This window comes from Ursus arctos, chromosome Y (assembly GCF_023065955.2).
Source record: "Ursus arctos isolate Adak ecotype North America chromosome Y, UrsArc2.0, whole genome shotgun sequence".
Taxonomy (NCBI): domain Eukaryota; kingdom Metazoa; phylum Chordata; class Mammalia; order Carnivora; family Ursidae; genus Ursus; species Ursus arctos.
The window spans coordinates 15855728-15927816 of record NC_079874.1 but is presented as its reverse complement, the minus strand read 5'-3'; the positions used below and the strand labels follow the sequence as shown (position 1 = coordinate 15927816).

General features: G+C 39.4%; 1 protein-coding gene across 3 annotated transcripts; it reads left to right on the top strand.

The window, feature by feature from the left end:
* The first annotated feature begins 23382 nt into the window (after positions 1–23382).
* On the top strand, positions 23383–60433 carry LOC113249219 (gamma-taxilin-like). 3 transcript variants are annotated; one of them, XM_057315394.1, is made up of 11 exons: positions 23383–23531; positions 24020–34315; positions 34575–34878; positions 39798–39889; positions 47216–47386; positions 49268–49462; positions 50442–50561; positions 52014–52088; positions 54845–54937; positions 57079–57174; positions 58067–60433. In XM_057315394.1, the coding sequence occupies exons 2-11, from the start codon at positions 34313–34315 to the stop codon at positions 58385–58387; spliced, it is 1470 nt and encodes a 489-aa protein (XP_057171377.1). In that variant the 5' UTR covers positions 23383–23531; positions 24020–34312; the 3' UTR covers positions 58388–60433. The 3 variants fall into 3 exon arrangements, with proteins under 3 accessions (XP_057171377.1, XP_026346515.1, XP_044236820.1); XM_026490730.4 differs by lacking the exon at positions 24020–34315; XM_044380885.3 differs by lacking the exon at positions 52014–52088.
* The last annotated feature ends 11656 nt before the right edge of the window (positions 60434–72089 follow it).

The following is a 72089-nucleotide window of genomic DNA, read 5'->3' as shown; positions in this document are numbered from 1 at the left end:
GAATCACTATATTGTACACTTGTATGTTATGTAACAATGTATATTAACTAGAATTTAAATCCAAACTTAAGGAGGAGAGTTAAGATGGCGGAGGAGTAGGGGACCCCTTTTTCAGCCGGTCCCCTGAGTCGAGCTGGATAGGTACCAGACCAGCCTAAATAACCACGGAATCAGCCTGAGACGCAGGATGATGCATCTGGATCTCTACAAATGAACATCTCCAGCGCTGAGTATTGGGGTACGAAGAGGGGAGCTGTAAACCGTGCACAGATATCGGAAGATAAACGGAAGGGGGAGGGAGCCGCCGCGTTTGGGCGCCGGGAAGCGGCAGCCACCTGCACGGGGGAGTGGGCGGACTCACAGAGGGCACCCGCGAGAGAGCGGACTGAGACCGGTGAGCCGTGAACGTGCGCCGCCAGGCATCTCCCAGAAGACCGGAATCCCGGTGTGCTCACGGGATCCAGACTGAGACCGGGAGCTCCTGGAGCGCGCGCGGGGTGGCTGGCGGCTGGCGGACCACCTGCACGGGGGAGCAGGCGGACTCGCGGTCGGCACCCGCGAAACAGCAGACTGAGACCCTGAACCGGGTGCGCGCGCCACCAGGCTTCTCACGAAACTCCGGAATCGAGGTGTGCTCACCGGGCATAGACTGAGACCAGGAGACCCGGGAGTGCGCGGGGTGGCAGGTGGCTGGCGGCATTAGAAACACAAAGGACAGAGATGCGCCGGCCCTGGAAGTGAGGGCAGGGACGCCGAGTTGGTGCCCACATCCCGGGACGCTGCAGGGTTGAGCAGCACCAACAGTAATAGAGTTAAAGTGGCCAGAACATCAGTGGAGAATGGGCCGCAATCCCTCTGTTCTGAGACAATGCAGCCTCTGCTGCTCTGACCCTCAGAAGAGGCATAGCCGGCCGCCAGGGAAAGCCGCCAGAGAACAAAAGCCTAGAAATACCGGCTCAGAGAGTGCCCATCCCCATCCTCCCTCGCAGGGGACACGGAGACTCTAACCAAACAGGGTTGCCTGAGTATCGGTGCATCAGGCCCCTCCCCCAGAACACAGAAGGCAGGCTGAAAAATCAAGAAGCCCACAACCCCGGGCGCCTGGGTGGCGCAGTCATTGAGCGCCTGTCTTCAGCTTAGGGCGTGATCCCAGCGTTCCGGAAAGGAGTCCCTCATCGGGCTCCTCCGCTGGGAGCCTGCTTCTTCCTCTCCCACTCCCCTGCTTCTGTTCAGTTCTTGCTGACTGTCTGTCTCCCTCAGATAAGTAAATAAATAAAATCTTTAAAGAAGAAGCCCACATCTCTAAGATCCCTATAAAACAAGGGGCACGGCCTGGGACCCAGTCAATAATTTTGGGCTCTGGACAACCCCGCAACCTCCCCTCATTAAAATGACAAGAAGGAGAAGCCCCCACCAGCAAAGAAAAGACAGTGAGTCAGTGGCCTCTGCCACAGAAGTAACGGATATGGATGTAACCAAATTATCAGAAATGGAATTCAGAGTAACAATGGTCAAGATAATGAGTAGACTTGAAAAAAGTATTCAGGAAAATATTACTGAGAATATAGAATCCCTAAGGGCGGAAATGAGAGCGAATTTGACAGAAATTAAAAATTCTATGAGCCAAATGCAGGCAAAACTAGAGGCTCTGACGGCCAGGGTCACCGAAGTGGAGGAAAGGGTTAGTGAATTGGAGAATGGGTTAATAGAGGAAAAAATAAAAATAGAAGATGGTCTTAAAAAAATCCATGCCCACGAATGTTGGCTACGGGAGATTACTGACTCAACGAAATGATCCAATGTTAGAATCATCGGCATCCCCGAGGGGGTGGAGAAAAACAGAGGTCTAGAAGAGATACTTAAACAAATAGTAGCTGAAAACTTCCCTAATCTAGCAAGGGAAACAAAAATTCATGTCCAAGAGGCAGAGAGGACCCCTCCCAAGCTCAACTATGACAGACCTACACCACGTCACGTCATAGTGCAACTCGCAAATATGAGATCCAAGGATACAGTATTGAAAGTGGCCAGGGCAAAGAAATTTCTCACGTACCAAGGCAAAGGCATCAGAATTACGTCAGACCTGTCTACACAGACCTGGAATGAGAGACAGGGTTGGGGGAGCATTTTTAAAGCTCTTTCAGAGAAAAACATGCAGCCAAGGATCCTTTATCCAGCAAGGCTGTCATTCAGAATTGATGGAGAAATAAAGACATTTCAGAATCGACAGTCACTAGCCAATTTCGTAACCACGAAACCAGCCCTACAGGAGGTATTACGGGGGGTTCTATAAAAGTAAAAAGGCCCCAAGAGTGATACAAAACAGAAAGTCACAGCCAATACAAACAAAGACTTTACTGACAACATGGCAGAATTAAAAGCATATCTCTCAGTACTCAGTCTTAACATTAATGGTTTAAAATTCTTGCTTTAAATGCCACAGGGTGACAGATTGGATAAAAAGAAATGACCCATCCATTTGCTGTCTACAAGAGACTCATTTTGAACCCAAAGATGCATTCAGACTGAGAGTAAGGGGATGGAGTACCATCTTTCACGCAAATGGACCTCAAAAGAAAGCTGGGGTAGCAATTCTCATATCAGATAAATTGGATTTTAAACTACAGACTATAGATAGAGATGCAGAAGGGCACTATATTATTCTTAAGGGAAGTATTCAACAAGTGGATATGACAATTATAAAATATATGCCCCCAACAGGGGAGCACCAAGATACACAAGCCAACTCTTAACCAGAATAAAGAGACATATAGATAAAAATACGTTAATAGTAGGGGACCTCAACACTCCACTCTCAGAAAGAGAGAGAACACCCTGGCAAAAACTAAGCAAAGAATCAAAGGCTTTGAATGCCATACTCGACGAGTTGGACCTCTTAGATATATATAGAACACTACACCCCAGAACCAAAGAATACTTATTCTATTCTAATGCCCATGGAACATTCTCAAGAATAGACCATGTTCTGGGACACAAAACAGGTCTCAGCCGATACCAAAAGATTGAAATTATCCCCTGCATATTCTCAGACCACAACGCTCTGAAATTGGAACTCAACCACAAGGAAAAATTTGGAAGAAACTCAAACACTTGGAGACTAAGAACCATCCTGCTCAGGAATGACTCGATAAACCAGGAAATCAAAAATCAAATTAAACAATTTATGGAGACCAATGAGAATGAAAATACAACTGTCCAAAACCTATGGGATACTGCAAAGGCGGTCCTAAGGGGGAAATACATAGCCATCCAAGCCTCACTCAAAAGAATAGAAAAATCTAAAATGCAGTTTTTATATTCTCACCTCAAGAAGCTGGAACAGCAACAGAGGGACAGGCCTAATCCACGCACGAGGAAGCAGTTGACCAAAATTAAAGCTGAAATCAATCAAGCAGAAACCAGAAGTACAGTAGAGCAGATCAACAGGACTAGAAGCTGGTTCTTGGAGAGAATCAATAAAATTGACAGACCACTGGCAAGACTTATCCAAAAGAAAAGAGAAAGGACCCAGATTATTAAAATTATGAATGAAAAAGGAGAGGTCACGACGAACACCATTGAAATTGGAAGGATTATTAGAAATTTTTATCAACAGCTATATGCCAATAAACTAAGCAATCTGGAAGAGATGGAATCCTTCCTGGAAACCTATAAACTACCAAGATTGAAACAGGAAGAAATTGATTTCTTAAACAGGCCAATTAATTATGAAGAAATTGAGTGGGTGATAAAAAAACCTTCCAAATAACAAAACTCCAGGCCCGGACGGTTTTCCTGGGGAATTCTACCAAACATTCAAAGAAGAAATAATACCTATTCTCCTAAAGCTATTTCAAAAAATAGAAACAGAAGGAAAGCTACCAAACTCATTCTATGAGGCCAATATTACCTTGATCCCCAAACCAGGCAAAGACCCCCTCAAAAAGGAGAATTACAGACCGATTTCCCTAATGAATATGGACGCCAAAATCCTCAACAAGATACTTGCTAATAGAATCCAACAGTTCATTAAAAGGATTATCCACCACGATCAAGTGGGATTCATACCTGGGATGCAAGCGTGGTTCTATATTCGCAAATCAATCAGCGTGATACATCACATCAACAAGAAAAGACTCAAGAACCATATGATCCTCTCAATTGATGCCGAAAAAGCATTTGACAAAATACAGCATCCTTTCCTGATTAAAACCCTTCAGAGTGTAGGAATAGAAGGTACATTTCTCAATCTCATAAAAGCCATCTATGAAAAGCCTACTGCAAATATTATTCTCAATGGGGAAAAGCTGGAAGCCTTTCCCTTAAGATCAGGAACACGACAAGGATGCCCACTCTCGCCACTATTATTCAACATAGTACTAGAAGTCCTTGCAACAGCAATCAGACAACAAAAAGGGATCAAAGGTATTCAAATTGGCAAAGAAGAAGTCAAAAATGTCTCTCTTTGCAGATGACATGATACTCTATATGGAAAACCCAAAAGAAGCCACTCCCAAACTATTAGAAGTTATAGAGCAATTCAGTAACGTGGCGGGATACAAAATCAATGCTCAGAAATCAGTTGCATTTCTGTACACGAATAACGAGAACGAAGAAAGAGAAATCAGGGAATCCATCCCATTTACAATAGCACCAAAAACCATACGTTACCTTGGAATTAACTTAACCAGAGACGTAAAGGACCTTTATTCTAGAAACTATAAATCACTCTTAAAAGACATTGATGAAGACATAAAAAGATGGAAAGATATTCCATGCTCATGGATCGGAAGAATTAACATAGTTAAAATGTCCATGCTACCCAGAGCAGTCTACACTTTCAATGCTATCCCGATCAAAATACCAAGAACGTTTTTCAAAGAACTGGAACAAATAGTCCTTAAAATGTATGGACCCAGAAAAGACCCCGAATCTCCAAGGAACTGTTGAAAAGGAAAAACAAAGCTGGGGGCATCACAATGCCGAATTTCGAGCTGTACTACAAAGCTGTGATCACAAAGACAGCATGGTACTGGCACAAAAACAGACACATAGACCAATGGAACAGAATAGAGAGCCCAGAAATGGACCCTCAGCTCTTTGGGCAACTAATATTTGATAAAGCAGGAAAAAACATCCGGTGGGAAAAAGACAGTCTCTTCAATAAATGGTGCTGGGAAAATTGGACAGCTACATGCAAAAGAATGAAACTTGACCACTATCTCACACCATACACAAAAATAAACTCCAAATGGATGAAAGACCTCGATGTGAGACAGGAATCCATCAAAATTCTAGAGGAGAACATAGGCAGTAACCTCTACAACATCGGCCAAAGCAACCGTTTTCATGATACATCCCAAAAGGCAAGAGAAACAAAAGACAAAATGAACTTATGGGACTTCATCAAGATTAAAAGTTTCTGCACAGCCAAGGAAACAGTCAGAAAAACTAAGAGGCAGCCCACGGAATGGGAGAATATATTTGCAAATGACACTACAGATAAAGGACTGGTATCCAAGATCTACAAAGAACTTCTCAAACTCAATACACGAGAAACAAATAAACAAATCAAAAAATGGGCAGAAGATATGAACAGACACTTTTCCAATGAAGACATACAAATGGCTAAGAGACACATGAAAAAATGTTCAAAATCATTAGCCATCAAGGAAATTCAAATCAAAACCACACTGAGATACCACCTTACGCCAGTTAGAATGGCAAAAATAGACAAGGCAAGAAACAACAATTGTTGGAGAGGATGTGGAGAAAGGGGATCCCTCCTACATTGTTGGTGGGAATGCAAGTTGGTACAGCCACTCTGGAAAACCGTGTGGAGGTCCCTTAAAAGTTAAAAATTGAGCTACCCTATGATCCAGCCATTGCACTACTGGGTGTTTACCCCAAAGATACAGACGTAGTGAAGAGAAGGGCCGTATGCACCCCAATGTTCATAGCAGCAATCTCCACAATAGCTAAATCGTGGAAGGAGCCGAGATGCCCTGCAACAGATGACTGGATTAAGAAGTTGTGGTCCATATATACAATGGAATATTACTCAGCAATCAGAAAGAACGAGTTCTCAACATTTGCTACAACATGGACGGCACTGGAGGAGATAATGCTTAGTGAAATAAGTCAAGCAGAGAAAGACAACTATCATATGATTTCTCTCATCTATGGAACATAAGAACTAGAATGATCAGTAGGGGAGGAAAGGGATAAAGAAAGGGGGGGTAATCAGAAGGGTGAATGAAACATGAGAGACTATGGACTATGAGAAACAAACTGAGGGCTACAGAGGGGAGGGGGGTGGGGGAATGGGATAGACCGGTGATGGGTAGTAAGGAGGGCACATATTGCATGGTGCACTGGGTGTTATACACAACTAATGAATCATCGAGCCTTACATCGAAAACCGGGGATGTACTGTATGGTGACTAACATAATATAATAAAAAATCATTATTAAAAATAAATAAATAAATAAATAAATAAATAAATAAATAAATCCAAACTTAAAAAAATACAGAATTTATCATTGAAATGAGTTGCTGTCTCCAGAGAATTTTGGAAAGATGGTGAAATAGAATGCACCTGGAATCTGTCTACACCTAGACAACTAGAGCACAGGAAGAATCTTTCTGTATAACTCCTGTGAAACTCTGCAGTTTATTCAGGCTTGAAAGTTACAGGGAACAATAAATGGCAGTTAATTTTGGTCAATTCCAACTCTTAGGAAAGTAGCAGCTACTCAGCCCCTTGCTGATTCTGGTGGCAGGCATCTGTGCCCATGTTCCAGGAGCAGTTTGCATACCACCTTCAGAAGCCAAGGTTATAAGAAGGACCCTGTCTCCAGATATCAAGTAACTGTACTCTGATTGCTTATTGCTGCTTCTGATAACCCAAAGAAACTAGCAGTCATTATTGTTGCTCCAACATTCATTGTTGCAAGCCTTTTCCCCTATGGTTGAAATGACTTCCAGAATATTTAAAGGTCCAGTATCCTTTTCCCTCTTTCATTGTTCGTCTTTCTCTACAAGAAGTGAACGTTACAGATTAGGTCATTAAAAAAACAACCTCATATTAACAAAATTGGAAAGTGATTGCACATGCCCAGGAAAAGACTCAGAGAAGACCTACAATTTTTTTAATTTAGTTCAATTTGCCAACACATAGTACATCATGAGTTTCAGATGTAGCGTTGAATTATTCATCGGTTGCATATAACACCCAATGCTCATCACATCATGTGCCCTCCATTTATGTCCATCACCCAGTTGCCCCATCCCTCTATCTGCCCCTCCAGTAACCCTCAGTTTACTTCTTAGAGTTAAGAGTCTCTTGTGGTTTGTCTCCCTGTCTGATTTCTTCCCATTCAGTTTTCCCGCCCTTTCCCTAGGATCCTCCACACTATTTCTTATATTCCACATATGAGTGAAATCATATGATAACTGTCTTTCTCTGCTTGACTTATTTCACTTAGCATAATCCCCTCCAGTTCCATCCATGTCAATGCCAATGGTGGGTATTCATCCTTCCTGATGGATGAGTAATATTCCATTGTATATATGAACCACATCTTCTTTATTCGTTCATCTGTTGGAGGGCATCTCGGCTCCTTCCACAGTTGGAGGGCATCTCGGCTCCTTCCACACAGGCTATCATGGACAATGCTGCTATGAACATTGGGGTGCAGTTGCCCCTTCTTTTCACTACATCTGTATCTTTTGGGTCAATACCCAGTAGTGCAATTGCTGGGTCATAGGATACCTCTACTTTTAACTTTCTGAGGAACCTCCATACTGTTTCCAGAGTGACTGCACCAGTTTACATTCCCACCAACAGTGTAAGACAGCTCCCCTTTCTCCACATCCTCGCCAACATCTGTCATTTCCTTTCTTATTAATGTTCGCCATTCTAACCAGTGTAAGATGGTATCTCAATGTGGTTTTGATTTCTATTTCTCTGATGACAAATAATGTGGAGCATTTTTTCAATGTCTGTTAGCTATTTACATGTCTTCTTCGGAGAAGTGTCTGTTCATGTGTTCTGCCCACTTCTTGACTTGATTAGTTGTTTTTTGGGTGTCGAGTTGGGGAAATTCCTTATAGATCTTGAATGCCAACCCTCTATCTGTAATGTCATTTGCAAATTTCTTCTCCCATTCTGTGGGTTGCCTCTTAGTTTTGTTGACTATTTCCTTTGTTGAGCAAAAGGTTTTTATCTCGATGAAGTCCCATTAGTTCATTTTTGCTTGTGTTTCACTTGCCTTTAGAAACTTGTCTAGCAAGAAGACACTGCAACCAAGGTCACAGAAGTTGCTGCCTGTGTTCTTCTCTAGGATTTTGTTGGATTCCTTTCTCATATTTGGGTCATTCATCCATTTTGAGTTTAGCTTTGTGTATGGTGTAAGGGAACAGTCCAATTTCATTCTTCTGCATGTGGCTATCCAATTTTCCCAGCAGCATTTATTGAAGAACTGTCTTTTTTTCTTTTTTAAAAAAAGATTTTATTTATTTATTTGACAGAGAGACAGCTAGCAAGAGAGGGAACACAGTATGGGGAGTGGGAGAGGAAGAAGCAGGCTCCCAGCAGGGAGCCTGATGTGGGGCTCAATCCCAGGACCCTGGGATCACACCCTGACCTGAAGGCAGACGCTTAATGACTGAACCACCCAGGACCCCAGAGACTGTCTTTTTTCCATTGGATATTCTTTTCTGCCTTGTGAACATTATTTGACCTTAGAGGTGAGAGTCCATTTCTGGGTTCTCTATTCTGTTCCATTGATCTATGTATCTGTTTTTGTGTCAGTACCATGCTGTCTTGATGATCACAGCTTTGTAATACAGATTGAAGTAAGGCATTGTGATGCCCCCAGGTTCAGTTTTCTTGTTTTCAACAATCCCATGGTGATTTGGGGTCTTTTTTCATTCCATACAAATTTTAGGATTGTTTATTCCAGCTCTGTGAAAAATGTCAGTGGTATTTTGATAGGGATTCCATTGAATGTGTAGATTGTTGTGGGTTGCATGACATTTTAACAATATTTCTTCTTCCAATCCATGAACATGGAATGTTTTCCCATCTCTTTGTGTCTTCCTCAATTTCTTTCTTCCTGTAGTTTCTAGAGTACAGATCATTTACCTCTTTAGTTACATTTTCTCCTAGGTATCTTATGGGTTTTAGTGCAATTGTAAATGAAGTGGATTCCTTAATTTCCCTTTCTACTGTACATTATTAGTGTATAGAAATACAACTGATTTCCGTGCATTGATTTTATATCCTGCCTCGTTGCTGAATTGCTGTATGAGTTATAGCAATCTTGGAGTGGAGTCTTTTGAGTTTTCTATGTAAACTATCATGTCATCTGCAAAGAGTGAGAGTTTGACTTCTTTGCCAATTTCAATCTGTTTTATTTCTTTTTGTTGTCTGATTGCTGAGGCTAGGACTTCTAGTACTATGCTGAATAAGAGTAGTGAGAGTGGGCATCTCTGCTGTGTTCCTGACCTTAGGTGAAAAGCTCTGTTTTTCCCCATTGAGAATCCTATTCTCTGTGGGCTTTTTGTAGATGGCTTTTATTATAGTGATGTATGTTCCCTCTATCCCCACACTGGGTTAAATTAATTCCAAGGTAACGTATGGTTTTTGGTGCTATTTTACATGGGATGGATTCCCTAATTTCTCTTTCTTCAGTCTCATTTTTCGTGTATAGAAATGTAACTGATTTCTGAGCATTGATTTTGTATCCCGCCGCATTCCTGAATTGTTCTATAACTTCTAATAGTTTGGGAGTGGATTCTTTGGGGTTTTCCATATAGAGTATCATGTCATCTGCGAAGAGAGGCATTTTGACTTCTTCTTTGCCGATTTGGATACCTTTTATCCCTTTTCATTGTCTGATTGCTGTTGCAAGGACTTCCATTACTATGTTGAATAATAGTGGTGAGAGTGGGCATCCTTGTCGTGTTCCTGATCTTAAGGGAGAGGCTTCCAACTTTCCCCATGGAGAATGATATTTGCTGTAGGCTTTTCATAGATGGTTTTTATGACATTGAGGAATGTACCCTCTATCCCTACAATCTGAAGGGTTTTAATCAGGAAAGGATGCTGTATTTTGTCAAATGGTTTTTCTGCATCTATTGAGAGAATCATGTGATTTTTGAATTCTTCCTTCGGGATAAAATCTAAGACACTGATTGATTTGCGAATTTTGAACCACCCTTGCATTGCAGGGGTGAATCCAACTTGGTCATCATGGATAATCCTTTTAATGTACAGTTGGATTCTATTAGACAGGATTGTTGAGGATTTTGGCGTCCATATTCATTAGGGAAATCGGTCTGCAATTCTCCATTTTGATGGGTCATTGCCTGGTTTGGGGATCAAGGTAATATTGGCCTCATAGAATGAGTTTGGTAGCTTTCCTTCTGTTTCTATTTTTTTGAAATAGCTTCAGGAGAATAGCTATTATTTCTCCTTTGAATGCTTGGTAGAATTCCCCAGGAAAACAGTCCAGTCCTGGCGTTTTGTGTTTTGGAAGGTTTTTAATCACTGTTTCAATCTCTTCATAATTAATTGGACTGTTTAAAAAATCAATTTCTTCCTGTTTCAGTCTTGGTAGTTTATACATTTCCAGGAAGGCCTCCATCTCTTCCAGATTGCTTAATTTATTGGCATAAAGCTGTTGATAAAAGTTTCTAATAATCCTTCCAATCTCATTGGTGTTGGTTGTGACGTCTCCTTTTTCATTCATAATTTTATTAATTTGGGTCCTTTCTCTATTCTTTTGGATAAGTCTTGTCAGTGGTCTGTTAATTTTAATTCTGTCAAAGAACCAGCTTCTAGTTCTGTTGATCTGCTCTACTGTGTTTCTGGTTTTAATTCATTGATTTCTGCTCTAACCTTGGTCAACTGCTTCCTCGTGCATGGATTAGGCCTGTCCCTCTGTTGCTGTTCCAGCTTCTTGAGGTGAGAATATAAAAACTGCATTTTATCTTTTTTTTTTTCAGCTGGTCCCCCGAGTTGAGCTGGATAGGTACCAGGCCAGCCTAAACAACCACGGAACCAGCCTGAGACACAGGAAGATACATCTGGATCTCTACAAATGAACATCTGCAGTGTTGAGTATTGAGGTATGAAGCGGGGAGCCGTGAAACCGCGCACAGATATCGGAAGATATACAGAAGGGGGAGGTAGCTGCCATGTTCGGGTGCTGCAAAGCGGTAGCCACCTGCACGGGGGAGAGGGCGGGCTCAAGGACAGCACCCGCAAAACAGCAGACTGAGACCATGAGCCGGGAGCACGCGCCACCAGGATTCTCATGGAACTCCGCAATCCCGGTGTGCTCACCGGAAATAGACTGAGACCGGGGCTCCGGGAGCGTGCGGAGGCGGCTGGCAGCTGGTGGCTTTAGGAACACAAAGGACAGAGACGCGCCGGCCCTGGAAGTGAGGGCTGGGACGCCAGGAGTGGAATTCACATCCCCGGATGCTGCAGGGTAGAGCAACACCAACAGTAACAGAGTTAAAGTGGCCAGAACATTAGTGGAGAACGGGCCGCAATGCCTCTGTTCTGTGACAGAGGCTGAGATTCGGCCACTGCTGCTCTGACTCTCAGAAGAGGCACAGCAGACTGCCAGGAAAAGCCGCCAGAGAACAAATGCCTGGAAGTACTGGCTCACAGCCTGCCCATCCCCATTCCCCCTCGCAGGGTACACGGAGATGCTACCCAAACAGGGTGGCCTGAGTATCTGAGTATCCGTGTGGCAGGCCCCTCCCCCAGAACACAGAAGGTAGGCTGAAAAATCAAGAAGCCCACAACCCCGGGCGCCTGGGTGGCGCAGTCATTGAGCACCTGTCTTCGGCTTAGGGTGTGATCCCGGCGATCCGGAAAGGAGTCCCTCATCAGACTCCTCTGCTGGGAGCCTGCTTCTTCCTCTCCCATTCCCCTGCTTCTGTTCCCTCTCTCGCTGGTTGGCTGCCACATAAATAAATAAATAAAATCTTTAAAGTAGAAGCCCACATCTCTAAGATCCCTATAAAACAAGGGGCACGGCCTGGGACCAGTCAATAATTTGGGCTCTGGACAACCCTGCAAACTCTCCTCATCACAATGACAAGAAGGAGAAGCCCCCCCCCCAGCAAAGAAAAGAAGGAGAAGCCCCCCCCCAGCAAAGAAAAGCAGAGGCCACAGAAATAATGGATATGGATGTAACCAAAGTTTCAGAAATGGAATTCACAGTAACGATGGTCAAAATGATGAGTAGAATTGAAAAGACTATTAACGAAAAGGTTACTGAGAATATAGAATCCCTAAGGACAGAAATGAGAGCGAATCTGACAGAAATTAAAAATTCTATGAGCCAAATGCAGGCAAACCTAGAGGCTCTGAAGGCCAGGGTCACAGAAGCAGAGGAACGGGTTAGTGAATTGGAGGATGGGTTAATAGAGGAAAAAACTAAAATAGAAGCTGGTCTTAAAAAAATCCACGCCCACGAATGTTGGCTACGGGAGATTACTGACTCAATGAAACATTCCAATGTCAGAATCATCGGCATCCCCGAGGGGGTAGAGAAAAACAGAGGTCTAGAAGAGATATTTGAACAAATTGTAGCTGAAAACTTACTTAATCTAGGCGGGAAACAAACATTCGTGTCCAAGAGGCAGAGAGGACCCCTCCTAAGCTCAACCACGACAAACCTACACCCCTTCACGTCATAGTGCATTTCGCAAATATTAGATCCAAGGATACAGTATTGAAAGCGGCCAGGGCAAAGAAATTTCTCACGTACAAAGGCAAAGGCATCAGAATTACGTCAGACCTGTCTACACACCTGGAATGAGAGAAAGACTTGGGGGAGCATATTTAAAGCTCTTTCAGAGAAAAACATGCAGCCAAGGATCCTTTATCCAGCAAGGCTGTCATTCAGAATTGATGGAGAAATAAAGATATTCCAGAATCGCCCGTCATTAACCAATTTCATAACCACAAAACCAGCCCTACAGGAGGTATTACGGGGGGTTCTATAAAGGAAAAAAGGCCCCAAGAGTGATACAAAACAGAAAGTCACAACCGATACAAAGACTTTACTGGCAACATGACATTATTAAAATTCTATCTCTCAGTTCTTAGTGTCAATGTAAATGGTTTAAATGCTCCCATAAAATCCATAGGGTTGCAGATTGGATAAAAAGAAATGACCCATCCATTTGCTGTCTACAAGAGACTCATTTCGAACCCCAAGATGCATTCAGACTGAGAGTAAGGGGATGGAGTACCATATTTCACGCGAATGGACCTCAAAAGAAAGCTGGGGTAGCAATTCTCATATCAGATAAATTGGATTTTAAACTACAGACTATAGATAGAGATGCAGAAGGGCACTATATTATTCTTAAGGGAATTATTCAACAAGTGGATATGACAATTATAAATATATATGCCCCCAACAGGGGAGCAGCAAGATAAACAAGCCAACTCTTAACCAGAATATAGAGACATATAGATAAAAATACATTAATAGTAGGGGACCTCAACACTCCACTATCAGAAATAGACAGAATACCCTGGCAAAAACTAAGCAAAGAGACAAAGGCTTTGAATGCCATACTCGACGAGTTGACCTCATAGATACATATAGAACACTACACCCCAGAACCAAAGAATACTCATTCTATTCTAATGCCCATGGAACATTCTCAAGAATAGACCATCTTCTGGGACACAAAACAGGTCTCAACCGATATCAAAAGTTGGAATTATCCCCTGCATATTCTCAGACCACAACGCTCTGAAATTGGAACTCAACCACAAGGAAAAATTTGGAAGAAACTCAAACACTTGGAGACTAAGAACCATCCTGCTCAGGAATGACTCTATAAACCAGGAAATCAAAAATCAACTTAAACAATTTATGGAGACCAACGAGAATGAAAACACAATGGTCCAAAACCTATGGGATACTGCAAAGGCAGTCCTAAGGGGGAAATACATAGCCATCCAAGCCTCACTCAAAAGAATAGAAAAATCTAAAATGCAGTTTTTATATTCTCACCTCAAGAAGCTGGAACAGCAACAGAAGGACAGGGCTAATCCACACACGAGGAAGCAGTTGACCAAGATGAGAGCAGAAATCAATGAATTAGAAACCAGAAACACAGTAGAGCAAATCAACAGGACTAGAAGCTGGTTCTTGGAGAGAATCAATAAAATTGACAGACCGGCAAGACTTATCCAAGAGAAAAGAGAAAGGACCCAAATTATTAAAATTACGAATGAAAAAGAAGAGGTCATGACCAACACCAATGAAATTGGAAGGATTATTAGAAACTATTATCAACAGCTATATGCCAAAAAACTAAGCAATCTGGAAGAGATGAAGGCCTTCCTGGAAACCTATAAACTACCAAGATTGAAACAGGAAGAAATTGATTTCTTAAACAGGCCAATTAATTATGAAGAGATTGCATCAGTGATAAACAACCCTCCAAATAACAAAACTCCAGGCCCGGATGGTTTTCCTGGGGAATTCTACCAAACATTCAAAGAAGAAATAATACCTATTCTCCTAAAGCTATTTCAAAAAATAGAAACAGAAGGAAAGCTACCAAACTCATTCTATGAGGCCAATATTACCTTGATCCCCAAACCAGGCAAAGACCCCCTCAAAAAGGAGAATTACAGACCGATTTCCCTAATGAATATGGACGCCAAAATCCTCAACAAGATCCTTGCTAATAGAATCCAGCAGTACATTAAAAGGATTATCCATCATGACCAAGTGGGATTCATACCTGGGATGCAAGCGTGGTTCAACATTCGCAAATCGATCAGCGTGATACATCATATCAACAAGAAAAGACTCAGGAACCATACGATCCTCTCAATTGATGCCGAAAAAGCATTTGACAAAATACAGCATCCTTTCCTGTTTAAAACCCTTCAGAGTGTAGGAATAGAAGGTACATTTCTCAATCTCATAAGAGCCATTTATGAAAAGCCTACAGCAAATATTATTCTCAATGGGGAAAAACTGGAAGCCTTTCCCTTAAGATCAGGAACACGACAAGGATGCCCACTCTCGCCACTCTTATTCAACATAGTAATAGAAGTCCTTGCAACAGCAATCAGACAACAAAAAGGGATCAATGGTATCCAAATCGGCAGAGAAGAAGTCAAAATGTCTCTCTTCGCAGATGACATGATACTCTATATGGAAAACCCAAAAGAAGCCACTCCCAAACTATTAGAAGTTGTAGAGCAATTCAGTAATGTGGCGGGATACAAAATCAATACTCAGAAATCAGTTGCATTTCTATACACAAATAACGAGAATGAAGAAAGAGAAATTAGGGAATCCATCCCATTTACAGTAGCACCAAAAACCATACATTACCTTGGAATTAACTTATTCAGAGATGTAAAGGACATATATTCTAGAAACTATAAATCACTCTTGAAAGGCATTGAGGAAGACATAAAAAGATGGAGAAATATTCCATGCTCATGGATCGGAAGAATTAACATAGTTAAAATGTCCATGCTACCCAGAGCAATCTACACGTTCAATGCTATCCCGATCAAAATACTGAGGACATTTTTCAAAGAACTGGAACAAATAGTCCTTAAATTTGTATGGAAACAGAAAAGGCCCCAAATCTCCAAGGAACTGTTGAAAAGGAAAAACAAAGCTGGGGGCATCACAATGCCAGATTTTGAGCTGTACTACAAAGCTGTGATCACAAAGACAGCATGGTACTGGCACAAAAACAGACACATAGACCAATGGAACAGAATAGAGAACCCAGAAATGGACCCTCGGCTCTTTGGGCAACTAATATTTGATAAAGCAGGAAAAAACATCCGGTGGAAAAAAGACAGTCTCTTCAATAAATGGTGCTGGGAAAATTGGACAGCTACATGCAAGAATGAAACTTGACCACTCTCTTACACCATACACAAAAATAAACTCCAAATGGATGAAAGACCTCGATGTGAGACAGGAATCAATCAAAATTCTAGAAGAGAACATAGGCAGCAACCTCTATGACATCGGCCAAAGCAATCTTTTTCATGACACATCCCCAAAGGCAAGAGAAACAAAAGATAAAATGAACTTATGGGACTTCATCAAGATAAAAAGCTTCTGCACAGCCAAGGAAACAGTCAAAAAAACTAAGAGGAAGCCCACGGAATGGGAGAATATATTTGCAAATGACACTACAGATCAAGGACTGGTATCCAAGATCTACAAAGAACTTCTCAAACTCAATACACGAGAAACAAATAAGCAAATCAAAAAATGGGCAGAAGATATGAAGAGACACTTTTCCAATGTGCAGATGTTTGGGTCTGAAATGAGTCTCTTATAGGGAACATTTAGATGGCTCTTGCTTTTTTAATGAACCTCATATTCTGTGTCTTTTGATTGGCACATTTAGCCCATTTACAGTCAGAGTAACTACTGAACGATATTAATTCAGTGTCATTGTATTACCTGTAATGTCAATGTTTATATATATTGTTTCTGTTCCTTTCTGGTCTATGTTACTTTGGAGCTCTCTCTTGGCTTAAAGGATCCCCTTTAGTATTTCTCCTTAATGATAATGAATTCTTTTAGTTTCTGTTTCTCTTGGAAACTCTTTATCTCTCCTTCCAGTCTGAATGATTGACTTGCTGGATAAAGTATTCTCAATTGCATGTTTTTCTCATTTAGCACTTTGCCTATATCATGCCAGTCCTTTCTGGCCTGCCAGGTCTCTGTGGACAGGTGGTTGCCAGTCTTACATTTCTACCCTTATAGGTTAAGGACCTCTTGTTATGATCTGATTTCAGGATTTCCTCTTTATTTCTGAAATTTGCAAGCTCCTCTATTATGTGCCTCTGTGCCTTCTGGACTTGAATGTTTTTTTCCTCTTCAGATTAGGGAAGTTCTCACCTATAATTTGCTCAGATAAAACTTCTGCCCCTCTCTCTCTCTTTCTTTTTCTCTTTCCTATCTTCCAAGACCCCTATTATTCATATATTATTGCGCTTTATAGTATCACTGATTTCTCAAAGCTTCCTTTCATGAACCAGTAAGAGTTCTTTAGATATTATGAATAGTAACCCCTTATCAGATATGTGATTTATAAATATCCTCTCCCATTCTGTGGTTGCCATTTCATTCTATTGATGTCTTTTGATGTACAATGTCTTTGATGTACAACATTTATAACTTTCATGGAGTCAATTTTGTTTATTTTTTATTTTGTTCTCCTTACCTTTTGTATTATATCAGAATGATTGCCAAGGCCAACGCAGTCTTTGCCCTATGTTTTCTTAAGAGCTTACAATCTTAGGTGTTACATTTATGCCTTTGATTCATATTTAGTTAATTATTTTCGATGCTGTTAGGTAAGCATTCAAATTCATTTTTTGCATGTAAATATATGCAGTTGTCTTTTCCCCTTAAATATTCTTCACAGTCTTGTCAAGAATCATTAGGCTCTGTATATAAAGAATTATTTTGGGGATCTCCATTCTATCCCATTAATCTATTTGTTTTTCTGTCAGTAACACTGTTTTAATTACTATATGTTTATAGTAAGTTTTGAAGTCAGGAACTGTGAGTTCTTTTGTTTCATTCCGTTTCATGCATCCTTCCTAGATTTTGGTGCTGTTCTTTGCTGGTGTTCTTGGCAATTGTTGGCTAATAGCTAGAACAGTGGTGAAAAGTTCAGGGACACTCCACTGCACAGAAACCATTTGTATATTTAGAAACAAGAATTATTTTGTATTGCTGCAAGTAATCTATAATTTACAGAGTTGTGAAATAGTTACAGATGAAGAAAGAATAGAATCTGATAAACTGAAATACTGTGCTATAAATATTACTTGGTTTCTGTTGAAGAGAACAGAAGTCTTTTTGTTTATTAGCAATATTCTTAGAACATTTAGAAAGTTCTCACATTACTTGAAAACTTTATTGGAAGAATTATAAAAGGAAGAGATTTAAATATTAGGTTGCTTTGAATAGTGTTATCTCCTATATTCCTACATAGGTTTATAGAAGGACTTTTTTTGTAATCAGGAAATTAATGCTTTCTCTAAGATAAAGGAGACTAAACATTGATCACAATGAAATGCCAGAGGTTAGGTTATGTTTATGAAGTGCTTTAACACACGCTATCTTTTTGTCCTCAGAAAACCTTGCGAAATCAGCAGGATGGTGCTATTGTTTCCACATTACAGATGAGGAGACTCCTAGGTGAGTGTCTGGAAGCTGGCTTTCCTTCTTGAACTGGATTAGAAGCCAGGAGGAGAAACTCCTCCTGCTCCCAGCTGGAGGCCTTCAGGGCCATTTAGTAAATATTGCATCCTGTTCTGAATCTCTCTGATTGAGTAAATATTGTGTCCTCTTCTAAAATCTCTCTGATTGCTATACCCAACATATTCTGGTGGAGGCCCCAGCAGCCCTCATTTTAGGCAGCTCTTTCCATAGCCTGGAAACTGAAAGGATCGTATCTTTCAACCGTTCTGTTCATTTGGTTAATTCCTAAAAGAACAGCTTAAAAGCATTTCTGCATCCAGAACATCTGGATGTACTGGAAGTTGTATAGACCCTGTGGGAGTTAATCCCTAGAGGGACAGCTGGATAAGTCCTGGTGTGGATTAGGGTTTCTTGTGATTAAATATAATTAAATATAATTCCCATGGAGTATGGGGAGAAGATTGGAACATATTGACTCGGCAATGTGTGTTCTTTATCCCAATAAATTTCAAAATTTCACCTGGCTGAGTGGACACCCAGTTATGTGGTCCTGGATCTCAGTCCATGACCCTGTGATAAGCACAATGCAGGAAGACAGGGGGCATCTGAGAATTGCAGAGTCCTGAGAGAAAAGTTTGCATTGACAGAACAGTTTTGTTGCTTTTGCAAATTGATTTATTCCATTTTTGTGGAGTGATGAGCCACAAATGAACGAGGAAGTCATAAAGAAATATACAGTCAGTGGTGAAGACTACAGTGCTAGCTCAGGATTGCACTTCAATAAAATCCATAGCTTCTATTTTGAGGAATGCATTGAGAAGTCAGTCAATGCTGGAAACTTTGGCTCAACTTTCTCCTATTTGCCCTGGTGGAAATCTGATTTTTTGGTGTCTAGGTTCAGGAGTGATTAGAGCAGTGGGCTGTGGAGGTATCCTGTGAATTTGTCAAACCCGACCCAACAGTGAATTAGTAAGTATTCATAAAATAGAAGTTAATCCTCTAGAGTTTAAAGTGAACTAGATACTCTTTCACTGACTACCAAGCAGGTAAAGCACAAGAAAGCTTTAGGCTGTGGCCAATACAAGACCTGACAGTGTTTGTAAGATGGTGAGGAATGACCACACTGCCCCAGCTGCAGGTGATCAGAAGTTCCCAGTAATCTTCCAATAACTGGCCACCAGAAGTTAGGTAGGAGTTGGGGGAAGAAGGGAAAGGGAATTATATAAAAGCCTTTCTCTAACTTTCCCTTCAATAGGCAAGAGACTCTGGAATTTTCCTTTACAAACGAAAGGCTAAATATTAAGTCTTCTCTTAACTCAATGTGATTGTATAACTTTTATCTTGGAAAGTTAGATCCCAGTTATTTGACTCAAAGTATCTCCCCAACTCCTTAACATTGAGGAGAAACAGAATAATTGGAGGCATCCAGATTTGCAAAGAAGAAAGTAATACTATTTGCAAAACATACTCTTGTACACAGTGTAGAAAATATTAATGAACAAAAACACACATACGTGTGCACATACACATTTCTGTTAGAACTAATAAATAAATTCTGGAAAGTTGAAGTAAACAGGATCAACATACAAAAACTAATTGTATTTCTATAAATTAGAAATGAATTAGTCCATTCAGTTTCCCCTTCCTTCCCCTATGGTCCTCTGAACTATTCCTTATATTCCATATTTGAGTGAAACCATATGATAATTGTCTTTCTCTGCTTGAATTACTTCACTGAACGTGATACCCTCCATTTCCATGGGAAAAAATCAGAGAGGGAGACAAACCATGAGAGACTCTGGACTCCAAGAAACAAACTGAGGGTTGCAGAAGAGTATGGGTTGAGGGGATGGGGTAACAGTGGGATGGGCATTAAGGAGGGCACATGATCTGATGAAGCCTGGGTGTTATACGTAACTAATGCATCATTGAGCACTACATCAAAAACTAGTGATGTACTACATGTTGGTTAATTGAATTGAATTTAAAAAAAAGAAAAGAAATTGGGACGCCTGGGTGGCACAGCGGTTAAGCGTCTGCCTTTGGCTCAGGGCGTGATCCCAGTGTTATAGGATTGAGCCCCACATCAGGCTCCTCCGCTATGAGCCTGCTTCTTCCTCTCCCACTCCCCCTGCTTGTGTTCCCTCTCTCGCTGGCTGTCTCTATCTCTGTCAAATAAATAAATAAATAAATAAATAAATAAATAAATAAATCTTAAAAAAAAAAAAAGAAATGAATCCATGTATATGAAGTTCAAAACCAGGCAAACTAATCAATGGTGAGAGATACCAGCAGGTGGTTGATCAGAAAAAGGAGCACAAAAGAATTTTCTTGAGTCATGAAAATGTCTGTATCTTATTTTGAGTGACACAGATAAATGCAATTTAAACATTTTATTGAACTGAATTCTTAAGATCTGTGTACTTTATTATATGTAAACTCTACTTCAAAATAAAACCATATTGTCATTTCGTCAGATTAAAAAACAGAAAACATTCCATTTTCAAAAGCATCAAAAAGAATAAAATACATAGGGATAAAATATTATTCAAAGAAAATTTTAAAGACCTAAAAAAGAGTGGAAAGACTTCTGTGTTCACGTATTGGAAGACTGAAGACTGTTAGCAGTAATCATTGACAGGTGATCTACAGATGATCCCAAAAAGATCTGCCACTTCTATGCAATCCTTTCAAAATCTCACTTGGCTTCATTCTCTTTCTCTCTCTCTCTCTGTTTTTATTTTGTTTTTTACAGAAATGTACAAGCTAATTCTAAAATTCACATGTGCTTATAAGGGACCTGGAAAACCAAATCAATCTTCTAAATATAGGACTTATACTTTCAAGTTTTAAAATATACTACAAAAGTAAATATAGTATGGCAATGGCATAAGAATAGACATACAGATAAACAAGAAAATTTATGGTAAAAAATAAACAGTCATATCTATGGTCAGTTGATTTGCAACAAAAGTGCCAAAACCATTTAATGGGGGAAAAGGGTCTCTTGCACAACTGGTGTTGGGATAACAAGTTATCAACAAATAAAAGAATGAAGTTGGACTCTACAATACACCATGTACAAAAACTACTCAAAATGGTTTTAAGAATTTATAAGAATTCAAAATTCTTAGAAATATAAGAACTAAAACTATAAAAGTTTCAGGACAAAACATAGCTACAAATCATCATGTTCTAGGATTAGGCAATGGTTTTTAAGATATGACATCAAAAGCACATATGCAAAATAAACTGAGTTTCATCAACAATCAAGAGAAATCATGAAGAAAATGAAAAGGCAGCTCACAGAACGGGAGAAATATTTGTAAATCACAACTGATATAGGTTTATATTCAGAATGTGTGAAGCACTCTTACATCCCATTAATAATAGACAGCCCAAGTTTTAAAAAAGCAAAAGATCTCAATAGACATTTCTCCAAAAAAATACTGATATGACCAATAAGCACAGGAAAAGATACTAACATATCATTAATCATGGTGGAAGTATATCAAAACTATAAGATCTGATTCACACCCACTTAGATAGCTATAATTGAAAGAATGAATAATAGGAAGCATTGTTGAGAATGTGAATAAATATGTTGCTACAGGGATTTAAAATTGTGCAGCTGCTGTGGAAAACACTTCTGTCAGTTTTCCAGTAAATTAAGCATAGAATTACAATACAATCCAGCAATTTTACTCTTAAGTATATACGCAAAAGAACTCAAACTAGATTCTCAAATATTTGTATAGAAATGTTCATGGCACAATGATGTTCACAATAGTCAAAAAGTGGAAACAATACAAACGTTCATCCACAGATGAATGGATAAAGAAAATGTGGTAAATCCCTGGTTTATATGGAGGCCGAGAATGTTGAAGAACTGATGGATACTACAATCTTGAAATCATTATTGTAAGTGAAAGAAATGAATAGCTAGGCTGAGGAAGACTGTGATGTGATTATTAGTGACTATGGGTTTTTGTGGGAAGATGATGAAAATATTCTGGATTTATATGGTAGTGATGGGACAACTTTATAGATATCATAAAAATTGATTGTACACTTCAAACATGGAGAATTGTATGGTAAATTATATCTTTAAACAAAGTCTTCTTAGGTCTTGATTATATCAAGTCGAAATGGAATGTTCAGGAACCCTGAGAGGAACATTTCATATTAACAACATCAGCAAGAACCAAAATCAACTCAGCAAACGAAGTGTAAATCTAACAATGAAACCCTGGCTCACACAGTAGAATCCATTCAAGAAGTATTAAACGCCAACTATTTGTGGAGCTGTGCTCTTAAAGCCAGGATGGTCAGCCAGCACTCAACAGGACAGAGCGGAGGGAGTGGGAGGAGGGAGTTACAGGGCGATGGGTATTAAGGAGAGCACGTGTTCTGATGAGCACTGGGTGTTCTAACTTACTAGAACTAATGAATCATGGAACAGTACATCAAATACTAATGATACAGTGGCTAACTGAACGTTAAAAAAAAAAAAAAAAAAAAGACATGCTCCTCATCCCACAGTAACCTGAAACTGGTAAAGAACAACCAAGATGATGATGGCTGGGCTGTACTCTGGGCAGATGTCTGAGACCAAAGTATAAGTGTCAACACTCCTGAGTTTTTTCCTAATTGTGAAGCCGCCATATAGCTTAATGCAATAGAGAGAAAACAAAAGCATATAATTCCTCTACCCGAGCCTGATGTATTAGCTTCCGAAACAGTCGAATACTTATGAAGTTTTTCTTTCCATAACCAGGAGACCACCCCTTGAAAACGACAAATCCCAGTAGGCTTTGCGCGCAGCTGAGTGGGTACTTTCCTTTTCTCAAAACCGTGAATTACGGGGTAAACACATTCTGGGCTTGGGGAACTAGGACCACGCGGTTTGCTAAAAGTGCCAGTTCTTTCCAGAGCCTTCATCCGGGACTTCGCAAATTCGCACGGCCAGTACCGAGCCTTTGGCTGAAAAGGTCAGTCTAGCGTCTTCTATCCCCCACCCCCATCCCCGTCCATCCTTTCTGGGGCCAACCTCCTCCGGTCACGTGGAAGGCCTCGTGTGCGCGATTGGTCGCGGGGTACAGACGCTGGGAGATAGGTTTGCGAGCTTCCGTGCGGCTGGTTAAACTCTGTATTCGGTTGCTTCCGTCAACTCTCCGCGACTCAGGTCAAATAGGCCGTCTGGAGGCAGGCCCCCGCTGTTCCTAGGAGGTTTATCCGGTAGATTCCCTGATCGCCGCTGGCTGCGGGAGTAGAGGGTAAGGGAGAATATGGTCTTTGACAAGTTGGCTTTTAACTGTTTTTTGTTCACTTTAGCCGCGGCACGAATTTTCGGCTCTTCTTTCCTCCCCGGGTATCACTGTGGGAGCAAGTGTGTGTTTTTATCTGTGTGTCGGACTAAATGGGGTGGAAGAAACGGCTAGGGTTTGGGAGCGCGCGGCTGAGAGAGAAGGGAAAGCAGGGAACTCAGCCCTGTCAAGGAGATAGTATGCGAAGCAGGGGTGAGCGAGGTGTGGCAGCCACGTGCGGACGGCGGCGGGGCCCCAGGAGCCTGGTGTCGTCTTTCCCAGCCTCCGCCGTCCCCGTACTCTCCGCGTTGAACACCACCGTCGGGAGATTAACTGATGAGGTCAACAGCTGGTCCTCAGGTGGTGGCGGGTGCACATGCAGGGTGCTCCCTGGCAGAGCTATTGCGTAGTTCCATAATGGCGGGGAAGTCGTAGCTATGCGCCTGCTCTCTTTCCAGGTTTCCCTGTCCTTTCCGCCGGCGCAGGTTTGTGCGCTGCTCTGGAGTAGCTGGTTATAGCCTCCTGGTTCCTGAGACCTTGGCTCTTGGCGTCACAGGTTTGGCGACACTCGGGGCAACGATGCCGAGTTGGTGCCAGAGGACCTCAGTCCAGCGGAATTGAAAAACGTCGTGTAGTAATTTCTTTCCAATTCATGTTTTTCTTCCTTTTCTTTCTTTTTCTTGCCCTTTGAATGCTTATTCTATGGCATTTGGTCTCTCAATCTGTGATGCATCCTAGAATATTTCCCTATTTTATTTACATCAGGGAGTTTTCATTATTTATCTGGGTACAGGAAGATGGGAACCTCTTTAAGATTGGGAAAATCCGATTTGTTTTGGGATCAGTGTATAGAATTTAGAAAATTTGGCACAATGGATGGGTCACCCTACTCTATATTGTTTTCAGAGCTTTAGAGTGCAGAATTTCAGGGAAGGGCCTCAGACGATGAAAACCCCGTTCCTTTTTCCTTCACTTGGACATATGGTAACATTCGCTTCTGTATGAAATGACAAAATAATATTCTTCAAACAAGTTTAATGAATTTCAAAAGGTCAAGTTTATATTTGATGACAGTGTCAAGAATTAGCTTTTGAGGGTCTGTGTCCAATGTCAGGTATTTTCATGTGTCACTACAAGGTGTCACTAACTTCTCAGTTGTCTTTTTCCCCCCTTCTCATTCTCCATGCATCTGAAAGAAAGATCCAGTGCCTGCAGGATTGAAAGAGAAGCCGTGGAGGGATTCACCAAACTCTGATTCAACGTTGTTGTCGCTTTCCGTGACAGTGATGTTGGAGGTCTTTCCCCCAGGGACAACTCTGGTTTAAAAACAAAAACCAAACTGCTGTTAAGGACATAAGTTCTGGTTTATGCTCTGTGGTATGAGGGTAGAGACTGCTTAATTAGGAACAAAGTTTTATTCTGTTAGCATTCTAAATGATCAAATTAAAAAGGTCAAGGTAATGACTCTTTATGTTAATAGTTGGATATGAATAGCCTGAATATAGTAGGGTCTTAACTGTCTCATTTTCATCTGCCAAATTATGCAGTTTTTCTAGGTTATCTTTCCTCATTTAACAACATGGGATTGAAATACATGATAAAGTATTAGTTTTTCAGTTTTTATTTTAAAATCTTGGGTGAATATCTGCCATCAGCATATATCACTTTTAGGTAGGTTCTTTATGACTCTTTAATTTTTAAATATTCTCACTGACTTGAAAAAAACACTTGTGACACTAGATTAACCTCTTTTCTTTCTTAGGAAGCAGAACTAATGTATAATTATTTGCTTATTTTTTAAATGTTGGGGAAGTTAAAAAACAAGTGATTCTTGTCCCTCTTTACCCAAGAAGATGGTTTTTACTGGGTTCTTATTTTAGAATTACCTCTTTTTCCCTTCAGTTGTGTTTGTTATTGTTTATATCTTTTGGGGTTCTGTTAGGTGTGTGCAAATTTGTAATTGTTAATTTTTGTGGATTGACATTTCAGTTAACATATAACACTTTTGTGTCTTGTAACAGTTTTTGCCATAACATCTTTTTGTCTAATTTTAGATTACCACTCTACTTTTCCTTTATTTATTTTTTTTATGGGATATCTTGTTCCATCTTTTAGTTTTTCTACAATTTGTGTCCTTGCATCTGAGGTGAGTCTCTCCTAGAAAGCATGTAGTTGTATTATTCATTTTATTTTTTAATACTTTATTTATTTGGAGAGAGCAGAAGGGAGCATGAGTGGTGAGGAGGTGAGGGGCAGATGGAGGAGAACCAGGCTCCTTGCTCAGCAGGGTCCTGCATCATGACCAAAGCCAAAGGCAGGTGCTTAATCTACTGAACCATCTAAGCGCCCCAGAGTATTCATTTTAAAATCCAAGTGTCATACTTCGCTTTTTAATTGGAAAGGTTACTCCATTTACATTAAAAATAATTGCTAACAGGGACAAATTTTACTTCTATTAATTTGTTTCATAGGTTTTTTTTTTTGCTTTATTACTGCCATCTTTTGTGTTTGTTTTTTGTAGTGTAGTATTTTCTTTCTTATTTCTTTTTCTGTACATTGTTTAGTTTTCTTATTTTCTGGGGGATTATAATTGACAGCTTCAGTTTATAACAAATGAATTTGAATTAACATCAGTTTATTTTTAGTAGTGTACAGAAAGTTCTGCCCTCTTCCTTTCTTTTGTTACAGTGTCTTAGAGTATGTCTTTATAGATGATATAGTTTATTAATGTTTGTAATTTATCTTTTAATCATGTAGGGGAAAAAGGAGATAAAAACCAAAAATGTAATATTGGTTTTCTTATGTAGTTACCTTTACTGTCATTTATTTCTTTGTATGTATTTGAGTTGATGAGTGATAACCCTTTCATTTCTGTCTTAGGATTGTCATTTTCATTTTTTGTAGTGGGGAGGTCTGCTCTTTTTCTTTAAATTTAATTTTAAATTTAAATTTGTTTTTTTTTTTTTTTTTGAAGTGTGGTTGACATACAATATTATATTGTTTTCAGGTGTACAACATAATTGTTCAACATTTAGATACGTTATGAAATTATCAACATGCTTAATCTAGTTACCATCTGTCACCATCTTCAGCTTTTGTTTATTTAGAGATGTTTTAATACCTCTTTTTTTTGAGGGATAGACTTTATTATACCTAAAGTTTGTTTAGTTCATTGGATGTGTAAATTAACAGTTTTCATCAAATGTGAGAAATTTTTTGGCTATTGTTTCTTCAAAAAAATTATTCATTCATTTATTTAATTTATTATTTTGGGGGCATCTTTCTCTTTTACTTCCCCTTTAACTTTCATTATGTGTTTGCTGGTGTGCTTCATGGTATCCTAGAAGTCACTTAAGCACTACTGATTGCGTTCATTCTTATTTCTGTTTCTCAGACTAATTTCAGTTGACCTGACTTCCGGTTTGCTGATTCTGCTGCCTGCTGAACTCAGCTATTGAACCTCTCTCTTTAATGGATTTTCCTTTTCAATTATTGTAATTTTCAGCTCTGGAATTTCTATTTGGTTCTTTCTTTAAAAGACTTAGCGCTTTGTGTAAGTTTTATTTTTTTAGTTTAACTTTTCGAGCACAGTATTTATAAACACTTGGTTCAAAATATATGTGTAATTAGTTCAATGCCAGGGTTTCCTCAGGGACATTTTCTCTTAATTTCTTTTATTTCTGTGATTTGCCCGTCTTTCCATGTTTCTTTGCATAATTTGTGGTTTTTCTGTTGGAAAGTAAATGTTGGGAATATTACAATGTTATTGTCAAAACAGAAACAAATTGTGATTTGATAAGACACCTTATTCAAGGACATTACTGCAATAGGGAGAACATTCTGATTTTAGAAATCTAAATGATTTTAGAAATTTCAGAAATCTGAAAGTATTTTGGAATCAGTGATTTTTCTTTGATTGGAAGGGGTAAACAGGATTAGTAGAAACTTTTAAGAGGAAATTGAGCAAGGAAAGAATGAGCAGACAGCATGATGGGAAATGTGTCACAGCTCTTCCTTGGAATGACCTCTTAATTAAGGAGGCATAATCTGTACTTAAGTACTTACTCAGGGGTAAGCCCAAATTCAGGGGCCTGAGGGAAATTTGGTCAAGAGAAGACAATGAGTAAGAGATGTGCAGTGGCTAACACTGAACTCTGGAAGCCAGATTCTTCTCTACTCCCTAGGGTTCCTTGTTGCTTATAAGGGATTGTAGTTATTTAGTAACTTTTTATGCTTTGAATAGTAAGAGCTGTTTTGTAAAAATAATACATGCTTTGTATGGTTTTGGAAGTCTCTTCTTTTGATTTAGAGGTCAGCTAATGATTTGAAAGAGATTTCCATAACAACAAAAACAAACTCAGTCTTTGCAAATGGGCTGTCTATGGGGCACTCCTTAGCACTTAGCCAGGCCATTTAAAACTTGCCTTAGAATATACTTCCACCTTGAATATAGCAAGATGTAAAAGTGGAGGATCTGTGAGGTCTTTTCTGAGCATGTGTCCTGCCTTTTCATATGTGTGGTCTTCTAGATTCCCTGGTATACCTGGAGACTTTTCAAAGTTCTGTTCCATGTATCTTTTTTTTCAACCTTCTCATTTCTTTTTTTTTTTTTTTTTTTTTAAGATTTTATTTATTTATTTGAGAGAGAGAGACCGCGAGAGAGGGAACACAAGCAAGGGGAGTGTGAGAGGGAGAAGCAGGCTTCCCACAGAGCAGGGAGCCGGATGTGGGGCTCGATTTCAGGAGGCTGGGATCATGACCTGAGCCAAAGGCAGACGCTTAACGGCTGAGCCACCCAGGTGCCCCATCAACCTTCTCATTTTTAGGCTTTTTGCCTTAATCGTTATTCTTAGCCCAAAATAGTGGCTGCAGCTGTTACTTCAACTTGATACTAGGAGGATACACCAGTCTGAGAGAGTTCTAAGGCTACCAAAATAGAGGCTCCTTGGGAGCTGTCTAGTAGGTCAAGATCCATCATCAGAGCTCTTAAGAACAAGGTTTCTGTTACCCACTCTGCCAACCAGGGAGTCACACCAGGAATGCTAACTACCTACAAGCTGTGGTTAGGGGATGTTAGGCAGGGAATTAAAAAGCCGCAAGGTCCTTTTACTAAGATCTTAGTAACAGTAGCGTCTTTCTTCATTTAGCTTTTCTGTGGTGGTTATAAAATTTGATTATATTCTAGAGTTTCAGAAAATTAAATTTGGATGGTTTTTTGGAGCTTAATCATTGCTTTAGTGTAGGAATGGGTTTTTAGAAGCCCTGCTTCATCGTTTTCAGTCATGTTTCTCCCTCTAGTGTAAGCTTAATTTTATAAAGTAGTGGTATCTGGATAACACATCCAGTTAAAAAAACAAACAAAAAACAGCAAAGCATCCTTCGGTGACATAGCTCCTTATCACGTTGCAGATGCTTTAATTAGAGCAAGCCAGAGCAATGAAGATACAAGGGAAAATACTTTATATCACCTCCTATTTGGATTTTCCTGGCTTGGTATCACCAATCACTTCACAAAATGAGGTTTTATTTATAAGTTATAGTTGATCAAGAAGAAAGTGGTTGGTACTCCTCTCCCTGTTGTCCTACCCAGTTCATGGCATTTTCCCTAAAATTGGGTTTGCCTGGTAATATGTAACATATGGACCCCTCTTAGACCATGTCTTTATTTCTGCTGTCTTTCTATGTCCTTATTTACACCCCAGGGCAACCATTCTCTAACTTTTTGGCCTAGGAAGTCACTTAACTATTAACTTAATTTTACTTTAAAAATTACTTAAAAAGCACTGATGACTCCTATATACAATCTTAAGCCCTATCAGAACTTTTTCTGATGTGCCCTTTTAAAATCAGGTGCTCTGTTTTATACTTTAGATGCATGCTGTACCTTGGGGTCATTTTGTAATGCATTGTCATGTGGAAAATAGTGAATCAGTATTTCAAATGTTGTTATACAATATTAGACTACTGTAGTTGTTGATACCATGATCAGTCTTATCAAAAAAGTCTTTATGTACTGGGAAGCTGCCAGCCACAGTGGCTGACTGAAATTTTCCGAAATTCTAATTTTCATTTGAAAGTTTGAATTTTCCCATTGGAACAGATACTGTTTTTTATCTTTAAGAGCTTATTTCATTCATTTTGTAGTAAATGCCTGTCACGTAACCAAATTTGAATAATCATGGTAACTAGAAACCATGGAAGGGTCAGAGATATTATTTTACTTACAAACTAATTTTTTGACCACAGTTTATGAATACTGAGAGAAGTCTCAAAACAAAAGATAGTTTTTTACAATAGCATATACCAGAGTGTCCACATTCACACCTGTTTCCTGAGCCTCCATTCCTGCAGAGTGATTGTAAAGAGAGCCAGATGATGTTTGCATTTCATAAGAGGAATCCTAAGCTCAGGGAACCTGACACTTAAAATGTGGCAGAATGGTGGCTGCTCAAAAATGCCCGTGTCTTAAACAGGGACCTGTAAATTATTTTATTGGCCAAAGGGACTTGGTATAGATGTGCTTTCATAGTTTAGGATTTTGAGTGATTGTCAGGATGGGCCCAGTGAAATTGTAAGGATCTTTATAACAGAAGGAGGAAGATAGGAGTCACAGTGAGAGGAAGGGCCTTGTGCATAAGACTTGTGTTGCTGTTACTGGCTTTGAAAATGGGAAGAAGGGCCATGAGGTAGCCTCTGTAAAAGGCAAGGGAATGGATTCTCCCACAGAACCTTGAAAAGGGGTGTAAGATAATAAATGAGCCACTGAGATGTGGCGACTTATAGCAGCAATTAGAAACATGCCAATAACAATAACAAATGCCAATAAACAAATATGTCTACTGCTTTAGACATTTCTGGTTTTTCCCCCAAGGCTGTTTGTTGTGTAGGCATCCTTGAAAAGATAGCCTGAAACAAAGACAGGCAGTGTCTCTGTCCACAAGAGAAGCAGAAACACTGTCATAGGTTCTAGTGAATTTTCCTGTGGGTATACAACTCCATTGGCCACACTTCAATCTGATGAGCATAGTCTGGGACCAGATTTGTCCAGTTTATCTGATAGGATACTATCAACAGGACTCCAAGCATCAGGAAGAGCCCAAGTGGCAGGATTAACTTCAGCCCTACCCTGAGATCCTGATGTAACAGGCTGAACAAGTCTCACAATCCATGAGATCTGCATCAGAGAACAAGATAGCTTTCTTCCTTGAGGCTCAGTGTTGACCTTTCCACTTTCTTGGAGTGTGGCTCATGAATGGTCCACGAGAAGGTGGTCTAGGGCAATTTTATCATCACTAGTAACTGAGACACACCTGAAGCTAGCCAGTCATTGATCATTTCAATAAAGTTGTGGACAGATTTCAGTCTACCTTTTGTTAGTAAGTGACTCCCATGGTGGGGATAAAACTACCTGCAGTATGGGCATAAGCCCATGTAAGTGTGGAATCAGTTGTCCCTCTGGTGAGTTCGTGCAAGGAACCAAAGGTAGCCTTATTTTGGAGAGCACTTCACAGTTGTGTGAGGACTACATGACTACAGGTTTTGTTTCCTTAAACAGTTGATGTTTTATGACCACCCCTAAGGTACAAGCCACAGAGTTGTTTGAGGGATGTAAGTTAATGTACGACTTCCATAAAAAAAAGATGTAAATATTGTACATCTGTAAAGAAAGTGTTGTTTATCATTTGGGGGCTTCCCAAGTAGTAGTTAAATCAGTGTTTCCAAGTGGGCACGAGTTTAGAGTGCTTTACAGCATAGCTCCGTAGAGAACTTGTAAGTTTTTCAATTTCCAGTTAAGTGATTGAATTACATGCTCTTCTGTTCTTTGAAAGGCCTGCCTGAGGCCACTCTGTCTAATGCCCTGTCTGTTGATGATATCAGCTGGATGGCTTTTGTTTACCCCTGGAATGACTTGGTGATGACTAGAGGAATGAGGGCAGGAAAGACATTTAGTCACATATCAACATAAGTGTTTTTTTTTTTTTTTTTATTTGGGGGACGCAGAAGCTGGGATATCCATTGCTGCTTCCCTTTAAAACTCAATGAAGTTACCATCTGAGCTCTCTGGCTGGAAGGTATGTTCATCAGTGTGTCAGATCCAAGGAGTCTGCAACAGTTTGACAAGGCCACACCAGAGCATATTTTTTATAAGGAGGTCTCCAGGATTAGTTATAAAAGACACAGAAGAGTTAATTACTTCCCCCCCTCAAAACTCCTCAGTCTAACCTGTTACTCAGTGCCTAGATTTGTAACTGCCACAAGGTTAGTATTTGCAGTAGATTCAACTTCACCTTTTGTCCAGTCATCCCCTGTTTACAGCAGTCCTTTTGTCAGAGAGGTTAGGTGCTTGAGGGATGGGGGAAGTTTTATAAACTGTACAGAGATCCATTCTGTCCTCTTTGACCTGTGTGGGCTCTCATACTAGGGATACCCCATGGGCAGTGGAGAACTGGTCATTATCCTTGTGATATAGCACCATGTCAGCCCCACAAGAGAATTCAGGTAGCTGAACCAAAGTTCGAACCCCCCCCCCCCTGCATTTTGTACCTGGAGAATGGACCTTGTGGATTGATTTGGTTTGCTGTTGGGGCAGTGAAAGAAGCATCAGCTTATGAATGATGAGGGTACTTTGAATTTCATTTGTTGGTGGTGTACATGTTGCCATGATCAGTGCAATGACTGTAATTCAGCTAGCAAGGTGGCCATCTGTGTGGTGCAGGTTTCATCATTGGCTTCATTTTAGTTGCCTTTGGCATCTGTATGCATAGCCCACGTGATTCATTTAGTAGGCGTGATTGATTTCCCCATTTTGCGATGCTTAAAGAGGAGGTATTTCACCTGCCACTGTATTCATCTACCGCTCTGTAGTTTTCTAAGCCGAAGGCCAAACAGGCTGTCATAAGGCTTATCAGGGAGTATGGATCAGAGCAACGAGTTACCTTGAATTCTCTCCACTAACACAGTGGACATGTCCATTCTTGGTCCTTCAGAATTTGTGTTGAGGTCAAACAGCCACCGCAGCCAGCTGCACACTGTTCAGTTTCATTGTAACTGAATCCCCTAGTAAATGGGATCCAGACGTTTGGAGAGCCTCTGTGAATCCCACTGGGCCAGTGGCTTTGCTTTAGGCAACAGATCTCCAAAATAATTCCTATACTTCTTTGTATAACATTGAGATGAGACTTTGCTGGCTAAATTCTTTTTTTTTTTTATTATGTTAGTGACCATACAGTACATCATTAGTTTTTGATGCAATGTTCCATGATTTATTGTTTGCGTATAACATCCAGTGCACCATGCAATACGTGCCCTCCTTAATACCCATCACTGAGCTAATCTGACCCTGCCATTTGTTTGAGAAATGAACTTCGTTGGGCCTTTGCTACATGGTTAGTCTGATACACTGAGCCGACCCACACCGAAAGAAGACAATTAGGCCAGAGACTCAGGAGAGTTTCATTCATTAGGTGTTCACTGTTTTCAAGACCCAAGAGGTAAGATAATTGGGGCTTCTCAAAAAGGGTATGTCTGGTCTGGTGTGAGAGGGAGGCTGCTCTTTGCTTGCTTTATCATAAAGACTTGTAACATAAAGGCGTGATTAGGGTTTGTGGACCCACAAAGTACTTATTTGCGGATTTCCCAAATGAGAGATTCTCCACTGGCACCTTATTACACTTCATATGTGTATTTGTATAGGAGTCTGTACTGTACATTAAGATTTGGGGGCAACACTAACAGTCCGTTGAATAAGGCAAAAGCTGATTGGTCTAACTTCCTAGGTCTACTGCGACGAGTGTACCAGATACCATTAGTGGAACAGAGTTGGGTGGGGCAGTGATTTACATAGCTGTTTCCAAACAAAGACATAAAAATTTGAGTTCCTCTATTCTACACAGTACGCCAGGATACTAGGATGTGTGTGTGTGGCCTCTTTTCCATTTTGGGATGGGGAATCCTTGGTCCCAGCCCTAACCATTTTTCTCCTTAAGGTGGCTATAGTCCGGGTACATAGGAAGAAATTAGAGGACGTGAGGAAGGAGACTGTAGGTCCACATCCACATGCAAGATGTGTTTCTTCTTGTTTCTGAACAGCATAATCACGATGTTTATGACTCTGCTTTCAGATGTTAACCTTCACTTCAGTTTGAAGGCCAGACAGAAGGCCAGGGAGAGATAAAAGATAAGTTTGATGTGAGAGCTTTGAAAACCATATCATCATCTCTTTTTCCAGTTTCTCTCTTCTCAGGTTTTTCTCTCTGTGGCTTGCTTTTCCCTGATTGTTCTCCTTTACCCCAGGCTGCTGAAGTTATTATTTGTGCCTATAATGTTTTTATCCAGGGCTTCCTGGGAAGCTGCCCCAGCCTTGGAACAGCTCTCCCAAGAGAGAAACAAAGGAAAACTCATGTACAGATTTCTCAGGGAACTGCCAGAAAGGTTGAATGAGACCATGATCCTTTGAAAATAATGTCTATGTTGTTGTTCTGGCACTAGAATTATGGGTTGCCATCTTACGGCCACTGTTGACTTAGAGTTTGAGGAATAGGAAGGTGGGAAGTTTAAAATTCCACAGTGCTCTCCTACTGCAAAACAGCTGTTTTTCTGTTCACTAAAGTCTTCCATTTGGGTTGAAGTTTTAATTTTATGTTGTAAGATTTTAGGAGATTCCAGAGTTCTGCAAAAGTTGTTTCTGATGGATTCTGCCAGTGTATTACTTATTGGAGGGACAGAGCCTGGGAGTTTCCTATTCTACTATTATGGTAGTCTTTTTTTTAACTCTTTATCTCCTTTAATTCTAAACAACATTGTTATTTTGTTAACTAGGAAAGGAAGAAAAACTGTCAAATGATGATGTGCCTATTGATTATGCCACATACAAAAAGTGAAAAGTACATTTAGACATGACCAATGTAGGATGGGAAACTGTGTTTTTATGTACTGCATACCTTCCCTCCCTTGATTACATTTGATTATATTTTCCTCCCTTCCATGATCTTTTTTTCTCCTCATTTTTTCTAGCTTGTGATTGGCATAATGGAAGAATCTAGAATTTGCCAGTTAGGAGTAAAAGCAGATACATTGTATAACTCTCAATCAAATGATATTCTTCAACGCCAAGACTCAAATTGTGCTGGCACAAGTAATAAAAATTCCTTGCAAGAGGATGAAGGCAGTCACTTTATAACAAAGAACAGGAATTTGGTGAACCCAGTGTACTGCATGCAAGAGTCAGGAGTGGATCCTCCTGGACCAGATGCTGGAACAGATCCTTCTGATAGTCAACAAGATTCAGAGTGCAACAGGAACAAAGGAAAAACCTTAGGTAATAATCTGTGCTCAGTGGTTGGACATTTTTACATTCTGCTCATTTTTCCTAACTTTTCTGTAGCACAAGCAATTATAGAACCTGTCCAGTTTTGAGGTAGTTGTTAGTTGTGGTTTTGGTTAAAATACAACTTTTTTTTCGTTGAATGGGTTGGTCAGTTATATGCAGGAGGGGGAAGTGGCGAGGTAGGGATATTAGTTATAGGATCCAAGTTACTTCTCCCTGAATAATCAAGATTTTATTTTGTTTTGGTTGGTTTTTTGTGAAAAAGTCTGTGACCATTTGGCAGAGGCACTATTGTTTTGCCCTGTTTTTGGTTCTTTAATCTGACCAATTACTTTGAAGACTTTGTTTTTGCTCAGTTTATTTAAAGAACATTTACTAAAATTTGGCATGGTATATTATCTCTGGCCTAGAAACCAGGCTAATAAGATTGGAATTCAGGGTGTGTTTTCTCCCTTCTGCTCTGTTAAACAGTTAAGGGCTAAGAAAGTGGTATGTTAAATTTCATGAATAAAGTCTAAAACCCTGACTTTGCCTTAGGGGTTGCTTCTCATTTTTTAAAAGTCCTGTTATAACTAATATTTACCTTGTTTGAATTGAGTGATTTCTCTACCTGACTATAACTTGGAATTTTTAAAAATCCATTTCCCCCTGTCCTTTATGACTTTAAAATTTATAGGAATATAAGTAGTATTTAAAATTCCTTGCAAACAAGACAAATATCTTCAGAATAGGCAGTCCCAATAGTATACATAAGATACAGCTTTAGGTTAAAGTTGTTTAAATAGTTTTAAATGGTTACAGTTTAAAGTCTTCATGAAAGCACAGTTTACATATACTATTATTTCTTACAAATTGTATTCTCTCTTTATTTGTCCTTGAACTCAATGAGAAGCAGTTTCAGAATGAAAATTTTATGTGCAAAGTATTTTATTATATTTTATTTAAATTCAGTTAAATAATGTACAGTGTGTTATTGATTTCAGAGGTAGAGTTCAGTGATTCATCACTTGTATGTAACACTCACTGCTCATTCCATCACAAGTCCTCATTAATGCCCATCACCCAGTTACCCCATCCTGCCTCCCACTTCCTTGCCCCTCAGCAACCCTCAGATTATTTCCTAGAGTTAAGCATCTCTTACAGTTTGCCTCCATCTCTGTTTTTGTCTTATTTGTCCTTCTCTTCCCCTGTGATTTTCTGCTTTGTTACTTAAATTCCATATGAAATCATATGATAGTTGTCTTTCTCTGCTTGACTTATTTCACTTAGCTTAATACCCTCCACTTCCATCCATGTCCCTGGAAATGGTAAGATTTCATTCTTTTTGATGGCTGAGTAATATTCCACCATATATATATATATATATATATATAATATATATATATATATATATATATATATATATGCCACATCCTCTTTATCCATTCATCCATCGACGGACATCTGGGCTCTTTCCATAGTTTGGTTATTGTGGACATTGCTGCTGTGAACATTGGGGTATAGGTGCCCCTTCAGATCACTATGTTTGTATCCTTTGGATAAATAATTAGTAGTTCAATTGCTAGCTCATAGAATAGCTCAATTTTTTACTTTTTGAAGAACCTCCATACTGTTTTCCAGAGTGACTGACCACTTTGCATTCCCAGAATAGTGTAAGAGGGCTCCCGTTTCTCTGTATTCTACCTAATATCTGTTGTTTCCTGGGTTGTTCATATATTATTGAGGTTTTGATTTGTAGTTTCCTGATGCTAGTGATGTGGAGCATTTTTTCATGTGTCTGTTGGCCATTTGTAAGTCTTCCTTGGTGAAATGTCCATTCGCATCTTCTGCCCATTTCTGAACTGTGTTGATTGTTCTTTGGGTGTTGAGTTTGGTAAGTTCTTTAAAAGTCTTGGATACCAGCCCTTTATCTGATAAGACATTTGCAAATATCTTCTCCCATTCTCTCGGTTGTCTTTGGTTTTACACACTGTTTCCTTTGCTATGCGAAAGCTTTTTGTCTTGCTCAAGTGACAATAGTTCATTTTGCTTTTGACCCCTTGCCTTTGGAGACACCCGTCATTTTGCTTTTGACCCCTTGCCTTTGGAGACGTGTCTAGAAAGAAGTTGCTGTGTCCAAGGTCACATAGATTGCTGCCTCTGTTCTTCTCTAGGATTTTGATGGATTCCTGTCTCATGTTTAGGACTTTCATCCATTTTGGGTTTATCTTTGTGTATGGTGTGAGAGAATAGTCAGTTTCATTCTTATTCATTGAAGTTGAAAAGACTGTCTTTTTTCCTTTGGATAGTCTTTCCTGCTTTGTCGAAGATTAGTTGGCCATAGAGGTGAGAGTCCATTTCTGGGGTCTCTAGTCTGTTCCATTGATATATCTTTTTTTGTGCCAGTACTATATTGCCTTGATGATGACACCTTTGTATACAGTCTAAAGTCCAGAATTGTGATGCCTCCAGCTTTGGTTTTCTTTGTCAACATTTCTCTGGCTGTGTTGATGGTATTTTGATAGGGATTGCATTGAATGTATAGATCGCTTTGGGTAGTATAGACATTTTAACACTATTGGTTCTTCCAGTCCATGAGCGAGGAATGTTTTTTCTGTCTTTTTGTGTCTTCCCTCAGTTTTTTTCATAAGCGTTCTGTACTTTGTCTCTTTGGTTTGGTTTATTCCTAGGTATTTTATGGTTTGGGGTGCAATTGTAAATGGTATCGACTTCTGATTTCTCTTACTTCAGTTACATTGTTCGTGTATGGAAATGCAACTGAATTCTGTGCTTTGATTTTATATCCTTCCTCGTTGCTGAATTGCTGTATGAGTTCTAGCAATCTTGGAGTGAAGTCTTTTGGGTTTTCTACATAAACTCTCATATCATCTGTGAAGAGAGAGAGTTTGACTTCTTTGCTAATTTCAATCTCTTTTATTTCTTTTTGTTGTCTGATTGCTGAGGCTAGGCCTTCTAGTACTATGCTGAACATCTGTGGTGAGAGTAGGCATCCCTCTCATGTTCCTGACCTTAAGGGAAAAGCTCTCCGTTTTTCCCCATTGAGAATCATATTTGCTGTGGGCTTTTATCATAGTGATGTATGTTCTCTCTATCCCTACACTGTGGAGAGTTTTAATCAAGAAAGGATGCTGTATTTTGTCAAATGCTTTTTCGGCATCTATTGAGAGGATTGTATGGTTCTTGTCCTTTCTTTTATTAATGTAGTGTATCACATTGATTGATTTGTGGATGTTGAACCACGCTTGCAGCCCAGGAATAAATCCCACTTGATCGTGGTGAGTAACCCTTTTAATGTACTGTTGGGTCCTATTGGCTAATATCATGGTGAGAATTTTGTCATCCGTGTTCATCAGGCAGGGATATTGGTCTGTAATTCTTATTTTGGTGGGGGTCTTTGGTTTTGGGATCAAGGTAATGCTGGTCTCATAGAATGAGTTGGGAACTTGTCCTTCCATTTCTGTTTTTTGAAACAGCTTCAGAAGAGTAGGTTTTAATTCTTCTCTAAATGTTTGGTAGGATTCCGCTGGTAGGTCATCAGGTCCTAGACTGTTGTTTGTTGGGAGATTTTGGATTAGTGCCTCGTTTTCATTGCTGGTTATGGGTCTTCCCAGGTTTTCTACTTCTTTGTTTCATTTTTGGTAATTTATATGTTTCTAGGAATGCATCCATTTCTTCCAGAGTGCCTAGTTTGTTGGCATATAGTGTCTCATAATGTATTCTTGTAATTGTGTTTCTTCAGTGTTGGTTGTGATCTTTCCTCTTTCTCTTATGTTTTTATTTATTTGGGTCCTTTCTCTTTTCTTTCTGATAAATTTAGCTAGGGGATTTTTGATCTTGGTAATTCTTTCAAAGAACCAGGTCCTACTTTCATTGATCTGTTCTACTATTTTTATGGCTTCTATTTCATTGATTTCTGCTCTAATCTTTATTATTTGCCTTGTCTTGTTGGGCTTAGGCTTTAATTGCCGTTCTTTCTCCAGGTCCTTTAGGTGTAAGGGTAAGTTATATATTTGAGATTTTTCTTGTTTCTTGAGAAAGGCCTGTATTGCTATATACTTCACTTGCCCTGTATCTCAAAGATTTTAAAGAGTTGTGTTTTTATTTTCATTGAGCAAAGTATTTTTTTGATGTAAACCTGTTCTTCCTACCCACCTTGCATAGCAGTTTGTAAAGTATATACCAACTAGGAAACTTCTTCAGGTTTTTAAAATGACCTACAGACAAGAGTGAACAGTTTAGAAAATAAAAAGGCACCTACCCTCAGGTAAAAAGCAAACTATCTCTCACTTTGAAGTACCATTTGCCCCACTTATCTCAGCCGCTTCCTTTTCCCTGCCAAAATTATTAAAAGTATTCTTTTAAAATTCTTTTCCCCAAGGGAAAAACTAATTTTTTGACTTACTTTTCTTGACTCTAAAGTTGATTAACACCCAGAATATGCTTGGTAAATCACCGGAAAACAATCATAACTCAGAATGGTTGTTGGAAAAATTGTCAGTCACAGTGGATTATGTGCATTTTAGATGGGCATAGTGTGCTAACTGAAAGTCTTCAACTTCCTTCAATATTTGTTTTTGGCCAGTGGAAAGGTTTTGAAAACATTCCTACCCTTTGCAAAATGTTTCCCCTTGGAATCAGCAATTAAGTAAGAGTTTTTAAACTCTCCCTAAGTGGTGTGCTTACTGTCTAAGTGCCAAATAGCTAATTGCTAGTAGTGTTAGTGAACTGAAGAAATTTGATGGGCGTCAGGGGGCCTTCTCCTAATAGTTTCCCAATTTACTGGTGAATCTAATTCTAATTTACAGCCTTACATCATAATCTGGATGTTTGAACATAAAATTTATGTAGAATTTACAGATTGGATTAATTTTTTCCTTCTGGTACTTTTTTCCCCTTTTATTGATCATCAGGAAAAGAAGTGTTATTACTGATGCAAGCCTTAAACACTCTTTCAACTCCAGAGGAGAAGCTGGCAGCTCTCTGTAAAAAATATGCTGATCTTGTGAGTATTAAGGGTGCAAAGCCTATATAAAATATAGCAAAATGTGCATGTGCTTGATAATGTTTTAAAATAGAATTTTGATAGGGCTTAAAATGTAAAGTTGTATTTCACTGCAAAATTGAAGGGAAGAGTCTAATTTCTTGAGGCTTGGGTTGATTGTATGGCCTCATTTTATGGTATGATATATACAACATTTTGTCGCTTTCTGAGATGTAGAATAGATTTCGTAAAACTCAGTTGGTTTTAGCATTTCTTTTTTTCTTTCTTTTTTTTTTTTTAAAGATTTTATTTATTTATTTGACAGATATAGAGACAGCCAACGACAGAGGGAACACAAGCAGGGGGAGTGGGAGAGGAAGAAGCAGGCTCATAGCGGAAGAGCCTGATGTGGGGCTCGATCCCATAACGCCAGGATCACGCCCTGAGTCGAAGGCAGACGCTTAACCGCTATGCCACCCAGGCGCCCCTCTTTTTTTTTTTAAAGATCTTATATATTTATTTGAGAGGAAGACAGAGAGCACTGGGGAGGGGAGGAGGAGGACAAGGGAGAGCAGAGCATGAAGAGGGGCTGAATCCCAGGACCCTGGGATCATGACTTGAGATTATCTGACTGAGCCACCCAGGAACCCCAGTTTTAGCGTATCTTAGTTAGCATTTTCATTGTATGTTTATATGCTGACAATTTTGAGGGAGTAATTTCATATGTAAATTGAGGAATTCTAGACATGAAAGCAGTATTAAATTTGAAAGCTTTAAGGATTTTGACTGAAGTTGTGAGTTACATGAAGTAGTCTAGTAGTTTCTCAGGAAAATATTTCCTTAGCACCTTCTATATGCCAGGCGTTGTATTTTTTTTTCCATTTTCCAAAGAAACTGACTCAAAGAGAGTTCGTTCTGAGCCATGGCCTATGTTATTTCAGGTAGTATTAATCCTTTTGGGGGGGATATGGAAGCACTCTCAACATGGAAATCCTGCCATCATTTTAAAAGGAAAGAGTGGGAAGGTCATAAAACCTTTTGAAGAACAGTTGTGGTTTGTAGAATTGTTGGTTCTAATGTAAATGCTGAAGTTCTTGTGTTTTGTGAAATATTATTTCTAATGAATTTTATGTAACTACTTATACATTTTACTATGTTTTGTGAATAACGGACTCTAAGTATAGAGCTGGCAAAATTATAGTTACTATCCCTTCAGGTAGTTTACATATACCCCATATATCTGAAATTTTGAAAGGCGGGAACCACTGAGCATCAATGGAAATGCCTAAAACTGTCCAGATGCAAAGATGGCAGTAATCAGAGTTGTTGGATTGCTGGCCTTGGGAAAGGAAAGAGCTGCTTCCATTGGGTAGAGAAGTCAGTCTGTATTGGTACGCTCACATGATGAAAATCAACTGAGAAATGGTAGAAAAAGAAAGAAGGAGAAAGGAGTGAAATTCACGTAGAAAAGTGACAGAATGGAAGGTTGGGTAGTTGACCTGGTGATATGACATCAGCAGCCAGCATGAAAGGATTAGGGCAGAAAAAGCAAATTGACTAGCAGTGTGATCTAGGGCAGTCCTTCTCAAACTTATACAGATCACCAGAGAATTTTGTATAGATTCTGATTCAGTAGATGTAAAGTTCACTTTATAGTAGAACCAAGGTAGGGATGGGGGAGATGTCTAAAATACCATATTGTAAACAAGTTCCCAGTTCATGGCCAAAGCTGTTGGCTCAGGGACTAAACTTGGAGAAACAGAAATCAAGTGGGGTTTTGCTTAGAAGGACATGATAAGTAAGAATTACTGCATTTGTTTTAGCAAGCAACACATTAGAGACTTCACTGGCGAGTAACCTCTCTTTGATTCCATTCAGATTAATAGTTCTTGTGAATAATAAAAGCAGGCATGTTTTGTTTTGAAAAAAAAAGTTCTAAAAAAATACTTTGTTTCTTGAAAAACTAATTTCTTAAAAAAGTAGAGTAGTAGAGTTAGGATATGTAACAGTGAGATCACCTTGAGAGTGTAACATCACTATCAAAGACAAAAGCAAAGGGCCACCTCACGGTGGATAAGAGAGACTGAGACACAGATCCCATCGCCAGCATGGCTGCCGAAAATCCGGAGGGAAATCACAAACCCAGACCTTCTCTGTGGGGAATAAAGGGTTCATAGCTCATATCACATACCCTTACTTTTAAGATCTGCAGTTGAGAGACAGACCCCCACAATATCTGGCTTTGCATACTGGTGGGGTTTCTATTCACAAGATCCAAGGGGCAGTGTAAACTGAGACACTGCTCTGTAAGGGCTCATGCCTAGACTCACTTGGCCTAGGGACCAACACAGAAGCCGCTGTTTGAAAAGCTCCCAGACTTAATGTGAAGGACACTCATTTGATTATCTTAGAGTCCCCTTGAGGGACAAGGGCCTGTTGTAATGCTCTTCAGGGACTGCGGTAATAGGAGGTACCATTTCTGTACCCTCCTTCTATCCCTTGCTAAAGCCCATGAGTGCGTTTGTTTTCCTTAACTCTAGACTTTTTTCCCCCTTTAGTGGGTGCCATCTTTGTACTCTCCCTGTGTGTTGCTACAATCAGTGGGAACCATTCTTTCATTTCTTTTTCCTTGGCGGGTGCCATCGTTGAGTTCCCCCTCTGCCATGCTCCACAACTCCCAGAAGGAAGCTTTTACACAAGCCTGGTGACCCAGTTTTTGTGGTTGCTCCCAGGGGACAACTCTTTGTTATCTGGCTCTTGAGGCTGAGGAAGTTTTTATGCTGGATCCCACAGGACTGTAACAGAGACAGTTCTTGGCTGACCACCACCTCCAGGGCCCTACATAGACACCACACAGGTAGCAGACTGAAACATATCTTCAGTCTCTCTGAGAAACTGTATCATCACAGCTGCAGTCTGAGAGTCAGTGTTCTAATAGACATGCCCCTATAGGCAGACTATAAACATTTCCAGAGACCTTGGAAGTTGTGTCTTTGAGCTCTCCCTTGCCCACTCCAGAGCACCAAAATCTCTCAGAGGGGACCTTTTCCACGTGTCTGCTGCCCAGAGGACATCCCTTGAATGCCTTGTCCAGTGGCCAGAGAGAGAGTCTTGTATTCCTGGATCCCATAGGGCAATAACAATCAGAGAGATAGTTCTTGGCTAGAACAACCCACAGGACATTGCACAGCAACCAGACTGAAACACCACCAAGTCCTTCTATGTAAAAAGCTTGTTTGCTTGTTCTGAAACATCGGCTCGAGGGGCGGGCTTCAGGTTTCTAGGGCCCTATACAGTCGCTCTCTTGGAAGAGAGGCCAGAATATGCCAGAAAGGAGCTTGTTTGCGCATCTGGAAACCTGATTTTTATGACTTTCACCCAGGGGACACCTCCAGGTCTCCTGTTCTGGGAAACAGCCTGGCTTATGCTTCTGCTCCTACAGAACTCCATGTATTGCATACTTTAAGATGTGTTATCTGCGCCTGGCTTCCAGTGAGCACAAATCTCAGTAATTTCTGAGATCTGCCTACTTTGAGATGCTGGCGGGTCTTGGCACACTGAACAATTGTGAGTTTATGAAGGGACAAATAGGCCATTGGACAATCACGAAGGGTTGACAGACAACCAAGATGTGGGGCATTGCTGAATTCTGTTCATGCTACACAGGGCACTCCTTCAAGACTGGGAAGGGTGGCTGCTTCATCTGCATAGACACCACGACAGAAAGTCAAGAAAAATGAAGAAACAGAGGAATATGTTCCAAAGGAAAGAGCGAGATAAAAAACCATAATGAGACAGAATAAGTAATTTACCTGGTCAAGAGTTCAAAGTGATGGTCATGGAAGTGCTCACTGAACTTGGGGAAAAGAATGGTTGAAAACAGTGAGAGCTTTAACAAAGAGATAGAAAGTGTAAGAAAGAGCCAAAGAGAAAAAGAATACAATAACTGAACTGAAAAATACACTACAGCAGCTAAGTGAGGTAGAAGAAACCTGGGGAACTCTGTCGCAAGAACTGCAGAGCTCACACAATCAGAGCAGCAAAAAGAAAAGTAAGCATAAAAAAAGGTGAAGATAGTGAGGGGACTTAACGGGACAGCATCAAGTGGATTAACATTTGTGTTACAGGGCTCCAAGATGGAGAACAAAGACAGAGGTAGAACATTTATTTTAAAAAGAATAGGTGAAAACTCCCCTAACCTGGGGAAGGAAACAGACCTTGAGATCCAGGAAGCATAGTTCCAAAGAAGATGAACCCAAAGACATCCACACCAAGACAGGTTGTACTTAAAATGTTAAAAGTTAAAGACAAATATTATTAAAAGCAGCAAAAGAAAAACAAACAAAACCACCTTATATACATAGGAACCCTATCTGACTATCAGCAGATTTTTTAGGAGAAACTCTGCAAGCCAGATGGGGGTAACACAACATATTCAAAGTTCTGAAAGGAAAAAACAAAAAAAACTTCTAACTAACCAAAAACACCTACCAGGGCAAGCTATTATTCAGAATTGAAGGAAGGATAAAGAAACTGGCTTTACATGAAATGTTAAAGGGACGTCTTCAAGCTGAAAAGAAAGGGTACTACTCAGCAATAAAAACGTAGCAAAGTATAAATTGCCCAGGTAAAGGCTAAAGGCTCTAAAGGCAGTGGGTTAATCAGTTATAAAGCTAGTATAAAGGTTAAAAGAGAAAAGTAGTAAAAATAACTATACAATATAATTACTGAGAGGGTAGACAGGATAAAAGATGAAATATGTGATATAAAAACGTAAAATGCAGAGAGAATTAAAATGTGGAGCTTTCAAATATTTTCCGTCTCACGTTATCAACTTAATCTGGTACACACACATTTATGTATGATATTATATGCAAGCCTTTTGGTAACCAAAAAACAGAAATCTGTAGTAGATACCCAAAAGACATTGAGAAATGAATGTAAACCTACCACTTAAGAAAGTCACCAAACCACAGAGGAAGAGAGTAACAGAAGAAGAAAGGAATGCAGTAACTACAAAACAGCCAGAAAACAGTTAACAAAATGGCACTAAGTACATACCTATCAATAATTACTTGAAATATAAGTGGACTAAATTATTTAATCAAAAAGCATAGTAATTGATTGGATTAAAGAACAAAAAACAAGAGTTGTCTATATGCTGTGTACAAGAGAATAACAAAATGTAAGGTTGCACACAGACCAAAAGTGAAGGGATGGGAAAAGACATTCCACTCAAATGAAAACCAAAAGAAAGTTGGGGTAGCTATAGTCAAAACAGACAAAATAGCCTTTAAAATAAAAAACTGAGATGAGGGCATTTCATAGTCAAATATCAGTCCAACAAGAGGATATAACATTTTTAAATATCTACGTACACAACGTAGGAGAGCCCAAAGCAAACATTTAACAGAATGTTAATAGGAATACAATAACATCAAGGGGCTTTCATACCCTATTTACATCAATGGACAAAGTATCCACAGAGAAAATCAGTAAGAGAATATGGCCTTAAATAGCACAGTAAAACAGGTGGACTTAACAGCTATATACAGAACATTCCATTCTAAAGCAACACAATACCCATTCATTTAAAATGTACATGGCACATTCTGCAGAATAGATATTAGGCCATAAAAGCAGTCTTAGTACATTTAACAAGATTAAAACCATTTCAAGCATCCTTTCCAAACACAATGGTATACAACTAGAAATCAGGAGAACAAAAGTGGGAAGTTCACAAATGTGTGGAGGTTAAATAACGTGCTGAACAGTGGATCAGTAAAGGAATTAAAATTAATCAAAGGGAATTTTTTAAATATATTGAGACAAATGATGATGGAAATACATCATATCAGATTATGGGTTGAAAAAGCAGTTCTCAGAGGGAAATTCATAGCAATTTGTGCCTACCTCAAAAAACCTCAAGCAAACAACCTAAGTTTACATTTCAAGGAACTAGAAGAAGAACAAACAAAGCCCAAAGTTAGCAGGAAGAAATACATAAAGATAATAATATAAAGATCAGAAGTGAAACAAATGAAAAAGAGACCAAAAAGCAGTAGAAAAGATCAATGAAACTAGGCTGGTTCTCTGAAAAGATTAACAAAATTGACAAATCTTCAGCTAGATTTAGCGAGAAAAAAATACAGAGGGCTCCAGTAAATATAATAACTGATAGAGGAGACCATGCAAGTGATAGCACAAAAATACGATTAACTACAGCTGTTGATTCTGGTTGTCTGAGAAACCCAATTCTTAGGCCCTGATCTTCAAACCACACTACGAGAATAATCTTGCCTCCTGGCTATAAGTGAAAGCCATAATAATTAGTAATGTAAGTATAGTTATCCCAGCTTTTTTTTATTTCCGTTTTCATGTACTATTTTTTCCATTCCTTCATTTTCAGTCCAGTGCATTCTACTGTTGAAGTGAGGCTCTTGTAGGCAGCAAATAGCTAGTTAAGTCTTGTTTTGTTTTTTTTTTTAAATCCATTTGGCCACTCTGTGTCTTTTGATTAGAGAATTTAGTCCATTTACATTTAAAGTAATTGTTTTCCCTGTACTTACTGCTGTTTTGTTATTTGTATTCTGGCTGTTAATGAATTACCAGTTTAAATGCTATACTCATAGACCACAGTAAGATTCAAGAGCAAAATTATTCTTTTCCAGCAGGAATTTCAATGGAAGTATTTTTAGTAACTGTAAACATGTTGCCTCCAAGAGTGTTTAAGATTTATTTATTTGAGAGAGAGCACGCCAGCGAGTGCAAGAGCATGTGCGGGGAGGGGCAGAGGAAGAGAGAATCTCAGGCAGACTCCCTGCTGAGCACCAAGCAGGAAGTGGCTGGATCCCATGACCCATGAGATTAGACCTGAGCCAAAACCTAGTCCGAGGCTTAACTGACTGAACTACCCAGGTGTCCCACCTGTAAGTGTTTGATAAGTCAACATTTGTCAACATATTTTTCTTCGTGAAAGCTTTAATGTCCTGTCAGCAAGACTCATATAATTTGCTCTAAGTCTATAATTGCCTTCTTGTCACTCAAAAAGAGCTGCTAATTTTTTCAATAAAGTGTTTTCCTATGTTCTTGTAGAAAAGCAAAACCAGATGGTGTGCATTCGTAAGACGTTTTCCTAAAAGATCTGTTTTTGTTTTTAATTAAAAAAATAGACATTGAGGTCAATGTTCTTCATACACTAAATTATTTGCATACTTTTTTTATGTCTAAACTGAATAAGAGAGGAGTAGAAAAGGTTCCATAATGGTACTTCCAGTTCTGCCAACTGTAACTCAGAGGTTCTTACTTTACTTTGTAAACATATAAAGTGCTTGTTGTTAATTTTAGCTGGAGGAGAGCAGGAATGTTCAGAAGCAAATGAAGATTCTGCAGAAGAAACAAGCCCAGATCATAAAAGAGAAAGTTCACTTGCAGAGTGAACACAGCAAGGCTGTCTTGGCAAGGAGCAAACTAGAGTCTCTTTGCAGGGAACTTCAGCGTCACAATAAGGCATTAAAGGTTAGTTTGTTCATTTTTGGGAGATCATTAGGATGATTTTATAATCCCTATGTATGTGTTTGAAGTAAATACTTTCTTCTTCCGCTGTAGTGGAACTTGGTTGTAATAATGGCTGATTGATCATACTTCTAGGTACACTTGCTCTGGTAGGTTAGGTTCCTGAGCAGAGGACTTTGTGGGGTCCTCAAGGACATACTACCTTGCTTACTTGTTTATTCATTTTTGCCTGAGTTAATGCTGTATGTGAGTCCACTATAAATCTAAGACTCACTCTCTCTATCCAACTCATGGTTTCAGCTTTAAGGAAGAGATCTGTAGTGTGTATTCCTTATAATTGATCACAGGGAATCTAGATGGTATCGATGTTTATGTCCACAGCTTTCCGGCTTATTAGGAAGCTCAAGGTCACCATCTATTCTGCTGATCATTAATTTAGCTGATTACCATGTTCTTCTTAGGTAAGAAATGAAGTGCTTAGCTGAAATGAAGAGACTAGTACGTATAGACTTGAATCAAAATGAGTTTAAGAAGGACAAACAGGTTGCAGAGCCTTACTGTACATACTGATTGGCTAGTGTGCCTAAGTATTTTCTGCCAATCTTCAGCTGTTCTGTTGCTAAATACTACAGAATAGTACTTAAACCTAGGCTGATTTTATGTACGTATGTATGTATGTAAAAAGTATATATAAATGTATATAGTCCTATATATAAATAAATAATCCTATATGTAGAGTTATATATATAAATGTGTGTGTGTATATATATGTGTGTGTGTGTGTGTGTGTGTATATATGGGGTTATTTGATTATTTGTATATAAAAAGGATTATATATATATATGTGTGTATACATGTATGCATATGATTTTATACATAAAGTGTATGATTTTATACATAAAGGAAGAGGGAACAGGTATCAATATTTGTGTGACCAGGGAAGAAGGAATAAGAAGAGAGACTCTAGAAAGAATCTGCCATCTATAATGGGAATGTGCCTACCTTAGCTAACAGTAGCTAAGCGGGTAAAAATGGAGTAGGATTTTGATTAAGTGGGGTCTCTGATTACCTCTGTCACAGCAAACTCCCAAGAACCTGGAATGTAAGACAACTTAGGTAATGAATCGTTGTCTGGTGTGAGGGGTTTGTTTTTGTTTTTGTTTTTCCCTTTAGAAGCCTTAAGTTTGGATTTAATGAAAGTAGATTTTTTTTCTTCTTATATCAAAGTAACATTTTGACCAGACTGATCATTGTTCAGGTAAAGGTCTTTTGTGCTTGTATCCTAGGAAGGATGGAAAGTAAGCTTTTTTTTTTTTTTTTTTTTTTAATGTTAGCCACCATATAGTACATCATTAGTTTTTGTTTTGTTCAGCGATTCATTAGTTGTGTATAATACCCAGTGCTGGGTATTAAGGAGGACATGTGTTGTGATGAGTACTGGGAGAATAAGCTTTTAAAATAAAGATTCCATTTTGTCCTTGACTCTTAGGGAATGGAAGGTGTCACTCAAAAAGAAGGCTTCTAGATGCAACCTCTCTCTTCAGACTGATAGAGAATGAAGCCCTGCCAAAGTAATGAGGAGAATAGTTGGGAAAATAATGGGAAAGAATCTGTGTGGAGAAGCTCCTTACTTGTGCTTTGGGCAGTAAGGTCTGCATAGTCAGTAAACAGTATTTTGTAGCAGGGCAGTTTTTTCTCTCTGATTATCTACTTAGGAAATATGTTTGCTTTTAAATGAGAGTTTTCTGGTCATAGATCAGGAGAAGGAGTTGTAGGTGAGAAACAGTACTTGGGGGCAGGATTACATGAACCGATATAGAATTATGAGCAGTTTATGTATAAGTTTATTCTATACCAGTAACAGAAATTATTTTGGTTAATAAGGAAGAAAATACGCAGCAGGCACAAGAAGAAGAAGAACATCGTAAAGAAGCAACTGCACGTTTCCAGTTTACTTTAAATGAAATCCAAGCACAGCTGGAACAACATGACATACACAATGCCAAACTCCGCCAGGAAAACACTGAACTAGGAGAGAAGCTGAAGAAGCTGGTTGAACAGTATGCACTGAGAGAGGAGGTAAAGATGTTTTGTTTATTCAGCATCTTGGTACTTTGAAAAACTTTCCGCCATTCATTACTAAAGACTCCCATCACAGGAAAATATTCTAAAACTCATGGGCAGTACTCAGGCATTCATTAGGAAAGTATTAGGTACACTATGAACTGAAGGACGAATTGGGGATCATCACTGATGACCCAGGGGTCTATGGATTTGTGTGAGGTACTTTCTGCAAGACATGTTGAGTGGTACTTATTTTCCATGTGATACTGGAAGATTGTGATTTTAACATACAGATTGTTTTTTATCATATACATCCTAACAGTAAATAAATGTTTGGCCCTCCCAGTATCCAGTATCCCAGACTTCCATGGTAATCCATTATAAATCTATGATAATACAATGTATAGTACCATTGCAGTCTACCTACTTACTTTTTGAGGGGAAAAAAGGACCTTCTTTTAAGAGAACACCAAGTCATCTTGGTTGTCACACAAAGTAAGTTTACAGGAATGATCTGTAGCTGTACAGTTGCAGTTATTTTAGAGAGTAGTCTGGAAGTTCTGTGCTAGCTAGCTTAAGAGGAAGTTGGTGATAACATGCTTATTAAATTTTGTTACTTTCAGAATTCAAGTGTACAGGGTGCCTCTTCCAAACGGTACATTCCTCTGCCTTTATTTATGCTTTAATGGTAGTAAAATGTGGCATTATTTGTTTTTGATAGTTTGAGCCTAATTTTCAGTGTACAGCAGAAGCAGGAAATACAAAGCCATTGATTGGGTTAGAGCCATTGATTGGGTTAGATGCAGAGTGGTTTGCAAGGTGACATAAATAGATGCTTCTGCAAATACAAGGACAGAAATACCCAATATTAGTAGTTATGGTGGTAAGAGCAAGAAGAACAGGGGAGGAAATTATTGTTAACTTGTGTTGTATATCCTCACAGTTGTATACCCTTTTTCATTAATTGACAGAAGAAATTTTATATTTTCTGTAGCATATTGATAAAGTGTTCAAACATAAGGAACTGCAACAACAGCTTGTGGATGCCAGGCTTCAGCAAACAACACAGCTCATAGAGGAAGCTGATGAAAAACACCAAAGGGAGAGAGAGTTTGTAAGTTCTGATCCTAAAAACATTGTTTCACAATTGTAAACAAACCATTTAAAATACTTAAATTCATTCGATATTTTACATGGACCTGGGCATGCAGTTGGTTTTTTACTGTCAAGATTGAGAAATGTTAGAATACATTCTGCTTTTTATTTCAGATGAAATTTCCTTATAAAAATAGACTTGGAAATAATTAAACCAAGTTAGTGGAAAGACCTGCAGATGATAATTTTGTTCATGTATAGAGTGTTATCTTGATTTTTAGGTAATAGTCACCACGTGCAAGAGTTGTGGCAGGTATTGGCAAATTAGGACGTAAGAGCTACAGGCACTTACATTTCACACCAAGTTTACGGTCTCCTACTGGTTGTTTAACAACTCTGGTATAATTTTCTGGTAAAATTTAACAGAATTCTCTATTTCCTTAATCATGCAGCATTTTTCCCCCAAGGATGTACTCATCTTATTTTGTGTGTTGGTAATCGTAAGCATAGTGAAACCTCATATTTAACATATGCAAATCAAACTGTATGTGCTTAAGTTACCTTAAATAAATTGTGGACTATTCCATCTAGCATTTCACATTTCATTCAAGTAACCTAGATGTTCAGTTTCTGATTCTTACTTAGGATGTGAACAACCCATACTGAGTTTAGAGAGATGGATTTTTCAAAGCATGGACACCTTTAGTGCAATGCAACAATGATACCTGGTGTACAATTGAAGGAACTGTTGCCATTCATTTCCAACCTGGAGTATAAACTGTATGTGTGTGGTGTGTGTGTGTGTACGTGCGTGTGTATGTATACATATGTTCAGTACATTACATGTATTATACTTTTTGGTTGGTTTACAAACCTTTAAGGGTTATTTGTAGTATATGTGACATTTTACTTCAGCAATTCAAAGACTGAAATTCACAACTGCCTACTGTACAACTTTACTATATAATTTTCTTAAAAACCCAGGTCCAAAACTACACCCTTCTCTTCCCCACTTTTAAAAATGTAATCAGAAACCTGATGTCTATTTTCACTGCTTTGCTCTATGTATCCCCTTTCTACGTGCCTCCTCTTGCCTCTCTCATGGAGTAGAAGGGATTTCTAAACCATCTAGATAACATGAAGATTTCCAGCCCTGTTCTGTGCTTCTAAGTGTAGATGTCTGATTCGTTCACCTAACATGACTATTGAACCTTGAGTTTTATAAATCTTATTATGCCTCCAGGGTACTTTTTCTTCTTAAGTTTAAAGATGTTTCCCAGATTCCAAAGTATTAGCAAGTGGTGCAGATCAAAGATAGAAGTACTTGGCAGCTGATACAATAGGATGCTTGAGCTGAGATTCTTGCTAAAATAATGACAGGGAACACTAAACCTAAGTATCTGGTCTTTTGACATTTTAGTGACGTGTGTAATTACTGTTACTATTTTGCCAGAATATTTCTGTTTTCTAGTTATTAAAAGAAGCAGCAGAATCGAGGCACAAATGTGAAGAAATGAAACAGCAAGAAGTACAATTAAAACAGCAGGTAACTTGACAACAGAGGATAGTAAAATTTGCGAGTCGTCTTGTTCCCAGCCAATGTCAGCTAGAACTGAAAAATAGAGCTTTTGACTCTTGGAATGTTCCTCTTCATTTACGGTAACTAAGTCATCATAAATTAACTAGGACTTTTCTCAAATTAGCACTGTGAGTTCTGTGTCTCAAAGAATGCACTTAATCCCAAGCAAATCTGGATGGCTGGTGAGCCTATGTTTTCAGTGTCCTGTTTCTACTGTCCTAAGTTGTTTTCTCCAGAGTCTTTTGAACTTTGTTCTATGAGGAAAATAAAAGCAGAAAATACATATCTTGTTATATGTGTAGTTTTAAAAAGCTGCATATGCTCACTATGTTCATTTGCAGGTGAGTGTGTATATGTGTGTCTGTGTACTTTTTTAAGTGGGAATTGAGATTCTTTGTTTTTGAGTTCCAACTTCTGTGGTTGCTTTGTGTGGAATAAAGGAAGCAGATGCTTCATCCTTGCTTCACGAAACGATCCAGAAACGATCCAGGAAAGATCATGCTTCCATCTCTGAAAGTTTGCTAATATCTACGTGTTGTTTATAAACAGTAACAGTTAGGTATTTATCCTTATAATTTATTCTTTTGGTTAATGAAATTATGTTTTGTTAAAAAAATACCACGTATTTTAAAATTTTATTAAACGGTGTTTAACATAAGGACTCTCTTAATTAGTTCTAAAATAGGACTCATATCTTAAGACTGGCACACATGTTCATGAGCAACCCTTCTGTGAGTGCTCTTTATCGCTTTGGGAACAGTTTTTAATGTGACATTAGTGATAAAGCTAGTAGCCTCACTTACTGTGAAAATTGAAGAGCAATCAGACTCTGTTTAGGATGCTTCTAGAAACTTCAAACCCCTGCTTATTAGTCCTGTACACTCAGAAGTCCATATAAAAGGAAAAGGGGATTCATGTGGAGAAAGGCATACAGTGTCTATATACAGCTTTGGAAGGTGTTCTTTAATGTGGGATCACTGATAATTTTTCCAGTATCAGTCAGCAAAGGGCCTTTGACCAAGCTCCCAGGCAGCTCTGATTCTGTTGGACTGTTGTCATTGCAACTTTTCTTGTCTGTACATCTGTGTTACCATGGGTTGTGTTATCTCATCATTACTTTGTATCCTTTGCTGTCGCCTCTTCCTTATTCAGCTTTGTAAATGTAGCTGTCCTTTCCAAGAATCAGTCTCACATGTCAGTTTCCAGCATTTGTGGAGGAGGGAGTCATATTAGTGTGTGTTGAACATAATGCAGGCATGTAAGTCCAGGTGTGATGGTCATTGCCACTTACTAACTATCCAGTGCAGGTCAGCATTGAACTCTCAAATGGGACTGTCTACTTGGATGTTCCATCTTTAGTACGTGTACTCCATGTGCAGACTGCCATAACTTCTAGCCTAAACTGCTCTCTTTGTCTCCATGAGCAGCACCATTGCTCCGACTGCAGACCAGCACCCTCGGAAGCCCTGTCATTGTGTGTCCCTCTACAGACTGCTGCTAAGTCTTCCACAGTGTTTTCCACTTTGCTACTGAGTTTCTATTCAGCCTGGCCCTTGCCTTCCCCTTTCTGTGGAAGTGATTTGGTTATCTTATAGTCATCTTGTCTACCCTGTTACTGGTAACTACACTCCTTTTACTCTGTTTCTCCCTCCCATGTGCAGCAGAACTTGCTTTTAAGTGCTGTTTCCCATATAACCCATTACATGGGATAACTCGGTGACCTGGTTCCATCATACCACATCATGTCCCTTCCTCATCATGTTCATGTGTTCTGTTTCTTAGTTCTCATAAGGTACTGATGAAAATGGAAAGATATCACTTATATTATTTCTGGGCCTCTGATGGCCTTTTATTCTTTTCTTGGGCAAAACACATAATATAATCATATATTATAGTTACACGTAATACATAACGTAACATAGAATATGTATGTCATATTTATATTAAATTAATTACATTCATATTTGGAAATGTTATCCAAATGGTATCCCCTGGTCTACATGAAACACTACAGCCCACCCTGAGGCCTAGCTCAGCACTCACTTATGTAAGCTTTCTGTTCTGGCCACCACTATGCATGTTCCTGCCCTCTGCTACAGCTCCTTTTCTGAGGGAAAAAAAAAAAGTGACTCAGCATGCTGTATTCTCTTTGGGCTGCTTAGTTAGCAGTATCTTCCCAGCTACAATTTAAAAATTTCTTGAGGGTGGGCATTAAAAGAAATATTGGCATCTCTACCTTAATTTAGCTTTCCTTTTCATCAACTATACTTTCACTAAATTCTCTGTCCTCCAACCAAACTATTCTTCAGCTGCTGTTTTATTTTCCTGCCTACATTAAGGAAAGATCTAACCTTGGTATCAAGCTAAGGACTATACAGGCTACTGATCTAAAAGAAAGATTTTTTTTTTCCCAAGAAGTTTTTCAAATGTATGGACAGCATGGGTAGTGCATAAAGCATTATAGTTATAGGAAATTTATAGTTACAGGAAATTTTTAGTTTTCATTATAATTGACATAGTACAGCTCGTAAAGGTTTGAATATTTCAGAAATTTATAGTTAGATTAAATCAGTAAGATTTCAAAAGTTTCAGAGCATTTCTTCGTCTTTGTAGCACTTAGAACAAGTAACTAATGTTTCAACATATTACGTTCTTTTGCAAGTCTTTGGGACTCTAAATCTGCTTATCTGGAACTTAGAATATTTGGTACTTTTTTTCTGTAGCTTTCTCTTTATATGGATAAGTTTGAAGAATTCCAGACAACCATGGCAAAAAGCAATGAACTCTTTACAACCTTCAGGCAGGAAATGGAAAAGGTATTTACATGATTTTAGTAGAATATTACCATTAAATTTATTTGAGCTCATTTTAAGCATAATTAGTATTTGGATGAGTTTATATTGAACTGATATGATCTTAACTTTGTCTTTCCTGATCTTCACCTGGCATACTCAGACATTTTGTCCTAAAGTTACCCCAAGTTGCTCATGATCCTGATGCTCTGAAAATACTGTCATCATTAAAAATAATTCTTTTATTAAAGACAACTTACAAGTTAGAAGTAGATTTTGTTTTAAAAAAATCACTTCAGATGGTCCCCACCTAGTTCTTTCACAAAGTATTATATAAATTATTTTTTTAAAAATCAGTTAGGGGAAGTTATGTATTTTGGTTGAAATAGATTATTTCTGAGGATCTAGGTAAGTTGAATGTGTTTTTACTCTTTTATATTTGATCTTTATACATACAATATACAGGGACAGATGTCCTTATAAAATATAAAAATACTGTTAAAACTCAGTGTAGAAAAATGTATTGGGTATTTAAGTTCAGAATGTGAGTTAAGTGGCAACTTTAGGGTACAGTTACCTGCCTTTTCCCCAAATAAACAGCCACCTTGGTTTGGAGCATGGACTTGGAACTGAGTTCTGTTACTTACATTGTGTAACTTCTGTGGGGCGAGCAATTTAGCTTGGCATTTCCCCTTTTAAAATTGGGATTGAAAAAGAAATGGTGGTCAATAGAGGATAAGTAACAGTAAGGCTTGCATTTTGTAGGCATTCAATACATATCAGGCATGACTGTTATTAGCTCTTACACGGTGGTTGAGAGAACATGCTCATTACTCAAATTTCTCGGGTTAATAATCTTCGTCATCACTTACGCTAGACCTTGGATAAGTTGTTTAAGTTTTCTGTTCCTTCATTGTTGAGAATGGGAATAACAAAGTATCTGCTGTTTTTCAAACACCGCTTAGCCATGTTAAGTACTCCAGTTACTACCATCAGGTATTTTAATACTCAGTACTGTGTAGAATTCGTCAAGTAGCAGATTGGTTGTGCCTACCAGTCCTTTCACCTGAGTGCTCCAATGGAAGGGAAACTCCTCCGGACAGAGAAAGTGTTAGTTGGGATCTAGCACATGAGTGTCATTGATGCAGAGTAGTTTAGGACAGGGACTCCTGAGTTTGCTACCATTCTGGTGAACTCACTGGATTGGAACACATTTCTGTGTGATAGTTGCTAGTGCTTGTAGAGATACCAGGTGGTAGCACTGATGTAAGATCTTTCAGGAGCTCCTTCCACAGCCATTGTCCTACCCTGCCTTGTGGTACTTTCCTGGATGATTACTTGTGGTACAGGGCATTGGCTCTGTCTTATCCTAATTTCTGTTAACAGCGCTTGATGTGGTGTCTTTACTTGGAACAGGGCAACACTAAAGGAATATTGGAAATATGGGTTATTGATGGGCATAATTGAATCTGATTTTGAATTTCAGAGAATTGGAGTCATATAGCATTAATTTAAGAACACTCTTATTTTTACCCCCCTTTTTGTCTTTAATACAGCCTTGAAATAGAATAGTCTTGTGAGTTGTGAGGATGGTAAAAGCTAAGGATTTAGTAATTTCAGTATCATTTTCCTGATCACTCATCTGAATTATCTGGCCTTTACTTCTGATACTTGATAGGGTTTTAGATTCTTAATGTCTTTGTGGACTGAGAATATCTGTCTTTCCCAGAATCTGATGAATTAGGTTAGTGTACTGTCTCTACAAAAACCTCAAGATCATGGACATTTTTTGATACAATTTAGGGAGAAGGTGGTCCCATCTCTTGGTACCTCTAGCTGGAATAAATTGCACTCCAGTGTCAACTGAAAGAGTTCAGAGTGTGGTGGTATCTGAAGTTTCCATGTGTGGCTTCCACTGAAATTGAGGATATCAAATTTGTTGTTTTTCTTATAATATGAAACTCCTTCCTACTTTGGTTCCTGCTGCCACCCCTATAGGGCCTTCTACTCTATTAGTTCTGCTAATAACAGTCAAGACATGCACCACTATCAGCTGGTTGAAGCAAGTGCGCTGATGAGGGAGGGGAGGAATAATATAAAATATTTTTTTGGTGGGTCAGGGAATGCAATTTAGAATTTAAATTTGCAATTGTGTTGATTCACAGATGACGAAGAAAATTAAAAAACTGGAAAAAGAAATGATAATATGGCGTACCAAATGGGAAAATAATAATAAAGTTCTTCTGCAAATGGCTGAAGAGGTAAGAAGGCTTTATGTGAAGGAACAGTGAACACTCATTTATTTCAGTAGTAAGGCAGGCTGGAACTTCTGAAGGTTTACTTACGTGGTCTATTGCCTGTAGTAAGTTAGGTTGTCTTAGGTGAGGGATCATAATTCTTTCCTCAACTTATTAGCTCAGGGTTGTGTTATAGACAGCTATAATGTAACTAGATTTTGCTTTCCTCTATAGCAAACCTAGCTTATACAGACTAAGTCTTGTTAAACTGTGTCCCCCCTCCATGGCTTTTGATTCATTAGATCTGAGGTATGGCCTAAAATTTTGCATTTCTAACAAGTGTCCATCATATGTTCCTATTGTTGGTTTAGAAGTCGATAACTTGAGAATCCCAGCTTTTCTGGGAAGATTTCGTGGGGACAGAGCACAGACTTTTAACTCAGTTGATTTTGTATCTTCACTTACTCATTTACAAAGTCAGCTAAGTATTTTTTATAAGGTTTGCTATAAAGAAAGCTGTGAAGTATATTTCATTTGTGATTACTGAATTTTTCACCTGAACTGGATTGGAGTACTTAACATTTCATGAAAAGAAATATTAGGGTTAAAAATGGTAGAAAGGAAGAAATATTGAAGAAATAAGCATTTTAATTAAAATCCTGAATTTTGTTAAGTTGACGTAGATACTTGCAATCAAGAAGTGGATTTTGGTTACTTTAAAGAAATGTGAAAAAAGGATATTTAACTTTTTGCATTGCTATAGAATATCAGTATAGAGGAACGTTCAATAGAGAACAAAATATAGTTTACAATATAGCACAAATTTCTTAAGTTTCTTTTCTTTTCTATGCAATAATATAATTTGTATTTACATGTAGAATGGTTACATGATTTCTATCCTTTTTTCCCCCCTCAGAAAGCTGTCCGAGATAAAGAATACAAGTCCTTTCAAATAAAACTGGAAAGGTTAGAGAAGCTGTGTAGAGCTCTCCAGATGGAAAGAAATGAGCTCAGGGAGCAGGTGGAAGTCCTGGAAGAGCGAGTCTCTGTAAATGCAGTGGATGTAGATTTAGCTGGTCCTGTCATTCCGTCCTGCACTGCTCTTGCTTCTCAGAAAGAGTTGAAAAGTACCTTTAGTAAAACTCGAAGAGTCTGTCTGGATGCTGAGCTTGAGGGAGCAAATGAAACACAAAGCAGTTCCAAAGACTCTCTGTACATGGTCTCTTCCAGGCACTGATTCAGTTGACTAACATGAAGTGTGATTACTCTGTTGAGTGGTATTTTGTGTAACTTTTCTGTGTTAGTTACTGTTGGTTTTGTGGTGAATGTTCTTAACTTTTTCTATGATATCTGTATTTTTCAAAAACTATTGGACTGTGTGGTACAGGAGGCTGCTAAGCAGTTTTGCATTGTTTTAATGTATACATTTTCCACAGCTGTACTGCACACCTGCCTTACCGTCCCCTTCACTGGAATACATGTGTTCATTGCCTAATCCTTTCACTTTTTCGTTTGCCTTAACCCTGCCCCTTGTGTAATTATAGTTAAATTGAAAGTTGTCATTGCTTTCCCAATGTGAAAACTAATACTAATTTAAACTCTGTAGTCCATTGATACAAAGAAGGAAAATATAAGAATGATTAGTTTTGTCTAGCAGCTTATTTAAATGCCATGTGAAAATAAAGCTCAAGTGTGGGATATGAAATAAGCAAAGCAAATTTGATATAGATGAGGTTTTTTGATAATATTTTCATCACTTGCAAATTGAGATGCCTGCAAGATTGTGGTACAATATGTATAACAGAAGATGTCCTTTGTAAAGAAAATAGCATATGCAGGCAAGTAATTGGACAAACTGATTCATGCTTGAGTCACTAAAAATCATTCTACTGCTTTGGTTTCAGCTTAAAACACGTTAAAAAAAAATGAGTATTGAGTTCCCTGCATTCATGACGACAAAATTTCTGCAATTTGTAATTTTGTTCCTTACTTTGTTATTTCAGTGTTCAAAACCTAGCCTTATTTATATATTCCTGTCATGTTTATGACCTAAAATGGGTTGAAAAGTGCAAATCACCTAATAGGTAAAACAGCCAGGAACATGAGGTACTTGTAACTTTCACCACTGACCATGATAATCAAGGGCCAGACAGTGAAAGAAAAGAAATTTACATGAAACTTGATACTGTTTGTCTGCCAGGATGAGCAAAACCAAACAATATCCTTCCAGAACTTTTTAAAAGTCTCTCCATCAGGCTTCAACACACTACTTTGAGGGGAAGTGAAGCTTATGTGTCACAAATAGAATTTCCCTCAGAAGTAATAGTAATTATCATATTGCACCAGAACCCCACTGCATGTAAGGTCTTAACATCTTACTAAGATAGTTATGTGGCTGCCACACTTCTGTGTGGCACTTGCTTTGTGTGGAAGGTAAATGTTGGACCGAAAGCTGTGTGGTTCAGACCATGTGCTATACAGTTTTGTGTTTAGTAGGTTTATGTTAGATATTATTGCATGAAATATTATAAGACATTCATAAGGTCTGCATTTTGTTTGGAAAGCATTTGGTTTCGTTCCAGAATATTTTCTCTGGTTAGCAAGATTAAAAGAACCTTATGACAAGAATTCCCTTCCAAATTGCTTTGTAGTATGTGCAGTATGTACTCTGTTCTGGAATAGGAGTTCTCAAACCATCTCTGTATTGGCTAGGGCTGCTTTCATACTACAAATGTTGAGTTGACCAAGACTTAAATATTTACTACCTGACCTTTGCCTGTCAGCCCTGTTTAAAAACCTTGTAGCTGGCCCAGAAAAAGTTTAAATGTTGCAATCAGTTAAATTATGTTGGTTACACCATTTCGTGGAACCCTCCCCCAACCCCAGAGTTGTAAAATCAAGGATTCCAAGGTGTAGAAAAAACATGGTTGTACAAAAACAGGCATTTCATCTTCATGTGTGTAGGGAATATATTTTGTGGTCATGAGACCAGTAGTTTTAAATTATGTATTAACTGTCTTATCACACCTGGTTATTACAGTTCATCTCTCAGGTGTTAACAGAAATATCTACCTCTTTCAAACTGTAACTGAAAATAACCCAAAAAAAGGATGCAGTGCTAAATAAACTGCTCTATTTTTTACAGCTCTCATCTTTCATGAGATATAAAATTGATGAAGCAGCCATATTTTGCTTTTCAAAGACATTTTGTAGAGAGTTTTCACTAATGTGAATCTTATTTTATCTACTCTGCTAAGGTTGAATAAATATGTAATGATTAACAGCATCTGTGTATTCTTTATACTGAATGTGACTTTGCTTATAACATTCAAGCTCAAACATAATTGTTCTAAATAGCTGATTTCTCAGGTCTTAAAACACAGCTAAGTAACTATTGCACAATTAAATAAGCAAGGGGTGGAGATTACCTCCTGATTTGTAAAAAAGAATTTTATTCCAGCAGAGCACTATAAGTACTCCCCCTTCCCCTTATAAAGTACATGATTGTGGATGATGTATATGGTATAACTATAAATTTCTCTAGTCCTAGCAGACTTTACAAAGAGGCACTTGTATATAGAATGTCTTTTTGTGTCTTTTCATTGAAGTAATTGATAATAAGATGTACAGTTCATATCCTATGTAAGCAAGTAAGTCAGTCTACTTTCTAGTTGAACAACCTGGGAGAAAGCTAATATTTGAGTACCTTGTTAAGGCACAAGTTAAAACATAAAAAAGTCAAGAATAACATCACGGAAAGTGCCAGGAGTCTGGCCCTGCCCTGAAACAACCAGATTTTAAGACATCTATGTCAACATTATCTAGTAAGTTGCAAAAGTAATCTATAAAATAGAAAATATTTCTAAATCGTGTCTGATCAGGGTATTCTATTTAGAAGATAGAACAAAAAGACAATTGAAAACTTGGTAGAAGGACTTGCATAGCTATTTCCCCTATTTGTAAGACCCTGTGTAGTCATTACTTAACCATATGAAATGAAGCTCAACATTAGTAATCTCTGGTGACATGCAAATCAAGATCATGAGAAACCACTTCATATTCACTGGGCCAAATAACTGTAGTAAACATGGCAAAATAAGAGACATTGTGGAGAAATTGAAACTCTTGTAAATTGCTTAGGGGAATGTAAAATGGTGCAAATGTGCAAAAGTGTTTGCTCCTGAAACAAACAGGAAGTGAGTGACACCCCAAGATGACAGCATAGGTCATTATCTGTTTCACTCCCCCTCACAAGAACCACCAAGAGCTCTTCATGGGCAAGACACCACTGAGAGAATCCTAGAATATGCAGGTGAGGCTGGGGCACCTCCCCGCACCTCAGAGACCATGACAGATTTCCTTGCAAGTGTCAGAGGAAACGCTACCTGCTGATCTCATTGTCCTTCCCCCAGGCCAGTTGCAGCACCATGAGGAGAAGTCTCCCTGAGCCTATGGTTCCTCCAGTGGGAAGAGAGAACCCAGGGTGGACAACCAGCCCCACCCCTCTCCCTGCTGCCTGCATTACAGGTCACTTTGTGAGAGCCACTACTCTGATCTCACACTGTAGAGAGTGCAGGGCCCAGTTACTGGGAATCTGTGATGGGGAAGGGAGAGGGTCTTGCAGGAGTCTTGGCTGACAGAGTGCATACTTGCAGTGCCCAAGTAATATTCCCAACTGGTGGCTTTGCTCATCTGCAGAGCCAAGTTGGAGGTACGCTCTAATCAGGGAACTGGGCAGGGGCAGGTGTATGTAACGTACATCCTTAAAATGAATTTTGCCAGCTGTAAAGCCTGGTTGACTGCAGTAAAGGTGCTGAATCACCACCACAGCTGCTGTGGAGAGTGTCTTCCAGCCCCATTTGACCTACAGAGTATAGGTCTAGTGGCACCTGAACTCTGAAGCTGACAGAACCAGTAATTTGCAGAACAAAGTCAGTGGCCCGCCTCAGCCAGGGAAACTGGGATTCCAGTTGGATCCTTAAGACGATAAATGAAGAGGTCTACTGGCTTTAGAACTCCTTCCCCCACTGTGCCTGGGACAGAAGCTAATTTTTAGTGCCACTCATCAGTGAATACAGAGTTCATTCAACCTGTCCTATAAGGAAACCTAATGACAGCACATGGGAAGCTGTGCAGGCCACTCAACAGCTGTATGTACGGTACAGTAGCACTTGAAAAGAGAGCACAGACTTTGGTCTTCCCCAAATACAGAACAAAAGAGGTGGCTTCCTCTAACCAGGAAATTTAGTGCAGGCATCATATGGACCCTCTAATGATGAGCTAGCTGTACAGGCCATGGTTCATTTCCTGTTGAAGGCAGCTAATTCATAGTTACACTGAATATGGTACCCAGTCCTACCAATGGAAGTCTGGCCACAGAATCCAGGCAATACAGATCCCATCCTACAGCCTCACTTTTGTAGGGAACCAAGCCACTAGTCCTAACCAACTGTTGTCAAAGACACACCCCACATTCCTGTTCCCACACCCCATGTCTATCCCAAAAAATACGCTGTAAGAGTAGGCCCCACCTGCTCGAAGACTTTACCAGCAGATATATCCAGGAACCCAAACTGAACTGTGATGAACCGTCTCTGGCAAAGTAAACCTGTAAAGTCTGGAAGAGGAAGCTCATTACTCAAATGCACAAATACCAATGTAAGGGATCAAAGGTCACAAGAAATCAGGTAAACATTATATCAGTAAGTTTCAAAGGAAAATTATACAGGTCCAATAACAGTAAAGAAATGGATATCAGTAAAGTCTCAAAGAATTCAGAATAATCGTCTCAAGCAAGGTTAGAGAACTAGAAAAAAACACATGCAGACTGCTTAATGAAATTAGGAAAACAGTGCAAGAACCAAATGAGAAATTTACGAAGGAAATAGTAACCACCAAAAAAGCCCACAGAAATCCTGGCGGGCATTGAAAAACACAATAGCCCAACTGAAGAATCCAACACACTTTCAAAATCAGACTCAACCATGCAGAAGAAAGAGTAAGTGACCTGAAAAAATGGACATTTAAAATGCTTGCCAGTTAGGGGAGTGAAAAAAGAGAAAGGAAAGCATGAAAAAGAGTAAAGAAAGATTATGGGATGCTATAGGACACGATGAAAAAAAACAGTATTTGCTCTATGGGAATTCAAGAAGGAAAACAGAAACACAAAGGGACAGAGAGTATATTTAATGTGATAATGACTGCAAACTTCCTGAACCTGGGGAGAGAAATGGACATCCAGATGCATAAGGCCCAAATAGAGTCACTCAGAGTCACAATGTAATTAAATTATCAAAAGACAAAGGCAAAAAGAAGGACTTCTGGGAAGATGGTGGTGTAGGAGGATCCTAACCTCCCCTCATCCCACAGATACATCTAGATAACACCCACATGACAGTTAAGTAACCCAGAAACAGGCCCACAGAACTGTCCACAGGAGGGAGGGACAACTTGGATTTAAAGAGCGAAGAGGAGGGGCTCCTGGGTGGCTCAGGTGTTAAGCGTCTGCCTGCGGCTCAGGACGTGATCCCAGCGTTCTGGGATCGGGCCCCACATTGGGCTCCTCCACTGGGAGCCTGCTCCTACCTCTCCACCACCCTGCCTGTGTCCCCGCTCTCGCTGTCTCTTTCTCTGTCAAATAAATAAATAAAATCTTTAATAAATAGGGAAGAGGACCACTTCCTCATACCCTAGACTTGGGGGACTCTCACTGTGAAGACAAATCCCCATAACATTTTGCTTTGAAAACCAGAGAGGCTTAACTTTATAAATTCTTACAATCAGCACAACTTCACATCTGGAACTTTAAATATCAGTGGGCCCAGCTCTGGGTGAGAGAAAACTGTATCCCTGCCCTTTAAAAGGCAGTATGAGATCCACAATAGCTAAATCGTGGAAGGAACCGAGATGCCCTTCAACAGATGACTGGATTAAGAAGCTGTGGTCCATATATACAATGGAATATTACTCAGCTATCAGAAAGAACGAGTTCTCAACATTTGCTGCAACATGGACGGCAGTGGAGGAGATAATGCTAAGTGAAATAAGTCAAGCAGAGAAAAACAACTATCATATGTTCTCTCTCATCTATGGAACATAAGAACTAGGATGATCAGTAGGGGAAGAAACAGATAAAGAAGGGGGGGTATCAGAAGGGTGAATGAACCATGAGAGACTATGGACTCTGAGAAACAAACTGAGGGCTTCAGAGGGGAGGGGGGTGGGGGAATGGGATAGACCGGTGATGGGTAGTAAGGAGGGCACATATTGCATGGTGCACTGGGTGTTATACGCAACTAATGAATCATGAACTTTACATCCTAAACCAGGGATGTAGTGTATGGTGACTAACATAATATAATAAAAAATCATTAAAAAAGGAATTAAAAAAAATAAAAATAAAAAAAGGCAGTATGAGAAACAGCACAACTGAGATATGGCATACAAGCAGCAGTTTGAAAAGTACATGGGGTATATGGGAAGGTGATTTGTTTACTAATCTCAGAGCATGTGCTGAACGGAGATAGATCTTTGGGGTGCTCCTGCAAGAACAAAAGAACTGGAGAGCATCATTTCAGTCCCCTGCTGTGGATACTCTTAAATCTGCAAGAACCAGCACAGCACAAACAGTTAGCACCTAGCTTGCTAACAGCACACCCTCCCCCCACACTCTCCTGTAGACCGGCACCCTCCAACCTTCCCTGGGAGGTTGCCTCCCACAGAAAACCTGTGCAAACCGTGCTAACACCATGCACCCCAGCCCTGCATTCTCCTGCAGACTGTCCCCTTGACCAGAATGCAACTCCAAAGAGGTGCCACAAGTATGACAGCATGTAAGCAGCCCCTAGGGAACAGCACTACTCTGGTGTGACCCCTGCCCCAGAAAAAGATAATTACATACCTTTGTCAGACTGCAGTACTAGCAGTGGGCTGGGGGCAGTGTGCCCCCACCACCCTGGAAATACCACCACCCATGGAAAGCTTGTCAGGGGATATCACAGGAAGAGTGTCTTGCAGTTCAGTGTGACTATAACACTGGAAAACACCTGGCCTGCCCTATTTCAAGCCTAAAGCAGCCTGACACTGACCCACTACCAACACCATGACCAAACCCTGCCCACAACAGGCCAAGAGCCATTGCAGATGACCAGAATGAAGGCAGACACAACTCAACCATAATAGTAAGAGGAACACAAAACACTAGCAGACTCCCGTAGGGCAATACAGGACCTCATCTTCATAAGGGCAGGAGATGCAGCTAACTTTCCTAACACAGAGAAGCTACGACAGAAAAATAGGATATAGAGGAATACATCCCAAAAGAAGGAACAAGTCAAAATTGCAGTAAGAGAGCTAAATGAAACAGAGATAAGTACTATGCCTGATAGAGAATTTGAAGTAAAGATAAAAAGTCACTGTACTTGAGAACTGGAGGATCTCAGTGAGACCCTCAACCAAGGGTCAGAAAACATAAAAAAGAACCAATCACAGATGAAGAACTCAATAACTGAAATTAAAAATACACCAGAGGGAATAAATAGTACACCAGAGGAAGCTGAAGAATGAATCACTGGGCTAGCTGCAGGGCAGAGTAATGGAAAGCAACCAAGCTGAACAGGAGAAAGAAAAACAGGATAATAAAAAAATGAAAATAGATTTGGGGACACCTGGGTGAGTTGAGTGTCGACTCTTGATTTTGGCTCAGGTCATGATCTCAGGGTAATGAGATCAAGCCTGCTTCTGACTCCCTGCTCAGTGGCAAGTCTGCTTTTCTTCCAGATCTCCCTCTGCCCCATACCCCCTCACCAACTCTCAAATAAATAAAAACTTAAAAAATGAGAATAGGGGGACGCCTGGGTGGCTCAGTCTGTTAAGCATCTGCCTTCAGCTCAGGTCATGTTCCCAGGGTCCTGGGATCAAGTCCTGCATCAGACTTCCTGCTCAGTGGGAAGCCTGCTTCTTCCTCTCTACCTGCCACTCCCCCTCCTTGTGCTCTCGCTCTCTGACAAATAAATAAATAAAATCTTAAAAAAAGAGAGAGAGAATAGGTTAAGGAAGTCAGTGGCAACATTAAGCGTAATAACATTCACATTTTAAGAATCCCAGAGGAGAGGAAACAGAAAGGTGGGAAGATGATTTTTTTGAAGAAATAGTAACTGAAACATCACAAATCTGAAGCAGGAAAACAGACATCCAGATCCAGGAGGTACAGAAAACTCCCATCAAAATCAACCCAAGGACAGCTACACCAAGACACATGGTAATTAAAGTGGCAGAAAGTGACCCTCAGAGAGCTCACCCTCGTGCTGGTGCCCAAGGCCCTCCTCAGCTCTGGAGGGCAGGGCCACTCACACTCCAGCCTAGAACAGAGTGCTTTCCTAAACGCACCCAGGCACGAAGTCACCATTGAGCAGAGATTCTTCTGCGCATCTGTCCCAGAGGTGGCTGCCCAAGAAGAGGCTTACAAAGAAAACACGGACCCCAAGTTCCTGCTGCCTGGGATGGACCCTGCAGTGGCCCCCATCCCTGGGCTCCACCCCCACCTGAAGGGCACCAAACCAGATCCCTGGCCTGGGGACCCCACCCCTAGTCCAAAGAGACTCTCTCCTCTCCACTACTTCAACCTGGACACCCACCTTCTGGATCCATTCCTAAACTCACCACTCCAACCTCTACCCTCCTCTCCGAGTCCAGACATTAAAGAGGACACAAAAGGATGGAAAAATATTCCATGCTCATGGACCAGAAGAATTAACATAGATAAAATGTCTATGCTACCCAGAGCAATCTACACTTTCAATGCCATCACGATCAAAATACCAATGACATTTCTCAAAAAACTGGAACAAACAGCCCTTAAATTTGTCTGGAACCAGATAAGGCCCCGAATCTCCAAGGAACTGCTGAAAAGGAAAAACAAAGCTGGGGTCATCACATTGCCTGATTTCAAGCTGTACTTCAAAGCTGTGATCACAAAGACAGCGTGGTACTGGCACAAAAACAGACACATAGACCAATGGAACAGAATAGAGAGCCCAGAAATGGACCCACGGCTCTTTGGGCAACTCATCTTTGATAAAGCAGGAAAAAAATCCAGTGGAAAACAGTCTCTTCAATTAATGGTGCTGGGAAAATTGGACAGGTACATGAAAAGAATGAAAGTTGTGACCACTTTCTCACACCATACACAAAAATAAACTCCAAATGGATGAACGACCTCGATGTGAGACAGGAATCCATCAAAATCCTAGGGGAGAACATAGGCAGCATCCTCTACAACATCGGCCACAGCAACTTTTTCATCACACATCTCCAAAGGCAAACGAAACAAAAGAAAAAATGAACTTGTGCGACTTCAAGATAAAAAGCTTCTGCACAGCCAAGGAAACAGTCAAAAAAACTAAGAGGCAGCCCACGGAATGGGAGAATATATTTGCAAATGACACTACAGATAAACGACTAGTATCCAAGATCTACAAAGAACTTCTCAAACTCAGTATGTGAGAAACCAATAAACAAATCATAAAATGGGCAGAAGATATGAGCAGACACTATTCCAATGAAGACATACAAACGGCTAACAGACACATGAAAAAATGTTCAAAATCATTAGCCTTCAGGGAAATTCAAATCAAAACCACACTGAGGTACCACCTTATACCAGTTAGAATGGCAAAAATTGACAAGTAACAACAATTGTTGGAGAGGATGTGGAGAAAGAAGATCCCTCCTACATTGTTGGTGGGAATGCAAGTTGGTACAGCCACTCTGGAAAACCGTGTGGAGGTCCCTTAAAAAGTTAAAAATTGAGCTACCCTATGACCCAGCCATTGCACTACTGGGTATTTACCCCAAAGATACAGACGTAGTGAAGAGAAGGGCCGTATGCATCCCAATGTTCATAGCAGCATTGTCCACAATAGCTAAATCGTGGAAGGAGCCGAGATGCCCTTCAACAGATGACTGGATTAAGAAGCTGTGGTCCATATATACAAGGAATATTACTCAGCTATCAGAAAGAATGAGTTCTCAACATTTGCTGCAACATGGACGGCACTGGAGGAGATAATGCTAAGTGAAATAAGTCAACCAGAGAAGGACAATTATCATATGGTTTCACTCATTTATGGAACATAAGAACTAGGAAGATCAGTAGGGGAAGAAAGGGATAAAGAGATGGGGGTGTAATCAGAAGGGGAATGAAGCATGAGAGACTCTGGACTATGAGAAACAAACTGAGGGCTTCAGAGGGGAGGGGATGGAAGAATGGGATAGGCTGGTGATGGGTAGTAAGGAAGGCACGTATTGCATCGTTCACTGGGTATTATATGCAACTAATGAATCATCGAACTTTATATCAAAACCCTGTATGGTGACTAACACAGTATAATAGAAAAACATGAAAAAACACCCCTTTAAAGTGTAGGGATAGAGGGTACATTCTCAATTTCTTAAAAAAAAAAATCTATGAAAAGCCTACAGCAAATATCATTCTCAATGGGGAAAAGCTGGAAGCGTTTCCCTTAGATAAGGAACTCGACAAGGATGCCCACTCTCACCACTATTATTCAACATAGTACTAGAAGTCCTTGCAACAGCAATCAGACGACAAAAAGGGATCAATGGTATCCAAATCGGCAGAGAAGAAGTCAAAATGTCTCTCTTCGCAGATGACATGATACTCTATATGGAAAACCCAAAAGAAGCCACTCCCAAACTATTAGAAGTTGTAGAGCAATTGAGTAATGTGGCGGGATACAAAATCAATGCTCAGAAATCCGTTGCATTTCTATACACGAAGAATGAGACTGAAGAAAGAGAAATTAGGGAATCTATCCCATTTACAATAGCACCAAAAACCATACGTTACCTTGGAATTAACTTAACCAGAGACGTAAAGGACCTATATTCTAGAAGCTACAAATCACTCATGAAAGACATTGAAGAAGACACAAAAAGATGGGAAAATATTCCATGCTCATGGATCGGAAGAATTAACATAGTTAAAATGTCCATGCTACCCAGAGCAATCTACACTTTCAATGCCATCCCGATCAAAATACCAATGACATTTCTCAAAGAACTGGAACAAACAGCCCTTAAATTTGTATGGAACCAGAAAAGGCCCCGCATCTCCAAGGAACTGTTGAAAAGGAAAAACAAAGCCGGGGCATCATGTTGCCGGATTTCAAGCTTACTACAAAGCTATGATCACAAAGACAGCATGGTACTGGCACAAAAACAGACACATAGACCAATGGAACAGAATAGAGAACCCAGAAATGGACCCTCGGCTCTTTGGGCAACTAATCTTTGACAAGGCAGGAAAAAACATCCGGTGGAAAAAAGACAGTCTCTTCAATAAACAGTGCTGGGAAAACTGGACAGCTATATGCAAAAGAATGAAACTTGACCACTCTCTCACACCATACTCAAAGATAAACTCCAAATGGGTGAAAGACCTCGATGTGAGATAGGAATCCATCAAAATCCTAGAGGAGAACATAGGCAGCAACCCCTACGGCATCAGCCACAGCAACTTTTTCATGACACATCTCCAAAGGCAAGAGAAACAAAAGAAAAAATGAGCTTGTGGGACTTCATCAAGATCAAAAGCTTCTGCACAGCCAAGGAAAAAGTCAGAAAAACTAAGAGGAAGCCCACGGAATGGGAGAAGATATTTGCAAATGACACTACAGACAAAAGACTAGTATCCAAGATCTACAAAGAACTTCTCAAACTCAATATGCAAGAAACAAATAAATCATAAAATGGGCAGAAGATATGAACAGACACTTTTCCAATGAAGACATACAAAGGGCGAACAGACACATGAAAAAATGTTCAAAATCATTAGCTATCAGGGAAATTCAATCAAAACCACACCAAGGTACCAACTTATGTCAGCTAGAATGGGAAAAATAGACAAGGCAAGAAACAACAATTGTTGGAGAGGATGTGGAGAAAGGAGATCCCTCCTACATTGTTGGTTGGAATGCAATTTGGCGCAGCCACTCTGGAAAACAGTGTGGAGGTTCCTTAAAAAGTTAAAAATTGAGCTACCCTATGAACCAGCCATTGCACTACTGGGTATTTACCCCAAAGATACAGTCATAGTGAAGAGAAGGGCCATATGCACCCCAATGTTCATAGCGGCATTGTCCACAATAGCTAAATCATGGAAGGAACCGAGATGCCCTTCAACAGATGACTGGATTAAGAAGATGTGGTCCATATATACAATGGAATATTACTCAGCCATCAAAAAGAACAATTTCTCAACATTTGTTGCAACATGGAAGTCACTGGAGGAGATAATGCTAAGCGAAATATGTCAAGCAGAGAAAGAATTTTCATATGGTATCACTCATTTATGGAACATAAGAAGTAGGAAGATCGGTAGGGGAAGAAAGGGATAAAGAAATGGAGGTAATCAGAAGGGGGAATGAAGCATGAGAGGCTATGGACTCTGGGAAACAAACTGAGGGCTTCAGAGAGGAGGGGGTTGGGTGATTGGGATAGGCTGGTGATGGGTAGTAAGGAGGGCACATATTGCATGGTGCACTGGGTGTTGTATGCAAATAATGAATCATGGAACATTGCATCAAAAACTGGGGATGTACTGTATAGTGACTAATATAACAAAATAAAAATTATTAAAAAAAAAAAAGAAAGGCGCAGAACCTCATGGTCCTCTCGATAGATGTAGAAAAAGCATTTGTAAAAAGACAGACCTTTCTCGGAAAAAAACCCTCAACAAAATAGGGATAGGTGGACCATACCTCAACATCATAACGGCCATATATGAAAGACCCGGAGCTAATATCATCCTCAAGGGGAAAAATGGAGAGCCTTTGCCTACCTGCCACCGGAAACACAACAAAGATGTTCACTGTCACCATTACTGTTTAACATAGGACTGGAAGTCCCAGCCACAGCAATCAGACAACAAAAAGAAGTAAAAGGCATCCAAATGGGCAAGGAAGAAGTCAAACTTTCATTATTTGCATATGACATGATACTCTATGTAGAAACCCCAAATAATTCCTAGAACTCATACATGAATTCAGCAGTCACACGATATATAACCTATGTGCAGAAATCTGTTGCATTTCTATACACTAATAATGAAGCAGCAGAGAAAGAAATCAAGGAATCCAACCCATTTGCAATTGAACCAAAACCAATAACATACCTAGGAATATACTTAACTATAGAGGTAAAAGTTCTGTCTCTGAAAACTTTTGAACCCTTATGGGAGAAATTGAGGAGGGCACAAAGAAATGAAAAGCATCCCAGGCTCATGGAGTGGAAGTAGAAACGTTGTCAAAATATGTGTACTACACACATTTAATGAAATCCCTATCAAAACACCACCAGCACATTTCCTGGAGCTAGAACAAAGAATCCTAAAATGTGTATGGGTCCACAAAAGACCCAAAGAGCCAAAGCAATCTTGAAAAAGAAAACCAAAACTGGCAGCATCAGGATTCTGGATTTCTAAGCTATAGTCCCATGCTGTAGTCATCAAGACAGCATGGTACTGGCACAAAAACAGACACATTGATCAATGGAACAGAATAGAAAACCCAGGAATGGACCCTCAATTACATGGTCAACTAATCTTTGACAAAACAGGAAAGAGTATCCACAGTAGAAAAAGAAACAGTCTCTTCAACAAATGGCTTTGGGGGAACAGGAGTGCAACTTGCAGAAGACTGAATCTGGACCACTTTCGTACACCATATGTGAAAATAAGTTCAAAATGTATTCAAAAGATCTGAATGTGAGACAGGAAACCATCTAAATCCTAGAGGCAGCAACTGCTTTGACCTCAGTTGTAGGGACTTCTTACTAGACACACCGCCAGAGGCAAGGGAAACAAAAGCAAAAATGAGCTATTGGGTATTAAGGAGGACATATATTGCATGGTGAACTGG

Excerpts from the sequence above, each read along its gene's own strand:
- LOC113249219 (XM_057315394.1), top strand. Across the intron at positions 54,938-57,078 it reads TCAGGCAGGAAATGGAAAAG|ATGACGAAGAAAATTAAAAA; the intron begins GTATTTACATGA and ends GTTGATTCACAG. Across the intron at positions 57,175-58,066 it reads TTCTGCAAATGGCTGAAGAG|AAAGCTGTCCGAGATAAAGA; the intron begins GTAAGAAGGCTT and ends TTCCCCCCTCAG.